Here is a 59160-nt window from a genome sequence, read left to right on the forward strand (position 1 = left end):
ACATTATGTGATGTTTTTTCTATAATAGCTTTAACGATAAATAATAAACGATGAAATCCTTTTCTTTTTTAAAGATTCAACAAAGAAACCTTCAACCAAGAAAATGTAGATTTTCATTTATTTTACGGACATTTCCTTTAATTCTCAAATGCAATTTAATGCAGTGCAAAATGTAAAATACGGAAAATTCCTTCATATTAATACAGTGTATCGTGCCCTATCCTTGCGGAATTTAAGGATTAAACGTGGGGAATGAATACAGGCCATCATTTTGCATTAGAAGGGTTATACATTTATGGAAAATACAAAGTCTTTAAATACACGTTGACTCACAGACGCATGTTGTGCACTTTCTAGATGAATGGGTACAATAGAAAGATCAAATGTTTGTTGACAGCAATGTTCATGAAACACACAAATGTTAAACAAAGGAATTTTCCACCCTCTGGGCAATTTGCCCATAAAAAGGAGGAAGTGTTGTTAGTTATAGAGTATCATTTATTTAATGGCAATATACTGGAACTCAGCATCAGACATTGTATTTAGATTTTGAAGTTAGTTATAAATAACCAATGACTTCACAATTTATAGGATTTAAGACAGATGAATTGGCACATTTATAATTTTATATTTTATATTGCAACAACGCTGACCCGCCATTGTCTTACATTGCACGGACACAAAACTGTCTTAAAAACATGTCTGAAAAATGATTGTCTTCCAAAGAAAAAAATAATTTAGCCTACAGGTTTAGAACGACCAGAATGTGAATAGCTCTCGACAGATGTGGTTTTTTTTGTGAACTATCCCTTGACACGTCATCATGCTGCAAAAATGGTAGAATTTGACATTACCGCCATCTAGTGGCCGTTTCAGATAACCGCTCTGTTATGCTAAGACGGGACCTGATGTCTTATCGAAGCGTATAACACTACAAGAATGCTACTGTACTTGTTGTTTTTATTGGTGATACATGCAAACAAATATATAATTCAATATAAGTATATATCGATATATTTATTAAATATTTAAGTTGAAAACATATTCAATCAACGTTTACAATCAACTTTTGTCAAAAGAGAACTGATTAGTCATTATAGAATGCTCTCAGATTTAAGAGATATAGCTTGGATATCATGATATAAAATTTTGAAAAAGCAACAAAAATAAGTCATTATTATGATTTTTTTAAAGAAGAACACAGGAGGTACATTGTAGTTTTGACATTGGTTTGAGTTGTCGCTAGGTTTCCCTAAACAGGAGGAGTAGAGCAATTAACAGCATGAGCAGACACACAGATGGTGATGACATGGATGGACTAGAGTCAAAGATGCTTGAGTCGTCATCCGTAGGGACAACCGCAGGGCCAGGAGTCGTAGCTGGACGTCCTGCAGTAGTTGTATCTGGATGTTTTGAAGGAGTTGTAACTGCTCCGACAATAAATGATCTAGACTGAGCATTCAATTTATTCAGAGTAAATGCTAGCGTGAAGTTTCCACCTGTAGAAAAGATAAAGAGACAGTCAAGAACTGAACGATGAACTTACAGTATAACTCTTTTTCGAAACTGCAACATTAAGAATGGTTTGATGTGTGTCTTTCAACCAGATTATAGAAATGAGACGACTTACCACTGGTTAAGATGGTGAGGTCGGTGTAATTTGCCCAGCAGCCACTGAACAAGATGGTGGTGTTTCCAGTAAGTCCCTGTACTGGATTCCCATTCTCATCTTTGAGCACAGCTGAGATTGTTAAACTCGTCACACCCACAGACACACAGGTACCCTAAAAACACACGCGTACACACACGCACGCACGCACACAAAACACAGTTAAGCTCAAATACTCGATTCTTCTTGAAATTTATCCCTCCCTTATTCACAGTGACATTTTAGCGGCCATAAAAAGTATTCATGAAGTGTGACGTTTTAGCACCTCTGAGTCCACAGCCATGATGCTGGGCTGCACACTGAGGGGTCCAGGATACAACGCAGCCACCGGCGGGACCACCATAACCAGAGAAGACACTGTCCTGACCGACTCCATCTGCTGGTCTGCACGAGTCACTTCCTGAGTGGCCACCTGAGAGAAAAGTGAGATGTAAAGTCATTCAATGACTGCCTGGCTTTTCATCTTTTTTAATATGAAATGCAACTTTAGTGATAACATGAGCTGACTGAAATCTTACTTGATTCCAGGATGGGTCACTGGAAGACACAGGAGGAGGGATCATCTGCAGCGACGACACGTTGAAGCCGATGGACTGACTCAGATTCCCTGATACTGCAGCACGACCCAAATCATCAGCGATGTTCTTCAGAATCAAAAACTGCTGGTCGTTCTCTGCAACTGTTCAAAATGGTATTTTAGATGTTGTGAAGTTATCTTACAAATCAATGAATGCTTTATTAACATCTTCTGGCCCTACCAGTGGGGCCGGTGGTGTTATTGCTGCTGTCGGTGCTGTTAATGTTATTTGTGCTGTTGGTGCTAAACGTCTGGATGGGTGGCAGGCTGATCTCAATCTCCACCGTCAGTCCAGTTGAGCGCCGTCTTCGTGCCCCGCCGCCCTCACGGACGATCTTGGTGATTCGAATCATATTCTGCGGTACTTTGAGGAATGCAGCCAGATTTCTGATCAGACTAGGACCGAAGAACTGCGCTTCAGTCATGGCTGGGAGGTTGAAGGACACGACAAGAAGCGGTGAAGTGCGGATCTGGAGCGGCTCTGAGCCACGGAGAAGTATGTATAACATTTTGTAGTCCGGGTCAAAGAAGTTTGAGCCATGATCATCAGAGTTAAAACTTGGAAGATATTGACCTAAAGAGAACAGAGAGGAATTGAGGTTAGAATGAGTAACAATGTGTAGAACACATTACAGTATTTTCTTTCATTTTTCTCTGCATTATCGTTATCGTTAGCATAATAACATTATTTTAATTTTGTATAATCCAAAACATAGTTTATTTCCATGTTTAAATGATACATTTTATATTAACCTTTCTGGCCTGTAGGGGAGCTGTATTATTCTGCATTACCTGGATATTTGGGCTCGAGTGGTGTGTATTCAGTGTTTCCTGGATTCCACTGAGCGTTAGTTGGGGCAACAAGTTTGTTGTTTACATAGACGTCTAACCGCTGAGGGCTTGAGTAAAATACAGCCACCCTAACAGCCTGTAGAGAACAGAAGTTTAGTGTTGGGTCCTGGATAATGCATTAATCCTCTAAACACATATATATGAATGTGTCTTAAATGTATGAAAGTCTACAGAGATGATACCATAGATATTTGTTATTAAATTAATTATTAAGTTACCCTCTTGCTGTTGTGTCTATTGTAGTGTCTTAAGTAACAGACTAACCTCTGTAGAATTAGCGTTGAGCATCATTAGTCTCATCTTCTGTGGTGTTGTGCTGGTGAAAAATATATCAAAGGATTTATTGGTGGCCACAATGGCATGAAAGAGAGAGACTCTTCTCATACAGGTGTAGCCTGTGCACCAGCCGTGGTCTTGTGGACCTGTAATAACAATAAGATGTCCACAGTAAGTTTAAAGTTAAATACCAATACAATGACAATGAACTTTGACTGTGTCTTGAAATAATGAAATAAAGAGGAAAAGAGTTTTGTTGGTTATACCATTCAGCAGATCCACATATGAGTCTCCCAGGATGGCCACAGGTGAAAGACGTCTTGTCTCTGTATCTGCGTCTAGACTTTCAATGACCAGCATCTGATAATTCAGTCCAAAGCACTTGTAGCTCTGCCAGGTGCTCATGTAAGAACAAGAGTCTCTGATCACACCTGTACACATAAAACATCATACTTACATGTGCAAGAACGAAAAAACACAGTTTCATAATATATGAATGTTTTTTGTGGAACTTGGATGTACCTTTATTAGGAGCTATTTGATTGACAGGTATGCGGCTGCCGTTGAGAGCAGTGAGCATGACTTTAGGGATGCGGTAATCGCCCAGTCCATGTCGCTGATCCCCGTTCCACTCGTACTCTGAATAGGGCACCACTGCTCCTACTGCACCCAGAAAACTTCCATCCAGATCCTTCAACATGGTCTTCTTCTTAGCATCACAGTCCATGTCCACACAGTCTGATGGGTTCACTTTACTACGGTAACAGCAAATGTATCACTTTTACATCATAATATACTTGTTGCACTTATTTAGGGTCACAGTTGCATATTAAGCTTGTATTGGACATTGTGTTAAGAAAATGACAAATCTGTTTACCTCAGATCAGGCTTATGAATGAATGCTAGAGATTCTTCTGTGCTGTCTATCTTTGTGATCCTCTCAACACTGACTGGATGTTGTAGATCCTCATTTCCTGGGTTGCTCATGAACATGTAGTTTCTTTCAGTGGAACACACATTCTTGAAGCCAACAAATGTTGTATCTGGGGACAGAAACAGAAAGGAATATGTCAATTTTAGCAGCTCGTAGCAAATTTTACACTGAAGATTGAAATTGAAGACATTTTGAGAGGATTTCTCACCGGAGACTGTCAGCAAACCAGCTATGGCGTTGTAGCTCATGAGTCCTGGATGTGGTTTCTGTGGTGCGTTGTTGTGGCTAGATGCAAACGTCGGCCAGCAAACTCCAGACCTGCCACCTGTTTCACATAGAAAGTGCACTGAAATCTAAAAGTTTCCTTTTGTTTATTAAGTGCAAAATCACAATTTAAGCTAAAAAGTTCCTCAGGATAAAATCATGTGTCTAATTCATAAAGGTAATTATTGTTAAAAAAACACTTTAACTGTAAATACTGAAATATCACATATTGTTAAATGTTAATAAAAAAAGTTTGTTGTTGTTTTACAGATTCAGCACTACTGAACTGTACCTTTAGGGGGTCGTGGTGCTCTGTGGCTTGCACTGAGAGAAACATAGGTCGCAGTGGTTACCAGTGTGTCCAAACAGTTGAAATTGGGGCTGCTGCCCACAATCAGAGACCCCTGAAAAAAACAGCATTGACTAAATAATATTACAGGACAAGTGATTTATTGATGTAACAATCTTATAAATAACAATTTGACATTTACTTGGTAACACCAAAACTTTGCATCATTGCATCCTCACCTGTACACGAACGGTTTTATCTGTGTACTCGTGGCTGACAGAAGGAGGACTGTATATAATAGGCATGATGCCCATTCCATTATCAACAAGGGTCACATTTGAAATGAACACATTCATGGATACCTGGAGGACAGGAGAGGACAACATTTATCTTCAGAGAATCTACAAAATGCTTACATTAGCAATTTAAGACATTTGTGGATTGTTTATCATACTTGAATGTAAATGCCAAAATCAAAACTCCTCCAGACGGTGAAACCCTGGATTTGAGAGCAACCTGTAAATCCGTCTTTATTCATGTAGACTCCATATAGACCACCGTGTGCTTCATTCTCACTCCATTGTGCCACTGAACGTGGAGATCCTGTTGAAATGGAAATTTAAGGCGTACATTTTTCAAAAGCTTTTAATTTTTATTAGAATAACCTATTAATCTACTAAATTAAATAAACAGTCTTATATACCTGGACAAGGTTCTCCATCCGTTCTGAATCCCACTCGTTCATAGCCAGCAACAATATTCCCTTGAAGAATTACATCGGTTGCTTCATTAACCTGAAACACATAAACAGTAATAATTATTTAATGCAGTCTAATTTTAGAAAAGCAGTTGTACAGTTTGTTTTTGTCACTAATTTATTTTGTGTTGGGAATGATCATTTTTTACCTCAATGGCTGCATTCCATTCAATGTTAAAAGTCTCTGATGCACCATTGTAGGATCCCGGCCACAGTGTCAGAGTAACCAAGTTTCTCCGGACAGCATTTTTATCGCCCCATATTCTGATTCCTTTAGAATAAAAAAGCACAGTTTTAAAATTTTGTTTGGTAACATTTTGTTCAGTAACAAACACAGCAAACAGTTTCAGCACCTTCTCCAACAGTGTGATGGATGACGTTGTCATCGATATTCAGTCCATCTGTTCCAAACACCCCAATAGCAGGAGCGAAGCCATCATGGAAAGCACATCCCTTGATGTAGGAGTCATTACCCACCTATAAGAAATGTATTAAAGCATAACAGTTCTCAATGTGTTGTGCAGAAAAGCACCCATCACGCATGTGAATAAAGATTTTGTGTTCTCTTACATTTCCCAGGTTCAAAAACGCCAGAGAGTAGCGCGGGTCTGACGGGTCGTTCCATCCCTCCTGTCCTGTGTGGTAGAACTCAACGTTTCTGATCTGGGCTTTTCCTACAAAGCAAGCATCATAATAATCAAACACACTGTATTGGTTTACCTTACCTTATTTTATTTTATTGTATTGTAAAATGTATACCTCTGTATGTTATTCCTCTTTCTGTGAAGGTTCCCACCAGTACTCTTGCTCCATACGACTGTGTGTTCATTTCTGGATACTCCTGTCCAATGATCTTGATGTTCCTGGTCAGAAGACCCACATTTCCTGCAAGCTGATAGCTTCTAGAAGATCCTGGCACACTGTACCTTTTTCCTGTATGACCACAGTAAATAATACATTTAAAATATTGGTAGCTTTCTACTGTATGTCTGCAGTTGTACAAGGTAAACATTCAACTACCGTCTACACTTATTCCAATACTTTTACACACTATCATCCACCACCGGCACATATTAGAATTCATACATTATGAGAATACATTGTTTTTGACCAACATGATTTAAATCTATAAAAGACACCAAATAGTGCCATCAGCTTCCCTTCTTTATTATTTTCCACATGTACTTTTACAGCACCTATTTACAAACTCCTGTAGGTAGCGTTACAACAAATACATTTATACAGATTTGGAACAAGTATCCCTTAATTATCCCTTTAAGAATCCCAGATCTACAGGACCCTACCCATGTGTGTGTATGTTACAGGCTGGTCCAGGGTCAGCGAGCGGCCGAGATCTGAGACTGCAGTTATGGTGCGGATTTCTGTTTGCCATGGGTCATAACTGGTGGTAGACAGCAGAATCTTATCTCCAACCTGAAGGGTAAATAAATGAGACAAGACATAGTGTGTTTTAATGCAAACAACGAGAACAAGTTTAATACGTGATAAGATGCTATTTATTGACAGCCCTAGCTAAATGTTCTCTTGTGCTCTCTTAAGTGCTGTTTTGTCATCTGTAAAGAGATTCTGACCTTCCAGTCAACAGCTTCCTCCAGAGAGAGCGTGTTGTTTCCCGCCTCGACTGTTCTTGCCAGTTTAGTGTGATACACATTGTGTGGCATGCCATACAGGTCAAGAGATCCAAACACACCTGGAAAAGGACAATGTTTAATTTCTTATAGACAAATCAATTTATGAGTGATCTTTTTTATGTTTGGTGTAATTGCATATGTAAAATCTCAGCACTTACCCAACACCTTAGACCCTTGGTTTATGTCAGGCAACAGCCAATCAGGTGTGAGATGGTTTCCTCTCAGTATTATCTGTAGTTCACCTCTGAAGGGCCGATCGGCCCATCCAGCGATTAGACGTCCACCCTGATTTAATTTAATTAAGAACAATAGTTTATTATTAACGTTTAAGGAAATGTACAGTATCTTCTATAAGTTTGATTGTTTTTTAAGTACTAAGAGTACTGCTCCAATAAGCTAATTTAGCAGTCGATCAGTTTAATGAATTATGGGATGCGATTTGTTGTCGATTCATACCTGAATGGAGATGTATGTGGCAGACAAACTTATATTGTTATATTGTGAGCCACTGACGGTGTCGTTGTTTGTGTCAGGAATCTCTAGAACTCCAACTATTTTCAGCTTGTTCAGTGTAGGTATTGCAACATCTACAACCACCCATTTCCCTTTAAGACAAAGTGAGACATTTTTAGATTTTTGTTTGGTTTGTGTCAAATTATATAACAAAAAAAGTAATGAATAAATCTCCAACATGAATTTCGAAGCAAAAATTGCTATGCTATGTAAGGATTTCAGTGGTTGTTTGATTTGTCAATAATGTAAACTTGCGTAGTTGAACTCAAAGGCTTCTGAATTCATCTTGATATATGACAATGTGTAATGCACATAAAATGTGAACATTAAGTTCTGTTAAAACTTTACATTAAAACCCAAAGAGGAAAACATTGTCTGGATTCAGTTTGTAAAAATCATTTTGGGTTTAAGGACCTAAACAGGTTTGTTTTATTATCTTTGCATAGGATTTGAAGTGTTAGAGTTACTTGCCTGTTGGAATGACCACATCAGAGCCTGTTTGTGGTACGGTGAAGTTGTTTTCTGGGCTTGACCTCCAAAAAGACGCATTTGACCAGAGACTACAGCCAATATATGTTTTATGAAGTCAAACATCAAGTAATGGTTGATAATTTGATGTAATTTGAACCTACTTTAAAATTTGTTTTGTGTGTACATACATGAAGTTTGCAGGTCTGCGGCTGGGCGTTGGAGCCAAAGTAGCTGGTGGAGGTTGTGTTGGTGTGATACACTTGGGATAGTAACACTGATACACAGAGAAATACAGATATCTGTCTTTAAGCGACCGGTCAACACTGTTCCTCCTCCTCCGGTTAGCTAGACGGTCTCTTCCTGACACTGAAGTCGAAATATAACAAACAAGAATAATTTATTAAAAAGATATTTGAACATTTAGCCAGAGCATTTAATTCAATTGGATAAAATTAGCAAATCTTTTTGGTGAGGAATAGATTTACCCATGTAATAGAGATTGTTTGTAGACTGGTTGAAGTACCAGTCGCCATTTACATTCACAGCGGGGTTTAGGAGTTGAGAGGAACCATTTCGGGTATCTACAATTTGGAACTGGTCGGGTGTTTGAGTAAAGTTGTGATTCAGAATGACAAAATTCTCTGGCTGTCAGGAGAGAAAAGAAGAATTTGACTTACAAAATGACAAAACAAATCAAGTGAATAGTTAGTTCTGGCATGTCACGTAAGTCATCTTCCTATAGAAATATGATGCAATCACGGCAGGGAGTTTTTTGTACAGAACAGAACCATACCGCCATGTGTACACATCTAAAATGTATGCCAAATGTCAATCGTTTTTACCAAAATAAATCACAGCAGAAGGTTTTGATTTATACACAATATATGGTATATTGTGTCCAAGTCTTTTAAAGCTTTAAGAGAGCTTTATATGACGAACACAACATAAGTGTTATTATTTTTAATTTAAATACAATTTTATTTTTTATCTCACACAAAGCCATTAAAAAGACTTGGAATATAGTGCACAACTCTTCTGTATTGTTCCTTTAATAGTTTTAAATGCAGAAAAAAACACATGTGGGTTCAATGCAATATTAGGAATGCACACTTTACCTTAAAGCCATAGATCATGGCATTATATGAGATGTTGGTGATTTGAGAACCACGCTCAAACTGCCAGTTGTATGTTTGGCTCGTAGGCACCATCGCCAACCAGCCATTTGTGTGAGACACCATCTTTTGAAGGAAAGGTAGCACACACGACCCTATAAGGAGATATTGGGTCTGTCATTACAAAGTACATGTAGGCAGAGGAAATTGTACGCAAATGCATCTGACGAATGCGCAAAAATATTTTTACACTCAATCAGATCAAAAGTTGATTATTTCACTCTACCGAAAGAGTTGGTAAGAATCACATTGTTAGCCCAAAGTGAAGACGGCGCAGAATTGTAGACAATCATTCGATGGAAGTTAGTGGTATTGTCACATATAGCTCCAGGAACGCCAACACTCCAATCTGCTGCTTGAAAGCAGTGACTTGGGTCGAGCAGGTTACTCATCGGCACCACCTTGGAGTTCATGTTGCCTTTTTTATAAATATATAGAGATTGTTAAACAGCATCCAATCTAAAAATGATGTAATTTAATATGTTATAGGTCTGTACCTGTGAGAGATCCATCAGTATCTATGAGCGCCACTTCATGCTCCCATCTGAATCTGGCCTTGTTGGGTGACTGATAGTATTGGATTCCACTGAATCTGGCGCTCCAGCCTCCACAGCGGAACGTGCAGGTTCCAATGATTTCTGCCACCCCGACAGCTGCACATGATGAACGGTTGAAGCTCATGAACTTGGTGTTGATGATACTCATACCATCATCCAGAGGCAGAACAACACCATGAGTGGTGCAGTAATCATTTCCCAGCTCAGGCACGTGACCCACAATAGTGCTGTTTACCACAGCTGCACCTCCTTCCAGCCCCCATCTACTGACATAGTCCCTTATGATCCTCTTGGCCTCCACTCCTGCTTTCTCATTATTGACCATGAGAAACTCACTGAACTGCACAGCTCCAACATTCACCCACTCAGCTCCTTTCTCATTGTTCCAGGACGTCAGGCGACGGAAGACGGCTGGTGCCGGTGTTACAGAGTTACAGAGACCATTAAGCACGGGGAAGTAATCTTGGAAGATCCACAAGCCAAACCAGCCCTGTGAATGCACCGTATTGTTGAAGAACTGCCCAAGTGGTACTTTCTTCTGACAGATGTTGGCATCATAGGATGGCCCATCAGGGTGATTGTTCATGCGGTACCAGAAACCAAAGTGACTTCCACCGGCTGCGGCGTTGTGTCTAATGGTGTTGTTTGGGTTTGTTACCCAGAATGCAGCCGGAGTCACATCATCATTCAGCAAACTTGTGCTTTGTCTAACAAATACTGCTAAATTGTATTGCAAGATGTTTCCTGTCTCAATGCCGTCTTCAATGAAGAAGGCTCCACCCTTAATGTCGTAGATGACGTTGCGCTCCACCAGCAGGTTGTGAGTGTTGTGGATAGTAACAGCACGGTTGAAAGATTGATGGATGGCACAGCCACGCACGTACGACTTGTTCTGAACATCTCCCATTAGATGCCAGTGGATTGGGTAGCGTCCCAGACGGAACGCCTGCCCAGCATGAAACATCTGAAGGAGGGAGGATAATCATAAAAATAATGACATGATTGAATGTATAATATAATAAAGATCTCAAATGGATTTGCAAACTAAAGGTAGTCATTTGGGTTTGTTTACAGTCATTCATCACACTGTTACCTCAACATATTCAATTCTTCCAACTGCCAGGTTTTGGTTTGGTCGTGGTGCGTGGAACATGATGCAGCCACCAAACTCATCACTTCCTACTTCCTCTCCAAACCTCCCCTGGAAACACGTCTGGACTGCAAATTCCCCTGTAAGAAAATATAAATATATGAATATATATAATACAATTTATTATAATCTGGTTGCCAGATTGGTTGTCCTAGTGATTTTCAATGAGCATGAATAACTCTCTAAAATGGAGAAACAACCAAACCTGTGTTGAATCCATCAGGGCAAGCTGGTATCTGATCATTCCACTCCTGGTTGTTGGATCCACGGATAACAATGTTTCTGGTAAGAAGTCCCACCTCTGCTCTTGCTTGAAATGCAGTCCCATCAGGCAGATTGACTGACACACCCAGATGAGTGTAGGTGAGGGGTTCAGTCAGATTGAGGGTCCTGCCGTCATCTGAAACTGATGCAATTCTCCTCAACTCATTCTCTCTCTGGCTGTGTCTGTGGATTTAAAATAAAGTGACAAGCCCCAAAATAAATAAAAAAGCAGGTCTCCTAAACACTTCCCCTATTTTTAGTAGCTGCTTTTTTAAATGTTATTGTGGCATTACCAACTGGACAATAAATCAATTTCAATCAATCGATTTTACATTCCAGATAAAAAGGCGTACTTGTCTTTGCATATTTAGCTGACAAATAATGATTTTTAAAATTGTACTTCCTGTTTTGGTTTAATTTCTAGAGCGCATTAGTTTCCATTCAACAAACTTCAGTGAATTCAGTCAGTGTTTCAGCTTTGTCATCCATACTGTACCTGTTCCCTGTGGAAGCAATGACAATCTCATCTCCAGCCTTCCAGGTGACGGCATCCATCAGTGTCAGAGTGCTGGAGCCACTTTGTGCAGTCTGAGAAAGACGAGTCCACGTTACAGGTACTGGGATTCCTGAAGAAACACGGTTATAGAAAAACCTTAAACAAAACAGGTCACTGTAAGGAGAGTGTGAACTGTGGTGTATGTATCAGGGAAATGTAGCACCTCTGTTAAGTCATCCTAGCGCTCTTTCTTATTTAACCAATGCTTTTGGCACTGTAATGTAGGTCATTTTGAAATTTGTGAGGATTACCTAATTGTCTACAGAGGGTTGTGTTTCTGACTTTGACATTTTGATTCTTGAACTTAATAAAGTCACAGTTTAGTCACATTACTAAACTGGCAGAGTTTGTCTATAATGAAAGCGAAGGGTGATGTACCAAAACATTTGACATAGCGCTTAATTTGAGTGCTAAATTTCACTCACACTTACATGAAGTGCTCACTAGATATTACTATATAGATTGAAACAATGATATTAAATAACATTTTTAACATTGTGAATGTTTCTTCACAATTATGCTTTCAGACGGTGTACAGCATAGGCTATATACAGGATGTGTCAGGGGAATTTTATTTATTTTTAACATTAAAGCAACACTTTAGAACTTTTGCTTACGGGTTCCCTCATGTGGTTGATAAGAGCAATTGTCTGTTACCAGTGTTGTAAATAATATGGCTGTATAAGCTTCCCCATGGCCAGCGCAATACATGTGAATTAATTTACTTAGACGATGGAACTGGCAAATGCAGAAACGATGTTTGGAAACCATATCGCACTCTTCCGCAGGCAGGGGATGGGCTGTGTGTACCGACCCGAACACAGAACTTACAGAGTGTGGTTGTAACCGCTATGAGGCTACTCAGGTAGCAGTAGAACTTGTCCTGTTAAGAGTTGATCTAGCACTGAGTCATTTTAGAGATAAAAAAAGGTAAGGTCGAAAAACTACAAGGTGTTGCTTTAATGCTGTACTGTACAAGCATACCATGCAGATCCAGCACTCCCTCTCTGACAGCGAGGGTCTTTGCACCATAAACAGGAAGTTCTTTAGACCGCAGGTGTCCGTGCAGCGTGATGATGGCTTTATGCTGGAAGGGCTGCTGCTCTGTGCCGATCTGTAAAGCTCCACCATCTGTGATCAGAATGTTCTCCGCCTGTAGCTCAATATCGGCCTCATCAAAAATCAGCCGTCCGCCTTAAAATAGAAATACCATAAAAAAGCCATCAGTTAATGTGTGATGTTGAGATGGTTTAGGATTATTCGACCTTGGGAGGTAAAACGTACATTTAAAGGTAGTTTAGAAATCCCCTGTGGGGAAATTGCTAAAAACATCAACATGCGTTTCCCCTTTATAGAAATGTCCCCCAAGACTACCCATACTGCCCTAACCTTAAGCAAGGACTTCAGTGAAACCGTTCATTTAGCACCCTTTTCTATTTCATTAGGAAGGTTGTATTTGTCTAAATGACAATACCTTGGATAAGGAGCATCTTTAGGACAGGAGTGCTAGTGTCCAATAGGATGGTCTGACCAGCAGTGATTACAGCAAATGTGCCCTTCTCAGGAGGAGAGAGACCACCCCACGTATAGGGAGATGACCATACATCAATGTAGAAGAAATCAGCACGGTTCTGAAAAACAGAAGAAACATCTCCAGCACTGGTTGTAACTTTTCTGCTCAGCAGTAATTTACGAAACTAGGGGGTTATTTTCAGAGAGGTTAAGTATTTATGGTCAGTTTGTAGTTATTTAACTTTTGATAAATCTGATATTATATATATGTGGGTGTTACCATTCTGGCGATTCCTCTGTTTCCTATCAGGACTCGAACTTTAGTTTCCTGGGATTTTCGTTGATCGTTGGTCACACAGATAATCTGTGTATTGTTGGCTGACTGGACATCGCAGACAGATCCCGCAATGGTCACAGTAACTTCACTGGTGTTTGCACTGGTGAGACAATAAAATAAAATAAAAAATGTTTAAGGCTTCATTAATTAAATTTATCTGTGGCCACTGTGTATGATAATCAACTGCTGATAATTATATTTTGAGATTTGTAAGTTGTTAAAAATTGTAATATTGCACACAGTAATGCACTTTTTTTTAAATTAATTTAGTACTACACAGATTTTTTATGTTTTATAGTAAAGTCTGCACCTAAACCCTGAGCCTGTAATAGTGAGTCTGGTGCCTCCAGCTGTTCCTCCCCTGCGTGGGGTGACATCAGTGATCACAGGGGTTAAAGAGGATCTGTATGTGTAGCCGGCTGTGATGTTGACTGTATCGTTTCCGTTCCTCACTAAAACCACGCAGACCTGCTCTGTTTCATTTCCTGAAAGACAGACACATGCGCTGTTGCAGACAGATCTTTCTTTTCATCTTAAAATACCCGTGACCTGCTCACTTAGCTGTCGCAAATGTTTTGTCCTTGTTTTTGGTTGACTTGTTTGAGTATTCCTGGCATCACATATTTTTATTTTCAAAAGAGATCATTGTTTTCGATCTCACGGTACAATGATAGAATAGTGTTTGTTACGCAAACCATGCATTTTTTAAACACACACAATGCTTTTGATAAAGTAGTGCATACCATTGTTGTACGGGACCTCACAGTACATTTGGTTAGATGTGGATGTCCGTAGGTCCACGTTACATTCTCTGTCACAGATGAGAACTCTGGTGGTGTTTGGGTCAAATCCAGAGCCTTGAATGGCAATAACAGCTCCTCCAGCATAGCTTCCTAAAACAACACAGAACAGCACAACGCTTTATTTTCTAATACAAATGATATGACGAATGTACAGCAGAAATATTTTAAACAGTAAATTTTGTCTGGTTTTGCCTCAGAACCCAGATTTTACATTGGACAATAACAGTTCAACATGATAAAGGCTCAACAATATGCAAAAGTATAGAGATAATAGGGTGAATAAGAAAAAATAAACAACTTTGATTTAGTTAGATCAGTGTTTCTGAACAGGGGGCCCCAGCTGACTTCCAAGAGGGCGTCAAGATGACCACCAATATTTTAAAATTAGACAATATTTTAAAAGATATATTTCATATTATTTCACTTTGTATAGTAATAAACATTTTCCAATTACTGGGTAGAAATTTTTAGGTTTTGTGAGTGGGAGGGGGGCCTTTGAATATTGTTGAACACAATGGGGAACCTTGGAGTCAGAATGTTTGAGAACCAATGGTTTAGATCCTATAGTTTACTGTTCAAATTACTACATTCTGTTTTGGTCTCTTGAATTTAAAAGGAATTTTGATTACCTTCAGTTGGTGTGACCCCTGTCAGCAGCAGCTCATAGCTGAAGACAGACTGAGATAAGGCATGACCTTTGACCTGATGATATAACCTAACAGGAAATGTTCCTCCTGCGTGTTGCCCAACAGTGCACATCAGCTGTGTATCTGTGATGGATGTCACATCACAACCCACACCATCAATCTTCACTGAGACGAGCGCTGCGTCTGTGCCAAAGCCTGAACCAGAGATGGTGATCTGTGTTCCAACAGGACCTGCGATGAAAACATGTCAGTAGCATTATTATGTCTGTGAATTCTCATTCAATGGGCTTTTTCACCTTTTTAACTGTTAGTAAACAGTCTGATTGTATACAGAAAGCAAGATACCTTACTCTTACCTTTTACAGGGCTCACTGAGGAGATATTTGGAGTTTGTTTACTGGTGTAGTTAAAACGTAATTGTGGGTACTGAACATCATTAACCCAAATATCGACTCGCACTTCTCCCTCTGCATGAGCAGGTGTTAAACATTTCACTCTGTCTGGGGTCTCTTTCGAAATCTGGCAACGGATGCCATCAAGCATCACAGTGGTATTTTCTGCCACAAAGCCATTTCCTTCGATCAAGAGTGGAGTTCCTCCAGCAATGCTTCCTGATGTTGGTTGGATGGTGGCCTGTGGTGTGCTGGTCAGGTGGACGAGTCCTGTGGCGAGACCTTTACTCATGACCACCACTCGCAGGGCATGTCTCCCAGCGGGCAGGGCACTGACCAAAAGTGTGATGTTGTCATCTGTAACCCCTGTGACTTCCAGCATAATGTCATCAGCAGATACCCTTAAATCAGCTGTATTGTTCCCAAAGCCTCTGCCAGTGACCACAACAGTAGTAGAGTTTCCAGTAACAGAGTCAGGTGACACGCTGGAGACAACTGGTGTAACAGACTGAGAATATTCAAACATGCACTCAGAACTGCAAGAGGAAGAGATGGTGTTAACATAGACTGTGACGTTTCCCCTACGAGGTGAAGACGGCGAGGTGTCGCACACTATTTGTGAGTAGTTCATGGAAACTACATTGCATTGAACATTTGCTACCATCACAGATGCGTTCACAAAACCAGAGCCAGAGATGAAGAGACGAGTGTAGCCAGTCGTGCTGCCCACAGAGGGAGAGACGGAATCAACCACAGGTAGAACCACAAATCTGCGGTCGTACTCATTCGCCATTGTCATGATGGCTGTACCCAAGTTATTAACCCGGACGGTTATGGGTAAGGGGATGGCCACTGGAGCGCCGCTGTCAGGACTGAGTTTGCAGTTTATCTGAGTTGAAGTGCTGCTGATGACATGGCACGGATGACCTCCAACATCGACCTTTAGTTGCAAACAAAAATCATCGTCTATATTATATTGTCCTATATATTGAATTTTAAATCTTTGATATTCTCTAAACTGAGGTCAGTTTTTATGTCTTTATTGACCTCTTCACCTCACCTCATTTGCACAGGAGATACTGCTAAAGCCAGATCCCTGGATGGTGATGATGTCATGGGTGGTGCCGTGGTGAGGAGTAATGTTATTTACAGTAGGAGTGGCACAGGAGATAAATGTGAAGTACAGATCTCTAGAGGGGTTATAAGAAACCCCCATTTGACAGTTGTTTGTGGCCACACACTCTGACCCAGGTGACCTCGCTTGCCTTGAGACTATGGAGGACATAGAAATGGGTTAAATCCACCTGTTCCCGACCAAACCAATGAGAGTCTAAAGCCGATGTACAGTACGAAATGTTTCAGTGTTCAAATACATTCTTGCAGTTTTCATTTTAATAATCAGTTGCTATCCTTGCAATGCAATTAGTTGATGCTAGTGGTACAAAAATTACACAAAATGAAAGTGTTGCTGTTGTACCTAAATTCACAGAGGCCTGTATTCCAGCTACAGACACCTGAAGCCCAACAAGTCTCTCCTCCAGAGGTCTGACGGTCACTACGCCCTGTAGCATCTTCTGGTTAATGGAGTCAATGTAGCCGCTGCTGTAGTAATAAACTCCAGGGGAGGTGAAACGATAGCTGAAGACTCCTAAAGCCAGAACAGGTACAAACAGCAAGAGTGTCAGATTTTCTCCCAACTAACGTTTATTTAATTTATATAGCACATTTCAATATAAAGTGCTTTACTTAAAAATAATAAAGAAACTATTAATATCAAATATAATTTTGTATGGAACATATTTCATGGTCCTAGTGGAAAACGTTTGAGTACCACTAAACGCTGAACTCATAAACTATACATTATGTATGCATTGAAAAAGAAAACGTAATTTAATTGATGTTGGTTTATGGATTCTGAGTTTGTACCTCTGGATGTTTTGGTGTCTCCACTTTTGAATGCAATGCCATCATATTCAATACTGCTGGGACTGGACACACTGAAGACCCTGTAGCCCAGATCAGAAACAAAAGCCGGTGCCTCCCAGCTCCAAACCACTGTGTCCCCAACTGATACTATAAGTGCAGACGGGCTCCAAGCGTAACCCTGACCATACACTGAACACACATAGTAGGTATACATGCATTCAGTCATGCAAACAGGCACATGTAGTCACAAAATTGCAATTGTAATGCAGTGGGAAGTAGGAACAGAGTATAAAAGCACATTATTTTACTTACATTTAGATAATAAGACTTAAAATGATAGTAACCCCAAAAATTGTAATTCTATCATCATTTGCTCACCCTCTTGTCATTTCAAACCTTTAGGACTTTCTTTCTTCCGCAGAAAACAATAGAAGATATTTTTAAGAAAGTTTGCAACCAAACAGCACTGGCCCCCATTCACTTCTTGTGTATGTACGCAAAACCAATATAAGTGAATGGGGGCCATTTGGCAACATTCTTCAAAATATCTTCTTTTGTGTTCTGCAGAAGAAAGAAAGTCATACAGGCTTGATAGGACAAGCCGGTGAGTAAATGATGAAAAAACTTTCATTTCACTTTAATTGCAGATATGTTGGATTTCTTATTTGTCTTCTCTTGCTTTACACATAAACCTTGCCAACCAAGAATTTTTAAGAAAAGGTAGCGAGGTAAACAAAACAGAATAATGATTTTAAAAATATTTACAAACACTATAATCTTTTGTAAACCAAAGACTTTTAAAAAACATCAGGTGCTTGTGGAATATTCTGCAATATTACTGTTGCTAACGTTTCTGTCATTGATGCTTTTTGACAGCCATTGTGTCACTGCCTCTGAAGTATTCAGCTCATGTGCGTGACAGTGAAAAAGATCAAAATGATATATTACCTGTGTGGAAACCTTGATTTGTCACGGTGTATGTTTTTTCGGTTGGTTGGGTTTCACATGTCAGTTGCCTGTCTGAAGCTTCTGTTACCTTGCATTGTGTGTCTCCTGTAAAAAATAGTTTTGCTGAGTCACAACCATGACAATTCAACAGTTGCTCAGTGTTTAACAAATACCTTGACCTTTCACATTTCTAGAATGTTCTTTTTCGTAACATTTCGTCCTCTTGTCTTACCCAGGGTCACATTGTTTTCTGAAGGGGCCGAGCTGAACCCAGAGCCTCTGATGGTGATGGTGGTTCCTCCATACAAGGAGCCCATCGGTGGAGAGAAGCCTGTCACCTTCAGAACAAACTCTATAGTGGTATTAACACCAGCACTACATGAAGAAAACAAAAACATTTCATTATTTTCTTCTTAACATAAAAAATATGACATTACAGTAGTGATCTGAGACCTGGTTAAGGCGTATCCTTGGTTCCCGACTCTCACGTGGATGTCGTATACAGCTGGGGCGAGTTTGGGTAACATGCAGGTAATGTTTTCATTGGTCCACTGTAACAATTCACACTCAGTCTCTCCAACCAGAACAGAGCTGCCATTGACCCGCTCCTTAAAATTTGAGCCCTGGATATTGAGAATCCTGAGCCCTTTGACAGAAAAAAATCAGGGAGTTAAATTACTCCATTTTAGAAAATCGACAGACACACATACAGATTTTTGTGAACAGTTTTCATGAAGCCAAACCGTCTGAGGACTGCATTACTGCAGCCAAGCCGGCTTTTCTGATGCGTTACATTAGCCAAAGTGACATTGAGCACAAAAGAGTGGAAAAATGAGGTCATACGAGGAAACAATAACCGAGGTGGTAGTTACGATGAAAACAATATGATACAAAGAGACACTGGACATTTGAATGTGATTTTACCAGTTTGTAGTATCCCATGTCTTTATTTTCAAGTCTCTCTTAGAACAGACCCTGTCTGTGTCCAATTGAGTTTATAAGGGGAATTCACTAACTGTACATAGGGCCCATATTTAAGGTTAATTATACTGAGTGTCTTTTTGATGTTGTGTATATTTTCCAGCTTAAACGCAGAGTCTAGTCAACATTGACAGCATTGACAAATAGGTTTAGAAAAAAAATCAAAGGCATTTAATGAAGTCTCACTACCACTGTCTGATTCTGATGTTTTACAGTTTCATTTATTCATTTAGTGGATGCTTTAATCCACAGCGACTTCAGGAAGATTCTAAAAAATGTGCACAGAATTAAAGTTTTTTTTCTATCGAAAAGCATTACTTTGGAAATTTTAGTATGTTTTAAATGAGATACCAACAATGTATAGAAAATTCATGCAAACCGAATACTGATGTAGTGTGTGGGCTGACAGCAGTGATGGTGGCCATCAGAGTGTTGTTGTATATGAAGGATTCAGTTAATGTTGCTGTTATATCTCCCGTGGTCACTGTTACAGTCTGTTGACCTGCTGACCCCTGATTGACATGTCACACAAAAGATTAATATACATTAGACTCCAACTTGGTTGCATTTTATTTAAATAGTCCACCAAAATGTTCATTACCAAAGGTAATTGGTGTTGGCATTTTATAATAATCTTTACTTACAGCTGGAACTATGCATCTCAGCTGGGTAAATTCTGCTTCAATGACATTACATGGCTCGATGCCAATGGTGACAGCTGTATCGATACTGAATCCATAACCAGACACAGTCAGAATCGCCCCCCCTGTGAAGCCAGAGTGATTATTTCTAAAGTTGAATGTGTTAAAACTGCTTTGCTGTGACTTATTCAAGCCAACTTATTGCAAGTGATATTTTATAGTGTTGTCATGTACCTGCTTCACTTCCTGTGGTGGGGTATATGGAGGTCACTCCTAACAGGTGTGTGAAGTTAAAACTGGTGCCATTCTGGTATCGGGCATTGCCCAGGCCAGAGAAACTCAGAGACACTGGTTGTGTGCCAGCACTTGCTGGACCAACTCTGCAGGTTATATAGGTGTCTGGAACACGTAACAAATTACTTTACAAGATTTCTTCAATAGTGCTATTTTAAGTATCTACGTTGACTAAACTGTCATCAGCGAACAGACATGGGCAAAAAGTTACAGAACTCTCATTTTGGTTTGATTTATGAGGATGATATTATTGGGTTTTCACTCACTTGTAACCTTTTGAACAGAGCATTTCACATCACCAGTTTTTACTGTGACATCGCCACCATCAAAACCAGATCCAGTTATGTTAAGAACGGTTGCCAAACCACTGGAACCTGAAATACAAGCCATACCACAACCAAAACTCCAAAAAACAATTCAGAGAACATAATTGTATCGTAGATGGATGTTTATTATTTACCGCACCTTCTGTAGGAGACATTCCGGTCACTGTTGGGGTCTTAGACTCACTCCAGGTGAAACTACAATAACCTGAACACCATGATGGGATGCCGTTGATGAAAATCTCAACCTTGTGGATACATTTAGTGATTTATTTAAATGTGAATGTTTTTGGACATCTAAAGTACATGATTTCAGCTGATGTACTGATGCATTCATTCAGGACCCAGATTTACATTTTGCCATCTTTAAATTTCACATAATATAACATAATAATAACATCATATAATATATATGATAAGTATATATGATAAAATAGAATAAAATATAAAATTTAGAAACATTTATAATAAAGGTAGAAAGCTATGATATGTCTATGACTGTCATCGACTAGACAACAAAATTTTTGGGATGTTCTCTTCCTTTATCGGTGACAGTCACGTACGACCTGATGACTTAATACGCACCTGTCTGTAACACAAATAAACCTTTCACGCTTAGCTTGAGCTATAATTCCCCAGACATGCTAAATCCCCACAACACTTGAGTTTTCAGACAGAGTTAAACAAAGTTAACCAGCCATTCAGCTGGCACACTATGTAACTCCATTGAACAGTGCACACTGCAGGGCATCGGGTGACATGAGGAATAGACTTTAAAGACTTTAACAAGGGGCCACACCTTCAGAGGACCAATGTATGTGGAACAAACAAGTATTGTGATCAAATCTGTTGAGTGTGAGGAAAGCACCTGTGGTTTATCTGATGGGAGGCGCAGAAAGTCTCCTGTAATTCTCTGTTTGAAGAGGCCCCCTCGCTCGATCTCGCCTGATGTCACAGAAGGGTTCAAACCGACCACAGCAGAGGAATTAACCTGGTGAACATATAGATTAAACAGAACAGTCAACATTATTGTAAAACAGTTTCCTTATTTATTGAAACAACAAACTCTTGTGCTGTAGCAATAGTGAACTCAACACTGAACATGTTGACATTATTTGAATGCCATGTAAAATCTGTTCTTTCACAAGGCATCCGGATCACAAAAGGAATCTATATACCTGTACACTTTTTTTATAGTGACAGTATTTTGGAGTGCAATGTTCATGATCATTATGAACTATTATATAGAAAGAAATTGTTAACCTAAAATCTAAACAAAACAGCATTAAGGTAATGAGAAAGTAAACAATGACAGAAGTTTTATTTGTGATTGATATCAGTTCTCTAACATCAATCTTTTTTCAAATTTCATCCAAAAATCATTATCATATAAGATTATAAAATTATAATATTATATAAATATGATATTATAATGTGGAAGGCATAACTCAGATAATGTTGTATTGAACTTTGGTGTTGTTTTGATCTGAATTCCAAAAAAGACGCCGATGTGAGAATACTGAAGTCATCGTTGACTTTCCTCTCATGGGAGAAATCTTATAAGTAGGAATCTTAAGCAAGAATCTCAGTTTGATCATTATGTATTGTCACTGCTGTCTAGCAGAAACAATTAAGATATTTAAGAGATCTCATCTTTGCTGTTTTTTCCATTTGATTTAATGTTGACAGATGGTTGGCTTTGATGTTATCAGTTTATTGTTTCTTGCCTTGATCAGTGGCTGGTTGCCAGGGACAGTGAGCCAGCGAATGTCCCATCTGTAACTTCGACAATCTCCATATCTCTGTACATCCAGTTGGCCGAGCTCTGGAATTCCCTGAAGTGCGTACTGCAGGTCTACAGCACTGATGTCTACTGGCAGACCTGAGGTACACAAATACCTGGCATCAAGAAATTCCGTGAGCCAACATATTTTAAGTGATAAACCACCAGGGCGATTGTTTACCCTCAACGCGTCGACCGAAGATCTCCACATCAAAAGTTCCAGTAAGTGGCGGGGTGGCCTTCTGAGGACGGGTAATGGTCACTGTGGCATTGTTCTGTCTTTGAATCTGTAGATCCTCTGTGCTGTTTTCTAGCTTCTACAGTACAAAAATTGAAGATTGTGAATGTTGTATTTGACACACAAATTAAGTCAAAATCCTGGCCATGGTTTACCGCTTATACTTGAGAAGTGTGCTTGCCCATTAACCAATCCTATGTTTGTACCCAACATTACCTAACTGTAAAATCAGAATTTTGTTTTTCATTTTAGATCTGATTGGCTGTCAGGAATGTTGTTCGAGACGCAACAAATATGTTGACCCAGGCACAAACTGCTGAAAATATTTCAGATTGATCTTTGTGACTTATGAAACGTGACTGTTATGAGGAAGTTACTTTCAAATCACAGGATGACATTTTAGTCGAGATTTGTATGAGGAAAAACAAAAACAAGAAAAACCACTGTGAAAAGCAAAAGTAGACATTTTAAAGAATATTCTGAACTGATCTTTAAGTCATTATTTACAGATACAGATATTTGACAGATCTTGACATTTAGAACAATATAACATTTGTTACAAATCTGTTTAAATTTCTTTGTTCTATTAAACACAAAAGGAGATTTTTGTTCTGGGCCTCCTACAATGGTAGTCAATGGTTGCCAAGAACTGTTTGGTTATAAGCATTCGTCCAAATATCTTTCTCTGTGTTCATCACAACAAAGACATTTCTACGGATTTGGAACAACTCGACGATGAGTAAATGATGAGAGAATTTTTTATTTTGCTGTAACAAAATCCTTTACTCACCTGTAGAAAGCCGATTCCAAACAACGGAATGCCAAAGCCACAGTTGTACGGTGATGCTGTGATCTCATAGCTGACTTGGGAAGCATTTGCTTGTTTGCGCACAGAAAAGTTTGAAATGAAATGACCTGAGCTGGCGAGAGCAGGTGGCCGTCTACCCTGCACTATAACTGAGGAAAAACATATAAACCAGAATTATAGTTCGACATACCAGTCAGCGATCGAAATGAAACTAAAAGCGTTTCTAAGTACCGTTAGGGTCTGAAGCAGTTACTGCCGTTCCAATGTGAACAGTATCTATGTAGTAATAAGAGTTAGCGCTTTGTTCAAACAAACTCAGCTGAAGGAGTCTGAAGTTGGAGCCTACGAATCTTTGCTGGAGGGAATCCAGGAGATCCACACACTTGTAGTTCCACCTGAAAATGACGGGAAAGGGATGTCTACAATAAAATGACTTTTATTTTGGTTATAATAAAATTAAATAAATTATGTAAGACACATAAACATACTTATCCGTTGAGTCAAACTGCACAGAGATTCGTGTAGCAGCCTCTTGGTAAACACCTGCACTTGTCTGGTAACGGACGATCACTTCAAGTTGATTCATCAGACGGCCTTTGTAGGCCAAGCAGAACTATAGAAACAATTCAATGAACCCACAATTTATTGAAAAAATTTATATCTAAGAAAACTTTATTTCTATCCCGAGGGAAATTGATTCATTGAGAATTTGAAATGTGTGGTGATGCTTACTGTGGTGTGCGTCTGTAGTGGAATTGGATTGTAGTACGTTCCGGATGCTGTATAGTCATTGTAGTGAAAGATAACCCCTGGGTTCCTCAGAGACCAACGCCCACAGAAAGCTTCAGAATCAGAGACCCGGACCCCCCTGCCAGAAAACTGAACAGGATATCCTTTTCATGCATGTCAGATTCCTTACGTTAGTTTGGTGTTAATTATCAAAGCAAGCTGTACTTACTGGTGTACCGTCTTCATAATCTCTGAAAAAAATTACATTGGAGTTCTCAGTGGTTGGAATCTGTGATGGACATTTAGCGGAGACCATCGCTTGTAGTGCAGCCAGCACCTTTTGTCACAAAAGCAACACGTCAGAAGAGCATAAACATGTTAAACATGATTTTATCAGAGGTGCATACAGACAAAAATTAAAACCTCAGTCTCAGATGCATTATAAGTCAGAGGAGGTGATGGGACGCCGCCCCACAGCAGTGTGAAATTCTCCAGACTGGCCTTCCCTTTGACTTCTTCAGTAACTGTGATGTTTACATCTGACCCCATGGTCAAATATTGAAGATCCTCAAAGTCACCTGAGATCAAGACATTTTTTTTTTGTGTACTTGTGTTAATTATAATAAATAAAAATAAACTGCTGGAATAAAAATATTTGTTTTTTCAGCGAAAAACTGAGAAATAAGAGAAATCATTCAGAAGAATGATCAGAATTATGATTCAATAAATCACTTTATTCTCTTTATTGTGATAAATGGTTTGTTCACCTCTGTTTGAGTTGAATGTCACATTGTAAAGTGCTTCTGTGCTCAGTTCCTCCTTTGTGACTGTAACTGTGTCTGGTTTTATCGTCCACAAATCATTTAAAGCGTTCTGCAACTCCAGCGCTGATGCACTGATGGCAATCGGCCCTACAAGATACAAGGTAAACAACACAACAAACAAAAAGACTTTAAGTAGAGGTTTGTGAATTCACTTTTTTATTATATTAGCAATATCTAATCATATTCCCATTTCTTTTTTCAAAAATCATGCACAAATGCACCTGTTGTATGAGCTCCATATGAAAGAAAGTAATATGTGTTTTCACACATGCTCAGAAGAAAGCAGTCACTGCTGATTCTCAAAGTCTGCACCTCCTGGACGGCGCTTACTGGTGTCCATCCCATGAAACTAACCACCTATTACAGCAGGTAATTCAAGAAATACAATAGTTCCTATCTGAGTCGTGAGTGAGGAATTTATAGACATCATTAACTTCCTTCTAGAATGTTGAAATAATTTTTGTCCTTTCCCTAAATAATGTTCTGTATGCTCACATACCTGTTTGTCAGGTAACACATTATAGCTGGTGCTTATCCGCTGTCTCTCATTAACAGCTTCTGTTGTCTGCTGGACTGTGAACGGGCTGATCTCTTTGAAAAAGGCCACGTCGATTGAAGCCTCTACGGCATACTCCTGAACTAAAACTTCAATGTAATACCTGCAGCACATGAAAGCGGCAGATTCATTTTTTTATCTAGGATGAAGTTATGCACAATAATATATTACAGAAAATGATAACACAAGATTTTTTCGAATTGGATAAAATTTTACCAAATGTAGTCTTAAAAATGTAACTTACGGTTTTCCCTTCTCCAAGCGCATGACCTCTGACTTTTGGGAAGCATACGAGAAGAAACTGTTTGTATAATATAGCTGATTTGCAATGTTGACCTGTAACAAAGTACATTAAATTGAATTCACTTGATTACAAACCTATTACAAATAAATCAAAGTTATGATGACAAATGGCTTAAAATGTTCACAATGGCGTACGCTTATTACGTATATCAAATAATGAAATAAAATAGATTTTGTTATCATTCACATACTTTATCTTTGGGAAGACCCGTCTTGCTGAAATACAGTTTACACCGATCGTCTGCTTTTATTCTGAAATAGTAATTGTCTGTCTCCATCGGGACAAAGAATCCACTTAGTCGAGCCACGAAGTTATTCATTGCAGTGGGCCACACATAGGACAGAGAGTCCACCCACTGTACAGAATAACCTGTTCTGCTGGAATTATAGGTCAGAGCATCCTCTAGATTCCCTGGATTACTGTTATTCCACATCTCCATTTTTAAACCTCTGCCGCCTGTAAGCATCACAGTTTAACCATCATTAATAATTCTGTACAAGCTGAGGTTTTTCCAAGGGCAATTAATTTAATGTTCCTTTATATTCAAAATATTATGTGTACGCAGGTGCTTAATGTTAAAATGTGTGTATTGCAGATTTAAAAAAATCTCTAAAATGTCTTTAACAAATATGTTGTGGTTTTGGTGTTGTGACATGAATATCTCTGGCAGATTCTCAGGATAACAGTGAGCTACGTGACAGAAACGATCTATAGAATGTGACACTGGAAAGCTGACATTAATGTGACAAAAAGAAAATTGACAGAAATGATCAGAGCACAATGTTTTCTCACCTGGAAACAATGTCATGTTGGTCCTTTCAAAACCAGGACTCACACAAAGTATCTTCTCATCTGTTATGCTCTGGATCAGACACTCTTGACCTAATGAAAATGAAGCAAACAAAAAAAGAAGAATTAGTTACCAAATATCTGTAATCATTCTCGGTAAATAAATTGGTTAGTATTTGTTGTTGGGTTTTAATGGATCTGTTGAAAATTATACTTATCAGCAGAAGATTATAATTTATATTTGACAAATGAAAAGGAATTTCTTGTTTTTTATGACATCATGGTGCACATTAGCGGGCATGAAGGTTGTGCAAAACTTGATTCACGTTATCCCAGCATGAACTAGGCATGTTGAATGAAATCAAGGAAATTTGATAAGCAGCCTATTACATCATCTTAAATGTTTTTCATTTCTGCTATTAATATTTCACGTGTTTACTTAAATGTCATGATCCTGCCTCATCTTGTCTTGCTTTTCAAGTCTTGTGGCAGGGTCATGACAGTCCAACGTGTTTCGTGTGGGAGCGCATGGTCATTGTTTGTTTATGATGACCATGCATTCTCCTGTCTCGTCTCTTGACAACGCCAGTGTTTGATTTCCCACACCTGCCTACTGTTATTTACTCTTTGTTTGTTCCCCTATTTTATGCCCTTGTGTTTGCGGTCCTGTGCTGTTTCGTTTTGCAATGTTGTTGTACTTTCCTCGTGTCCAGATTCTTGGACTCCCAGTCGTGTCTAATTCAAGAGAAGTGTTTAGTTTAGTTCATACTGCCTCTCCCTTGTTTGTCCACTTGTGGGAAGTCATTGTTTTTATCAGTTTGTTTGAGTTTATCTTTGTTCAGTTTTGGTTTCCCCCCATCGCGTGTTTTTGTGTGGTTAATAAAGATTTGAGTTATTGTACCGCTTCCCGGGTTCTCTCTCCTTGACCTTCATGACATTTTAAAGTGTCTTTATTTTTTATTTTATATATTATTTTTAATTCAGATGTACCTCCAACTAAAACCACTGCTGGCCGGTCGGTCTCATCAAAGTAGCGTCCCTGAATAGTGAGTAAAGTGCCGCCCAACACGCTGCCCTCAGACGGAGAAACTCCTGTCACCTCTGAAAGAGAACCACCAAGATTTTCATAAATATCTCTTTTTAAGCAGAATTACATTTTGCATTCATTAAGAAGAATGTTCTTCCGCACCTGCATATGTCTGGAACATGGCGATTTTGTTCAATGCGGAAACACTGAAAAGTCCTAAGTCTGGAAGACTCCTAAAGAATATGTGTTTTGTTAAAACTTTCAACAACATTAAGAGATGCAGAAACTTCAGTATAAAATTGGTGAAATAACATCAAACTTCTCTGACCTCCCATATTCACCATCCAAAATGTAACTGAGGTTATGATGACCTAAAGACAATGATAACAACAGTTTATTCTGTATTTGTTTTCAATAGTCAGTTTTTAACATTAGACTCATTTGAATGACAAACATTCCTCACCAACATAAGTTCCTGTCATTTTGCAACTCATGTCTCCCCAGTCGCCACCCCCACTGTCCAATTTTAGCCCATGCCTGGGAAATAAAAGGCAATTTATGCATTGTAAGATTTACACCTATATACTGAAATGTATACCTTGAATGCACTCTGTAAGTCTGTCAAATGCATACATCTAAAACATATGCTTACTTTTCGTCTGAACTCGGTTTCAGTAATTCACAAGACATGCCACCCATGTATGCCCTGTTTAGCACATTTGCACATTTGTCAAGAGACAGTACGGATGAAACACATATTTCATAATATATCTTTTTTTTTGTCTATTAGATATTTCCAGACCTCACGAATCTTGTGTTCCGACCATTGGAGCTTCTGTCTGTATTGCTTCCATACACGTCAGTGAAAATTCTACCTCGCAGTGTCACCACAGTCCCTATACATTCACATTATAAAAAGTCATAAAATCACTTTTAGACCACGATGATGCATACATTAGTTATGACAGAAACAAGTAAACAAGAATCTTACCTGGAAGACCTGACAGAGGCCAAATACTTTGAATGCTGGGGGAATAATACCATCTAGTCTGTAAAGCACAGCATGTATTTGAATGTAAGATACTTTTTTATGTTCATGTAATATGTCAATATTTTATTTAAAATAATATTTGGTTAAGACAATTAGTACATTTGTGGTTCAACAAACACTTACATGCATTGTACAGTAATACCACCATCTCCAGCCATTACAAATTTGAGTTAAAGGAATTGGCACACTGTCCACGCTGACTCGTATCTCATAGTCATCTTGTGGGAGAGCTCTGAAACATACCCAAAAGCAAGGATTTGTTTGAAAAAACATCATTTAATTTATGCAGTTTATGCAGAACACACATTAATATGTTGATTTTACAACACACTTATGTGTCATTTTCAGATTTATTAGAAAATGTAATGCAATGACAAAACACTGACTTTGATGTAACTGCACTTTGTAATAGTACTTTGCTAATACGTAGAATTATTTTTGACAGATCATTTTCTTATGAGTTATAATTCTCCCAATTGCTACTTAATTTTGTGGATTAAATACCCAATTTACCTAGGTTTAATAAACTTTTTCTAAGCATATTAAACCATGGGTACCTATTCACATTACCCATGTATCTTATTTCTCCACACATTATAATGTCAAAATCCATATACGTTTTAACTATTTAAATTGGAAATATGTAACTCCTTGCCTTGTATAGCACATGATCTGTTTGGAGTGACTAGAGTCTCTTTCCACATCACAGGGAATAGATCTCGTCTGAGACACCAGTGTCACACTGTTACCAACATTTGGGTCGTCTGCATTGAAACTGAACTGGTTGGCCTGAGAAAAACCTGAGAAGAATTGACCAAAGCTATTCATTTAAGCACTTATCATTCTTTTAGCCAGTTTCCATCATTTAGTGCTAAATAAAAATGCAATTTAAAGATTTTCTTTTAAATCCAAGCCTTAAATTTGCAAAAGTGAATGATTTAGAAGAATAATTAATCGGATATTACAAATTTAAATAACTTTATTTAACTAGCCTACAATAAAGCACATTTTTGTTTTTCTCTTTACTATACATTAATGATATACCTTCCCCCTCTATGGTCAGTCTCGTTCCACCATTGATGCTGCCAACGTATGGTGATATCTTGCTGACCCGCTGCGCTCCTGTATAACAATTTCAAAATATCAGATTTGTAGAATGAAACATCTTATTTGGCAGATACATTAATTTTAAGAAGTTAGTGTGTTGCAGCCTGTAATAAAAATAGTAAAGAAAGAGTAGCCTATTTACCCGCGGAGCTCCACAGTAATATACAAACAGCAAGCGGCAAATGCAGCTGTTGGCATACGCGCCCCATCTTCTCTGACAGACTCACAGCGCGCGCCCTCAAAGCAATGCACCTGCAGTTATCACCTCCGCACCAACAATAAACACATGATGTTAACGTTCAATTGCTTTAAAAGGTCATTGAAACACTGACTTAAATAGCCTAAAAATAAGCAAAGCTAGTCATTTAATTTGAATGTGAACATTAATGAATCAAAATATTATTTAAATGATTATTTAAAGTAAATGATTCATAATTATAAGTCAGGCAGTGCTTAAAAAATAAATGTGTACAGATTTTTCATAATTCAAACCCATGCACTTACCTGTTAGGAAACTCTCACAGTAACAATTCTACAAACTTCCTTCTTTTATAGCAGCATCTCTGCCCTCAGGGCGGAAACATGAGACGGGATTTTTTTCATCTTTGTTTTCACTGTGAACATTGCTTTCATTCCAGACATGTAATCTTTCACTCTACCAAAACACCAACAATAGCATAGAAAGTGGATATACCTGCTGTCACGTCACAGAGCTATTCCGACTTTACTAAAATGATGTTGGTATGAAGTTGATTTGGTCATGTAAAAAGGTAACATGTTTTACACTGTAAAAAACAGGGATCAATTGGTTATTGCATTAATATTAGAGATGTTTTACTATTATAAAAACCTGGAGGTGGTCAATTCCGTAAAAATGTCCATGTAAAAATAATGTTTTAACCAAGGGATTCACTACATCAACAGCATACCTGTATATCAACATTTGTTGGTTCAACATGTGAGGTCTCCCTTTAAGTTTTTTAAGGATTTGTTTTATTTTAAGTCAAGTAGGCTCAGTGCCGTTTTCAGGGATGTTACATCAATACAGAAATCTTTCAAAGTTTGTCATTTCCCAAAAATGTATTTTGTGTCAGATCCAACGCTTGTTTATTGTTTACATAGAAAAATTGTGCATACAGACTGATATCTTTATGATGTTTAAACTCTATCAACAAAGATTCCGTTAAATATAAACAAATGGTAACAAATGCATTCCGTGAGCGTTTCTAATGTCACATCCATAACGCACAATGTCACATCATTACTGTCAATAGCTGTCTCCTCCCAATAGCTCTCTCTGAACTCCTCGGCATGGAAGGAAAATCCGAAGACTTGTATTTCATAACTCATAAAAGCAAATGAACACGTTCCTTATAATACATGTGCGTGTATTTAGCTGTGTTTCCTTGTACAGGAACAATTGTATCCTTTTGCATATTATGCCAAATTTAAATCTTGAAACATGCAACCCATATATAGATTTATTAAAACAGCCTTTCAAGACATAATGCCATCGCTTGTCCACAGATGTAGCAAAATATTATTCTTTGCTACAGGCATATTCAGAATAGTTGCCGTAATCTGCTTAATGATTTGGATCCCACAGACGTGTCATACATTTTAATACCGTGAACGAATGTGTCATTGTTTATGTTTTCCAATATACTCCATTAATACGCCATTAAAAAATCAAACAGAACCAACTAAACGTGTAGGTACTCAATTTCCCACAATCCCCAGCGGTGTGTCTTCCGACTGGCAACACGTCCGGGTCGACAAGTTTCAAACGCGTGAATTACATTTTATGCTTATTTCCTGTTACCACTAATATTACATTTCTCTTTTCTATTACCGTTTTGGGCTTACCCATAGTCAGTATCTTATGTGTGTCATTTGTATTAAATATGTCTTTACCGAATTGCTCGCTGAAGGTAAACAGAGAGTTACTCGACCCCAGCTTTGAAAGTTACAGGCTTTCCCTGGACTCTATTCCAGTTTACAATGTTGAGCTGGATGCAGGTGAGAAGATGGCTGAATGTGTCCTATTCTATTATATTTATTATATACGTGTTTGTGTAATTCAAAGCGTGTCAAACTGTCTTTTGTGCAAACAACGGGCCTTTACTGTGAACTGCATGTGCAAATGATATTACTATTACAATCTACAGCATCACACTTTGGTTAGGGTTACTACAGTAGATGCCATCTGTGCGCTTTAGTATGATCTCAAAGTTTGTTCAATTACGTGTTGTGATCATTTATTTTCATTTTCTGGTCAGTTATGGCTTTAGAGGTGTTCTTGCAAGCCATCAGTTGTCACTAACTCGATCATATTGTGTTCTTTGGCTTTGTTACAGCTGTGGCGGAGGTTAAGCTCAAAGACAGTCAGTACACTTTGGACCATATGAGAGCAATTGGAATGTACAACTACCTTCAGATTGACCCCTGGTATGAAGACAGTGTGTACTTCGTGGACAACAAGGGGCGGGTTTTGAACTTCACAGTCACGCTGGCAAGTCTCCTAACATATCTTTTCTTTGAAAGAGAAAAGGGGATTATAAAAGGCAACACGGTGTGCCTTTTCATTTCTATTCTAATAATGAATGTTTCTATAGATGTCGTATGCTTATTGGATGCAGCACCAATTACGAGATGACTTGACGTTAATAAAAAAGGCGAAACAACTAAAAAACAAGATGCTACTTGGTGGTTTTATAATGGATACACGTCTCTCTAGTTTTTTTTACATTTAGTCATTTAGCAGACGCTTTTATCCAAAGCGACTTACAGATGAGGAAACATTGGAAGCAATTATAACAACATAATTATAGCAACAAAATACATAAGTGCGTCAAAACTAGTCCATTAAAGCCTAGCACAGTATACAAAGCTAAGAATAGTGAGGTTAGTCATTTTTTTTAATAGGAAGAAAGAGAAAGAATTAGGTTAAATCAAGCAGCGACGTGTTGACGGAAGAGATGCGTTTTCAGGTGTTTTTTAAAGATGGCAACCGTTATGCCAAGCTGTAGATTGCTTTATTGGGTAGAAGTTGTGTAAGGTTGATCTGAAATAAATCACAGCAAGCTGAGCATTGTGGAATAAATGGACTAAAGACTGGAAGAAGAAAAACCCTGGAACAGAGGAAGTGTATGGTGGTGTTCTTTATTTCTTCCAGGAGAGGGCTGTCATGCCTTATGTTTGTAATGTGATCATAACATTACCTTAAACTTGTTGCTTTTTTAGCTCATTTGTGATTGGGCAAGATTTGGCACATTACATTACTAGTGTGTTGTTATTATTTGTTGTACATTTTTGCTGGGTTAAAACCAGCTCTGAAATAAATATCAATTTACAGTTCTCTCAGGAAAATAATTGTTTACATATGTTGATGACATTCATTGATTTTTTTTTAGAGAATGCAATGGTTAATCTTCTAGGGATGTAATATCAACACGACACAGTCGAGTCTGGAAACGTTCATGTTAAATGCACCGGACACGTGCATTTACCTCTGGGAAAGAAACGAAAACTGAGATAGAGTTGTTGATGTGTGCTTCAAGCACCATGGCAACCGAAGGCCAATCGCTGGCCAGTTTAGAGAAATTTCTACTTTACTGAGAAGTGTAATTGATGATTATCAAGTTCATTGTAATCCTTTTCAAATCGCAGCCTGTGAAGTCCATGGATACTTGGATGTATTTTCTGATGCTTGTTTTATTTCTAATAGTTTAGCGAGTTGTTTTCAGCTGGTGTTTACAGATTAATTGGAAGCTATTTAAAAGTAAATGTTTAGTGGAGAATTTACATGGTATTTTTCCAATTTATGGTAACATTTGATGTCAATTTATTTGTTGCACGGCTGTGTTGTTTAGATCTGGGCCAGTTACCGAAAGATTGTCACTTTAAAGCTTTTATGCTTTGGACATTTGACAAATTTTTTTCATTAGCAAGGCATGAAATGACACAGTATTTGCTTTAATGTTCATAAGGTAAAATGGTTGTTCTACAGTCGACTGATTTCTTTAGCATGCAAAATGGAGACTTGTCCTTTCGATATTTGTGCGTAACAGGACTTTTACACCAAATGCTCTGTAGTGATTGGTATTTTTACTATAAAATACTTAATAGTATTTGTCAGAGATAATGTTCATTAATAATATTGATTTGAATTAATATGATTTTTTTCCAGTTCAGGTTGATTTGTATAACCCTTTTCACATTGTGTTGTTACAAAGCGGCTTCACAGAAAACTTGACCGGTGTCTGATATCTGATGTTTGGCAGGACACCGCTTTAGGCAAACCTCGGGAGGTGTTTCATTTGGAATCGGCCCCAGGCTCATGTGAGGGGGAGCAGGTGTGTGCCTCACTGAGTCTGACCTCTGCAACGTGGGCTGCGGTGTCAGATGGAACCGGGACGCTGACTCTTTTGCGTACCAGCAAGAGAGGAGAGAGTTCACATCTTAAATGGGAGGTACGTGGGTAAATCGACCACAAGTGTTGATTATGTCATTATACTATTATCTAAGATTTCCTAAATATCAAATTATAGGGTTTTACTTCCTGGTTTGAAACTTATTGATGTGACAAATATAAAAAGTTTTTGAGATTTCGTCTATAAGATCAGACTAAAAATTAAGTCTGTGTTGCTTGGTTACCACAACCAAAGCACAGTTATGATAATCCACTATATTACTTACCGGAATTTGAAGCTTGTCACTACATATTGTTTTATGCTACTTTACACATCCCATTTTCCATTGTATGCTGTTTTTTTTATTGGCCAGCCGATGTTCAGCGAGCGTCTAGGAGAGCCGTTCCTCATCGTTCACAGCCTGACTCACATGCACGCTCACGTTCACACGGTTGAAGTGCTGCTGCTGAGAATCCAGAAAGATCTGTCTGATACCAAAGGCAGCGGCTTTTCAGTCTCGCTGGAGTGGATTACCGTGGACAACTCTGTTGGAGAGGGTGAGACTGAATGTTGCTTTAGGGTTTTCAATGAAAGTTATATCGCAAAATATCAAAAAGTGGAATTTATTTTACCACAAAGCTTTTTCAAGTAAAACATTTGGGATTGTTCACCCAGAAATAAAAAGTCTGTCATTATTTGCTCACCCTCGAGTTGTTCCAAATCTGTATACATTTCTTTGTTCTGATGAACACAGAGAAATATATTTGGACAAATGCTTGTAACCAAACAGTTCTTGGCCAACATTGAACTGTTCCTCAAAAAATATTTGTTTAGATTTCCAGTTACAATAAAACAGTAGATGCATATTTGTACACTATGTTGTCACTTTTTAGAACATGTTCCTGTTAGCTAATGTGATGAACTACACCTGTGGGTATTCTGCTAAAGGACAAGGGAAGGTGGTTTCAAAATTGTTTTTTAAGTAAGTTCTACGAAAAGGTCTTGCATTAGTTGCCTAGTTTGTATATTTTGATATCTAATGAATGACTAAAGTGCATTTAAAATGTTATGGTGTCCAAATAAATTTGTTGGCAACTTTATACTGTTTGATGACATTATATATAAGAACATGACATTCTAAAATGGTTAAAATATTTGTGTATGGGCATGTGTAATATCTAGGATATGATGTTTCTGGGTGAATACAGTTGAGTGAAAGCAGTGGTTTGTTCCCTGTAGGAGAGGAGAAAAAATATGAGATGAGGAAGAAGAGGATGATGAAGGGTAAATGTGTTCCGCACTACGCTGCAGTGGAGCCTCAGGGTAAAGGAGTGATCTTAGCCTCCGAGAAACCCTTCACTTTTACTGAGGTTGATGGAGTTCCTCTTGAAGAACCTCATGTTGAAGCTATGGCAGTGGAGAACTCTGGTGAGAAACCCCACATTAAGAATGCTGAAATCACACGCACGCAAAACTAATCAAATGCTGAGAAAATCACATCCAGAGAAGCACACAGCACGAACGTACCATCTAGTGGACAGAGACATCTCTTTACTTTTGTTTTGTTCTTGAGTTCAGATATCCCATTATATTGATATAAACTTTTAGAGAATAAAATGCCTCCACGGCACTTAAGACGCGTTTTGAAAGCCCACAAGGAAAGAGTTTTGAAGACGCCAATCAACCTAGAAACTCTCGAGTGCTGCCGTCTTGACAATTCGTACTTTCACGGAGCGAATCAAATCTTTCTGTATCCATAGAAACATCAGATAGAATCATTCAAAAAGAATTCCTCAAATAGACTCTGATGAGGACTGTGCACTTCACAGTGTCACGGTATCACCGTGAGCATCAGTGAAGCCGCATTCTGGAAGTCAATCTGTTTTATGCAGATATAGGGCGGTGACATGACATAATGCTAAGAAACACGTTTTGGTCGTGTGAATGATACCTAGCAAGTATTGACCTTGCTTTTACATATCCTGTCCGAACAATCGGCAGTGCTTCAAAAGTAAAAATATTGCTTGTTGCAAATATACATTTTTTGGTCCTCACCAAAATCAATTTTGAAAGTGAGCTGCTAATATTCACTTTCTAGACCAACCGAAAAGAGTTTACTTTATGAAGCAGTAAATATATACGAATCTAAAAATCATTGAAACATCAGTTGTTCATCACAACGTCATCTATCTCATTTCCTGTTTTTCTCCTGTACCTGGGTTTGTTACGAACTTTCCAAGGCCAGTTGTTTTCTGTTCAACCTTTGAGTCTATTTATTTGATATAAAGGAGTGATGTCACAAGAACAGTGCAGAGCTCGTCGTCTTTCTCTCTTGCTCATTTTAGTGAGATACTCCACTGGTTGGCAGATAGAATGGAAATGCATTAGCTTGATTCAGAAAAAGAGGTCGACCTTCCTTAGTCTCAAAAGACTGTTAATGGTTACATACACACATTCACATCAGAAAATTATTTTGTTGATGATCTAACCTTACACGAACAACCCAAACTGTTACAGTGGTGGTTATTTGAGTTATACCGTGTCGACACCGGACGTAACCAGCACGACGTGACAGTACTGCCGCAATCAGTGTGGACATAATGTAAAATTATAATAGATTCTACTGCGTTTTTAGTGTGTTTTGTCGTGTCGCATCGTGCCGGTTGGGTCCGGTGTAGACACGGTATTAGATGGTGTTACAGCCCTTGGATCCAAAGAAGAGAGTCTCGACTGATGCGTAAGGTGTTATTTATTTCGTTCGTCAAACCAGCAGCTGCTCCTTTTACTTCATCATCACCTTTGCACCGTGAAAACTGTATTAAAACATACATACAACAATCATTTCGCACACTTGTTCTCACGGTTACAAAGTCATTAAGTACACAAACATTTATTACACGGAAAAATAAAGCATACATATGTGCAAACAATTTTATGAATGAAACATATCATACCTCGCTGCGCTCACCAAGGAATGCAAACAATATAAGATAGTCCTTTCTTCCGTCATGAAACGGGCGTCAAGTTGTTTAAGTCCATGTATAAACAATCTCAGATAAAAATACATATAAGCTCGAACACAGCTGCGTGTCATTCACACCAGACAGCCACCGTAAAAGTTCATCTTAGCCTGTGCAAAACTACGGTGCCACCAAAAGGGACAAACCCCAACACCACAGGTGCACCGAACTTCCGGTCAATCACGTACAAAATATAATAATTATTTAAATAATAATTATTTAAATAAATTACAAACGTTTACAAATATTTACCAATAACCCAACGCCTTAAAATTCTAAAATGGTCCTTTACACTCCCACCAATCATGTCATAATAATTGCAACACCAAATAACTCTTACATGATTCTTAAGATCTTATAGACCACTTACTATCCCAAATGTTGGACAATTGTGCCACGGGCATAGAGTTATGTTACTATGATGGATTATATGTATGTGAGAACATATACTTTATCACTATTCACTTTCAAGAAGCAGCACCAACTTTTGAATGGGCCTCTCTGAAGGTTTAGATGGACACTGCTGCTTTTCTGATTTCTGTTCTCCAACTCGTATTTTGACTCTCCGCACTAAACCATCACTATCTATAAAGGTTTCCACTACTCGCCCCAACTGCCACTGGTTTCTTGAGAGGATGTCTTCCTTTACAATGACCACATCATTCACTTTGAGATTGCGCCGGGCCACATGCCACTTCTGTCGTGTGGAAATGTTCTGAAGGTATTCTCTCTTCCATCGACTCCAGAACTGCTCAATCAAATATTGAACGCGGCGCCATCGCTTTTTACAGTATACATCCTCTCTCTCAAATCACCATGGTGTGTACCATCCAAAGAAGCCTGGCAAATTGAGAGTTGTCTTTGATTGTTCATCTAAATTTCGTAGCATCTCGTTGAACGATACTCTGCTGACAGGCCCTGATATGATTAATTCCTTGGTGGGAGTTCTCTGTCGTTTCAGAAAGGAGAAGGTGGCCATTATCTGCGATATTGAAAGGATGTTCCATCAGTTCTTCGTTACCCCTGACCCTCAAGGAATGCAAACAATATAAGATAGTCCTTTCTTCCGTCATGAAACGGGCGTCAAGTTGTTTAAGTCCATGTATAAACAATCTCAGATAAAAATACATATAAGCTCGAACACAGCTGCGTGTCATTCACACCAGACAGCCACCGTAAAAGTTCATCTTAGCCTGTGCAAAACTACGGTGCCACCAAAAGGGACAAACCCCAACACCACAGGTGCACCGAACTTCCGGTCAATCACGTACAAAATATAATAATTATTTAAATAATAATTATTTAAATAAATTACAAACGTTTACAAATATTTACCAATAACCCAACGCCTTAAAATTCTAAAATGGTCCTTTACAGATGGTAAAAACAATACAGTGTCATTTAGAAGACTTTATGGATGACGTTGAATCAATATTGAATAATTATGATTAATATCAGTAAATATGTCACACGAGCACTACATGAGGGCACGCAGCATTTAAAGGGACAGAGCTCCCAAAAAGGAAAATTATGTGTCATTGTCTCACAGAATTTTGTCCTAATACATACGAAAAATACATTAATAAAATATTTGTTGTGTCATGTGTCCAGTGCTAACTAAATAACAGAAACATTAATACTGGCTCCCAGTCGAATCGGCTATGCCTCTTAGGTTGACGACACCACTCTCAGTCTTAAGTTAATGTGATTTACGATGTCATGAAGAATACGCTTGCCCTTTTCTTCATTATCCTGTTTTGCTCCACAAGACTCTGGTCGGGTAGTTTACTAGACCTGCAACAAAAGGAGATAATGAGCATGCTGCTCTTACGCCCGATTGCACTTTAAAACCGCATAGCGACTCGAGAAAATTGTCCAATTTTAATAATAAGGTTTTGCCATCACAGCAAAGTCTGTGGGAGGGTGAGATTCTGATATCTGTGGATCTCACTGTTTGTGAGTGAGTTTGTGTGTGAATTTGTTGACCAAGCTGATGAAACCAGCGAATGTTGTTAGCACATAGCTTGCTAGCTACTTAGCACATTTGGATTCACCCAAAACAGTACGCATGAACATGAATGTGTTTAGTAATCTCTGAAAATAGTACTTTTCTGTAGTTATATTTTCGAAAGTTACTAAACACACTCGCAAGCAGGCGTTTTGTTTTGTGTTATAGCATGGTAGCTTACCTAGCATAGTAACTACAGATACTTATAACATTAGCCTACTCAATGACTGAACTGCTCAACAATAATGTGGTTTACGTGCATGAACTAAGGAATCCTCAACTTTTGACCATGAAACATTTATTGTGGTTTGGAAGTCATCGTTAACAACCATTAACAACATTCATGAAGAGGCATGACACGTTAGCTTTTGAAACCGGCAACATTACCTTATCTCTCGGCTACCTTAAGGTCATAAATTGCGAGCCATTAGGGCACCAATAAACAACCTGTAAAACAGTAAAATATGTGACGTATGCGTGACACTCCCTTTCAAATCACTACGGTGGCTGACACAGAACTAAGATCTTGTCACTTTTGCTGCTTTCTCAAAGAAAACAACATATTTACAAAAGAAACTCTTTAGAGCAGTTTGTCCATTTAGGGCTACTGTAGAAACTGCATGTTTATTTCCATTTAAGGGAACCGTGGTGTATATAGAGAGAAATAGCTCATTCTAACGTAATAAAAACACGTCATTACGTAAGGTCATTAAAGCAGAGGAAACACATGCAGCTTCTGCCAGTCTAATATTAAAATTAAATACATATAGAGTAGTACTGCATACGTTGTATCTTCACAGAGTATTTAGTTTGATCAAATTTGGGCATGCTCTTTGTCCCGCTCTACAGGTTGACGCGTGGGCGTGTTCTTTTTCTTGCTCATGCTGGTTGACGCGTGGGTGTGCTTTTCCAGGAGAATTATCTAATAAGGCACTATGAAAAGTTGTTACCTAAGGGAATTTCACGTTCGATAAACAATTTCTGAGCACAGAAATACTATGTGATACGTCCAACTCGTTTTTTGAGAAGTTGACAATGTTAAGCATGAGAAGCCAGCATGTATAACATTTTAAAGAATTCAGAGTGCATGAAAGACTGTTGTATCACCCCTTTAAACACCTCTGAAGACATAGTTATGTATATTAAATAGCATTTCTGTCTATATATATATATATATATATATATATATAGATAGATATATATATAGATAGATCCTCTAAAAAGTTACGAATTGGACCTTTAATGTACAGTAGTGGACAAACATAATGCCCAACTTTAGAAAATTGACCTCATCACCCTTTTATGTAAATATATTATTACAAATTTGAGGAGAAATTAAAGGGATAGTTCACCCAAAAACTCACCCTCAGATTGTTCTAAACCTGTTCAATTTCTTTGCTCTGGAAGATATTTGGAAGAATGTCAGCAACCAACCAGATATCATCCCCCATTTCCTGCATAGTAGGGAAAATAAATACTACTGGAGTCAAAGGGGGATGAGATCTGTTTGGTTACTGACATTCTTTCAAATATCTTTGTTTGTTTTGATTGAATGATGAGAGAATTTTCATTTTTGGGTGATTTTTTTTAAAGACATTTGCATAAGACTATTATTAAATCGAAAACAAAACAAGATTGACAAAATATGTCAATGTTTTATTTTCTGTGAGCTTTTTTCCTATGCTTTTTAATGGTTATGTAGTTTGCCTTTGCCAGATAATTTTGTCAAATAAATACTTCAGCGTCCAGTTTTTTTTATACCTTATATTTTAATAGTTTAACCTAACCTGAGGCGGAATAAAAAGCAACTGTACTTTGTAACGTGTGTGTGGAGGCATATTTGGTCACCAGGGTCACATCTGTGTTTCTGTGCTTATAAAATTCCAATATAACCCCAGACGATGTTAGATTATCTTGTACACAGTGAACGTCAGGAAAGGCACACAAAGTTCTGTCTCCTGTTGCCAAATAAACCACACAATTACACAGGTTATCACTCTCATACGGGTTATATTTCGCTGTAATGACCCAGCAGTCACAGAACTCCGTTTGTATTACACATCTTGATCAACATCAGAATTCAGCGGTATAGAACAGGCTAGATGTTTCATTATGTCCAAAAAATTGATCCGTAAGGCAAATCCTCAAAGTCTGTAGGGCATTTAATTGAATTGTACATTCAGCACTAAACGTCTGTTTTATATCAGTTGTCACTTCTTCTATTATTCAGACCCCATCTACTTCTGGGAGCAAACAGAGGAAGACGTAACTGCCTGTGTGCGTTTGCCTGAAGGCACCACCAAAGATGACATCCAGTTTAAACTCACTGTGGACTGCCTGCGGATCGGAGTGGGGGGTTACGCACCCCTGCTGGACGGGCAGCTGTTCGCACCTGTAGATCCAGAGGCCAGCACCTGGACCATTAAAGATGATAAGAGGTGTGCACGAATATTTGAATCATATCTTTATTTATGCGGTCAATACATTGTTCTTTTAAAAGCAAAGTTGTACTTAACAAAGCCTTAGTATATTGTGTACGTGCATAAAAGGCTTTTGGCAAACTCCGAGTTCATGCGTGTGGAGAACAACCGCCCACATTATATGCACACAACAAGAGGCGTCAGTTGTCGGTGTGCCTGCCCACACATACATGGCACGTGTTAAGAAGCCTAGTTTTTCTGAAGCGTTTCTCAGAAGCATGAATAGTGTTCATTTAAATTTCCACTCACTTTCCTCCATCCCCTGCCCTTTCCACATCCTGATAAACATCCCTCTCTATAAATCATTTCGCATATCGCTCGCTCATGTTCCACTCCTGAGACACAAACTCACGCACACATTGTTGTTACGTTAGCGAGTGCACTTCCTTGTTTTTAATAAGAGGCCCCCGATGACCCCTCTCGTACCGTGAAGTGGAGGATCCGGGCACAGCTTGCGTTCACGTTCAAGTGTGTACGTGTGTGTTTATCTTTTCTGTTGTCTAAGCTGTCCGTGTCAGCGTTATTTGCATTTGTATGGCGACCCGAAGAGATCCTCTTTGAGAGACATGTACAATGTAATGGATTATATAAAAGGTGTTCACGGATGCATAGAATGAATTAGAAATGTTCGTCCTTAATGGTAAATGTACGCAGAGCACAGAAAGCAAAACTGAATGAATTTTGATTAAGCTTCGCACTTGTCAACACCATAAAGCAAAGTTTGTTTTGATTCAGTCAGCTATGTAATGGAAAATAATGTCAACTCTTTATTATTCAAATCGCTCTGTTTTTAAGATACGCTGTGCCGTATAATGTCTGATCATGTGTTCATCATCCGAATCTTTGTTGTGTTCGCAGTTTAGAAGTGAATCTCCAAAAGCGAAGCGAGGGTCCACTCTGGTCCGAATTTATTCTGGGCGACCGCAAAGGAGAGTATTTATTTAGTGATGAGCAAAAATCACAACTTCAGCAGAGACTTTCATATCTCACTGCTGAAGACATGGTCAGTATTTCTAACGCTTCTTCAAAATTTTCTTAGTGTGATTTTACCGCATATTTATGTTTTGATTTTGACTCTGCAGACTCCAAACCCAGAGAAGGACAAACCCCCCTGCAATGCTCAAGAACTGGAGGACTGTGACATGTTTCCAGAGGACAGCTCAACGATCATGCGCTTCGATGGGGACACTTTGAGGCCCACACATGTGGTAAGACCATAGACATGAACAAAGGAGATAGAACAAAGCAAAAAAAAATGCAGAAGTAGGTGGGGCTTAGCAACCCAGATGTCATCTCTAATTGGCCAGGCTCTTTTCTCAGTGACATAATTGAGATGTAAATGATTCTCGACCACGGCTGAACTCTTGAGTGTTATTTTTCTGTGTTATCAACCAATCATTTGTTATTACTAGTTATTACTAGAAATGTTTTTTAGTCATTTTATTTTGATTTCTGTCACAGATTATTGCACACACGTAATCGGATATAGTGACTCAATAGCTTTTTAAACCACCAATGCACCCCTCAAATAAGACCGTTTTAATATGTATTTTTTTAATAATATGAGTGATCACGACAGTGATGGTAACATTATAAGAAAAAAAAAAGATCTTATGCATGTGGTCCACTTCATTTGATCTGTTTTTGTGGGATTTCTTACTTTCCATCAATATGTAAATTGATGCTGACCTGCCTAACACAACCATTATCTCTCTGTTATCTCGCAAGTTCACAGAATGGTTACAATATCTGAGCTCTTGTGTTAAGATTGTAATGGATTTTGAAATGAGTTTTTGTTTGAAAAAACTGCATGTGCAGAAATGCAAAAATATCGAATATCTCTCCTGTCTCTTAGACACTTAAAAGAAGATCTGTCTCAATAAATCTAATGTTTCATATTCAAGACAAGACAATTTCCTCATTCACACTTGTAATCACGCAGATGATAGCTTTATTTCTGAGGTATAGATTTGAAAACTCAGTTTGTTCAATAAATGCTTTTTGTCCCCCTGCTCATACTAGACAATGAGTCCATTTAATTTCACCCGATTCTAAACTTTTGGGAAGCTGGATTTCATTGTGATTTGAACCATCAGGTCATGCTGGGGAATTCATAACATAAACGACTTGTCATTTCAACGACATGAATATGTGACAAAACTCATGTTGACTCCTTTGCACAGCTGTCTTAACAAATACTTTTGGTCCTTCTTGTCCGGACTTTCACATTTGTCTTCATAGGCAGTGCATTTCCTGAAGGCTTTCAGGGCCTTCCTTCACCATTGAACAAATCCCACCTCTACACACGGCACCCCCACCCTCCCATTTACTCCATTCTCTTAATCACTTACATCGATGCAGCAGAACACTTTGACCTTTTCCGAGAGCGCATGCTTTGCAGGTTTTAATGCCACCCTCTTCCAGTTTGTGAGGAGAGCCGTTCCCATGTCAACCTCTTCAGAGTTGTTTGATTGCACGGTTGTGTCTCTCAGCTGGGTGCCAGAACCGACCTGAAAGAACTTCAGATTCTTTTCTCCACTCCTCCGAGACGCCGCTCGGCTTTCGGCAAGCCTCGACGGTGATGAGCGAATGAGAGGGTTGACATTTACTGTAGATTTGAATGATTTGTATCTCGAGAGATCCTTCGAATCATTGACAGCATCAGAGTGCTTTTCATTAGAAACAGACCTCATATTTGTGGAGAAATAGGGAGGGATGTTGCTTTAATATTTGTGGAGCGGTCTGAAATAACACGTCACTCAACGACTACATTTGTTGAGAGATCAATCCCTACTCAGGGCTGTCACTTGTATTCAGGGGATCCAGGATGAGATTTTTGTAAGTGGCCCTTGTCAGCTTCTTACACTTCATAAGTGTGTGTAGTTTATATCTCAAGATGGCAATACCTGGTGGTACAAACCACTTTATAGGTTATTGTTCCTATTGTTCCCACTTTATAGGTTATTGTTTTACGTACACTAAAACTCAGTTTTAAAGGGGTCATATGACACGGCTAAAACGAATATTAGCGTTTGTTTTAGATGTATTGCAATGTATATACATGATTTAAGGTTAAAAAACGCTGTATTTTCCACATACCGTGGATGTTTGTATCTCCTCTTTGGCCCACCTCTCTGATGCGTGCAGACTTTTTACAAAGCTCATCGCTCTGTAATGCAAGGTGTGATATGATTGGTCAGTTAACCAGTGCGTAGTGATTGGTCAAATACTGCTAGCGTGTGACGGAAATGTAATGCCTATTATCATATTTGGAACATCAGGTTCCAAAGCAATTGTACTGACAGGACGCCCACCTTACTTGGGTAAATATTTGGGCGGTCTTAGTCAAATCATACCACCAACTGACGTTGATTTGTGGGGGTGTGGTTACACGAGGCGTTTAAGGCAAGTCTGTGTGAGCATTCGCTTTTAGATAAATACATATTTTGTTCCGACACTCTAATTTGTGCAATTTTATGTTTCTAATACATGCATGGGCAACATATAACACACCAAAGTTTTCGTGCCATATGACCTCTTTAAAAATAAAAATGTATATGTAAAACAAATGTTGAGAGCCGGAACAATGTGCCTTTCAGGGTGTCTTTATTTTGCCATGTGTTTCATTATCTGCACTCCTCCTCTTTTCTTTGTGTGCTGGTGTCGAAGGCATGAGTGTACAGACCATGAGGTCGCTTGCATTCGCTCGTTCATAAGTGCTGGAGGCACACGTTTCACAATGTTCTCATAATTACAGTGTCTTGAAGTGGGCTTTGTGCTTTGTGCCAGTAAGTTGGGTTATGCAGTGAAAAGACATTCGATACAGTAATTGCCACAGCATTACTTTTTAACAAGCCGTTGATCATTTGAACTTCGACGCACAAGTTATGTTTGAAAACTTGATGAGCTTATAATGTGGACATTTAAAGTTATTTACATTGTGCTGTCTGTTATGATGCCTTATTTTGGCAGTACTTCTTTAGCAGGGTTGTGTCAGTCATTATGATTTATCTAATAATGATTTTAAGTGAACTTTGTGTGTGCTTTGTTTTTATAGCTCAGTAGAGGTATTTCTGTTTAAAGGGATGGTTCCCTCAAAATTGAAAAATCAGTCATCATTTACTCACCCATTTCAAACCTGTATGAGTTTGAAGAACACAAAAGAAGATATTTTGAAGAACATTGGTGATCAGACAACACTAGCCACTGTTGACTTCCATTGGATGAACACAAAAGCCATTTCTTAAAATATCTTCTTTTGTGTTCCACAGAAGAAAGTTTTATTTAAAGTGATTTGAATGACAGGAGGGTGAATGAATGAAAGAGTGTTTATTTTTCAGTGAACTATCCCCTTAAATCGTTCAACTGTTCATTGGCATTTAAGCATTTTATATATCGTTACATCACTTATTCACTTTCAATCTCGGTCACAGTGGATTTCTATAGTCTGTTTTAAAACACTTATTAACTCTATATGTCCAAATGACTTTGTTCATGATTTAAGAGGAAGCTCTCACCAGTTGTGATCAATTCTGGGTCTCTGGCTTTTAATATGCAGTTGATCATCAGTGAGCAGACCAGCTGGTGTTTGGTACGTGCTAGCTTTAAAGGGATGTTGGCAGCCAGCATTCACCAACTAGAGAGCAGGAGATGTAAGGTGATGTAACAGCAGAGGTACATCGCTGAGACTCAAGCAGTCATCACATGAATCATTTCTGCATTGAAACACATGGTGATTCACATTGGGAAATGTTACCTCACATCCGTGAGATTAAAATTCTTTAGACTGTTCAAACGTGTCGTCATCTCTGGTGGTTGCATTATAATAGTGTGTTCAATGAAAATGTCCATTACAATCGTTCATATTTCTTGATGGAATATTATATTATGAGTCAAAAGTTATAACAGTCTCCTACTGTTATATTAGACACCATTTCAGAGACAGTTATTCTGATTTTAAAATTGACTATTTCTAGTTATGCGTTTAGGTAAAACTATTTCATTCTGTGAACTACTAAAATAATATTTCTCTGAAATTTCATATAGAAATGAGGTTTCTTTTTGTATTTATTTGCAGAAAATGAAAACTGGAGAGAAGGGTCAAAATAACAGAAAAGATTCTCTGTATTTTTTTAGACCTCAAATACGGCATAGAAAACAAGTTCAGATTATCTTTAAAGCAAAACAGTAAAAGCTGTGTCTCGGGTTTCATGTCTTGCCATGCTGTCAGTCTTCCACATTGCTGTTGGATGACTTTGTCACTGCAGAGTCCTGAGGTTTAATTTTGTTGAAATTCAACAAACACTGGGCTGGAGTGGCCACAATACATCTAGAAATGCTGATTTGAAATAAAAATTTGTAATGGTCTTCCGTGGCTGTATGTTCTGTGATTTCGTTCTGGTTTAACAGTATCATCCATGTTGCTTTTTTTGACTTTCAGGTGAGCCTTGGAAGCCACCTGTTTCTTTTCTCGGTGAACATTGATCCATCTGAGATGCCGGCTTTCTGCTTACGGCATGATGTCGATGCTCTTCTGTGGCAGCCGCGGCCAGACCAGGACAACGATATATGGGAGCACATCGCTACCTTTAATGCACTCGGTAAGGCCGAATGTATTTGATTTACTTCCGTCTCTCCAATTCAGCCTGTATACCGTTTTTTACACACTGATTTAAAAAAACGTTGTTTTCTTTTTTGATAAATCTTTCCATTCAGGCTATGTTCAAGCTTCAAAACGTGATAAAAAGTTCTCAACCTGTTCACCCAACTTCTCATACGCTGCTCTGGGCGAGTGCCTCAGACGAGTCTTCATTTACCGTCAACCCTCGCCAGTCGACACGGTACTCTTCAACCGGAAGCAGGGCCGACAGGTCGGACAGGTTGCCAAGCAACAGGTAGCCAACCTGGATACCAATAACCCTGTGCTGGGTTTCAGGGCCAGTAATGAAAGACTGTTCATCCTCACTGCCCACAATATGTTTGTTCTGAAAGTGAACAATTGATCATTCCAATATTCCTGAAGGATAATTCGACCTTTTACTCCAAGTTGTTCTGTTTGCAGCTTTTGTATGTACGGCATGGATTTTATTGGTGCAAATTCAGCCTGCTCGGAACTTAAACATCACTGTGAGACCTAGTTAGTATGAAATTGGTATAAAATGTTCTGTGTTTCATTTTTTAGTAGTCGTTTGTTAGTAGTAGTTTATATGTAAAAAGTTATAATTAAAATGTATGACGAAGCCTCCCCAAAGACGCAATCTAAAGCTAGATTGTTAGATCACATTTCAGAAACCAAATTGTCATTATCATTAGAATTTATAACAGATACAGTACATGTTGAAATAAATAAGCACCTATAAAACACTGACTGTTTTCTGTATACAGCTTTCAGAACACTAAAGAAGACATTTTGAGAAATGTCTCTGTGTTTTTGTGTCAAAACAATGGAACTCAATGGAGTCCAGTGTTGTTTGGTTACCAACATACCTGAAAAAATCTCCTTTTGTTTTCTGCAGAAGTCGTATGGGTTCGAAATGACTTGAGGGGGAAAAAATAATGAAGGAATTTCATTTTGGGGTGAACGGTTCCCTAAATAATGCTCATCTGAAGACATATCACAATGTCTAATATTGTTGTAGCATGTTATAGATGTTAATGCTGGATTGGATACATGTTTATATATTAAAAAAAACATGCGCAAAATGCAGAGATCGGTAAGCTATTCATACTCTGATTTGAAAAGTGTGACGCTGTCAAAAAGCAATAGAATCCCAACGTCTCTCGTGTTTATTTTAGGCTTTACAATTTATCTCTTTCCAGGCCATTACTGTGTTGTTTTTTTACTCCGTCACAGACCTTTCAAATAGAATTTGTCACTTACCTAAAAGATGTGCCTGGGAGATGGAACTGCCTCGACGGTTTTGTTTATTGGCTCGAACCTTATTTTGTTCAAGCCTCAGATTAAATCATGGCTTCTTGATTGAATTAGCCTGTGATGTTTTCTTTCATTATCTGCACCAGAATCGCTGGACACCTGGGGAGGATCTGTGAGATCCTGTAAAAGGTGTGCGCACTCTCTATTCTATAGTGTAAATGGAAATTTATTAGCAAATGCTGCTCGGATATCAGCGAAAGCGGAATTTTGTAAGAAATTGACTAGTAATTGACCGAAGGTAGTGAAGCAGCCACGATGTAAGATGTCTTAAAAAATGAAACATCACATCTGTCGCACAAACACAGATTGTAACATGCCTCTAGATAAGCGGTTGTGAAAACCTGGAGAAATCAAATTTTGAAAAGAAGATTTAGAAATGTTGATGCTCGGGCTATTTGAGGATTAGCACACCAGGTCCCTAGTGGTTTTGTCAGCGGAGCAGTTGATACACTGTTCTCGTTCATTCAAGAAGCACAGGTGTCTTTCAAAAGAATCTTTGTGTGGTTGAGATAAACAGATCGATATCCTCAAGTGGCAGTTGGTGCGGTCCCCATACGTCCTTGTTTCTTCACTTGTAGTATTCTCTTCAGATGTGTATGTCTCTTCATTTATTATTACTGAGCAATCCTAAAGGACTAAAATCGCATCTGGAGAACACTGTCGATCGTATGATGTAGGAAAACTCTTGCAGAAGGTCTGTTGCTATTTCAGAACGATGACTAGGCAGTGCAGTATGAAAGTACTGTTTTTTTCCATTGCTAATCGTTTACCAATACTTGAAGTACTTTTTCTATACTAACCCATCTCTGCTACCAATGAACACGTGAAGTTTGTTTCTAGAACTTACCGTTACTATACAATTACAGCAAAAGTGGATGGGGGTGGGGTTCTTTGGGAATTTTCTGTCAATAAACTGAATGTGGATATTGTTTGTACATTTGTTTATATTAGATAGATATCTACACATCTGTCATCCAGCTATGTTTAGGCTGCTGTTTTACAGACCAAGGTGATTCAGATGGTGTGAAGGATGCTTTCTGTCTATGGGATTTGCAAAGGAAGTCCTCTTCTTAGTATAAGATATGAGGGGGAAATGGTGACACGGCATGAAATATTTTTTAATATTATTCAAATCCATCTTTTGTTATTCTTGCTGTGACGTTAATATGATTTTAATGGAACAAGGCTGATTGGCCGAAAACAAGCTGAGATTTCCAGCCGTACGGCATCTTGCGTAAATAACATGGACTGTCGGGTCATTTGGTTGTGGCTGAACAATAACAGATTTTTTAGGGGTTTTTTTAGGTGTATGAGCGCCGCATTTCATCGTAATATATTAATTTTACAGACAATACACTTGCAGGGAGAGTAGGGAAAATGAACTGATGATCGAGAAGAAAAGATAGTGAGAAGCAAGGATAAATGAGGTATGAAAAGGAGCTGTAATGGATGTATTAATCTCAACAGCTTATTTTCTATACTATTCATTTCAGACTCAATAAAAAAGAACCTCTTGTTCTGCAGTAAAAAAGACGTTATTTCAGGTTTGGAGTAGATGCCAAACCAAAGTTAATATAATTACAGTCCATCTTTCAACAATAGATCATATTCCGCTTTGGGATAATTACGGCTGATGAGAAAGTGTGTCATGCAAAGGGAAATATTACATTAGACGTTAGGTCGTGGGCTCTTGGGTTTATCTTATAAAATGTTCTAGGTCATGGTTCAGAAAATAATCATATTGATTTAGTTCCTCTCTCACCCCAAACCCCCCCAACACTCCCCACAGCGAAAAGGTAACAAGAACGCAAAAGTATGCACTGGAAGGAAATAAGTTTTGTTGAATATTTATATTTACTGTATATCATAACTTGTATACAGTGTCAACGGATGTTATGTGTGATTTATTCTCACTATTTTATCTACGCTATTCGTAGTCTCCATTTGGATGCTTAAAGAGAAATTTCCATTTCAAATTGATGTAAATTATTCATGATTATGTAGTAGGCTGAATTTCATTGGTTATACGGTATTTGGCACAAAAAGAAAGTCTGTTTAATTTCAAGGCTTCTTTGCACTCTGACAATAGTCATTTCTAAAGTCCAAAGGTGACTTTAGTGTGAAAGGTTACAGCTGCACAATAATCATATTCATGTGAGTGTTACAAATTATGGCTTTCTCAAATAAACTCAAAGCTGCTTGAAAAACTAAAACGAGTGATTTGAACAATTGCTGTGTGCACGGTATTTAGAAAAACTGCTTTTTAATGCGCACATTTTCAAGGATTATTCAGGGGCCTGTACTGTATTGCAGCGTGTGTAGATGTCTGTTGTTCTAGATCTTTAATAGTCAAAGCACTGATGTGTTTTTTTATTAATTAATTTGATGTACAGTTTTTACCTATTGAATTAGATAAGGGTTATACTTACAAGTGTATAGCCTATGTTGTCCACGTGGAACAGGGTGGCTTGGGATTGTATTTGAACAATTTATACTTGCATTACAAAACCTATGATTTGACATTCTGTCTTTTTGTCCTCCCTTATTTAATACTTTAAACTGCAGAACAGTTTAACTTCAGATCTTTAGAAAATATTTCTTCAATTTTTTGAAGCACGTTGTGCATTCAAGTATCTCCTGAATTACTAACACAGAGTCAATTTATACTGATTTAAAATGAAAAGTGCATGTGTTTCTTTCAAGAATTTTTGATTTCATTTTACAGGATTAACAAAATGATTCTTATCTGAGATTAAATCTGCAGTTTAGATCATATATCTGGCCACAGTTCAGTCTCCAGAAATGTACATCTTAAGTACCCTTGGATATCTCTTTAGAAGAAGTCAAGGCACCAGATGATTTATTTGCATGGTATTTTGACGTCCACGCCTAAACCATGGTTACAAAATCACTGTAATGGTCTCTAATTATGGTCATTTTTATTTTGTTCCGTGTAGTTGTATGATGTGAAATTAATTTACTTCAACTTTGCACAGACGTTTATGCAGTCTATGAGATCATTTGAAGCTTCAGTAATGAGAAACCCATTACTTAAGTAGAATCCAATTTCAAAACCGCTTTGAATCGCCTGGCAGAAAACATAATATGTGGAATATATTTCTCCAAGAGAATGAAGAAAAGGTAAAAGCGGAAGTAATTAAAGAGGCATACAGAAAGAGTATCACTTGCAAATGATAAAATTGCTTTGACCTATTGCATAAGCAGACAGCAAAGTTTTCCAGAAATCAGATTGTGCCATGCAGAAAATAAAATAAATCAAATGCTACAGTACTTTTTTCATTTAGACTTGGAAGATAATATTGAATGTTTTTTTTATTTTAAATTAGAATTAAGTCTGTTTGACTCCTTTTCTTCCACGTAGACTGATCTGGTCCGAGGTCATCAGTGATAATGCCCTTCTTTAAATCCATTTAGTCTCTGAGCACATGAATGTCTTCAGGGCGTTCAGATTGAAATCTGATTATGCATTTATTTGTCTTTTAACTCATCTTTTAAATGACGAAATTTTACAGGAATGTTATTATTGACCGTGGTTCATGGTGGCTCTTGGTTATGATGAATTACGATTTGTTAAGCTTGTCGATATATAAGAATACTCTGGTCAATTTTCCAGGTCGCTTTTTGTCCTTTAGGAACCATGCTGAATTGATTGCATGATGTGTTTTTTGCAGCAAGATTTAAGAGCGTTATGTTTTAGGGAGAGAATAATCACAGCTTAAATGTGCACTTAGAAATTTGTGCTGTATTGTGCAGCAAATCACTATTCATGGATTTTCAGAATCCACCTTATCTTGAGACAACAAATAAAGTAATGCATTCGAGTCTTTTAAAAGCACATTCATTTTATTTTTAAAGAAACTTGAAAATATAACTTGTATACAGTATATTATATATATATATTATATGTACATATGTTTTTAAATGCTATGTATTATAACACAATTTCAATATTCACATCCAATATCATAATACGAATATGATTTCATTTTTTTCAGCAACACTATATATTAAGGCTGATGACAAGCACTAACGCACAGTTACAAATTACAAGTTAATTCATTTCTACGTGTCTTCAAGTTTGTGGAAAATAGCTTTATCATAGTTCTGTCACTTATCAGATTGTGGTGTACCCCTAACTTTACCTTAGAAAATGTTATTGCAAGCAAACCTGCTTCTGAAACCTTTACTTTTGTGTTCACATTTTTTCGATCAAAACATCTGTTAAACAAAAGATAGCCAATTCACAAAACATCGCTAGAATCATTGACACTGGACGACTGTCTAGCCATTAAAACACAACATAGTACTTTTTCCTCATACTTGAGACACCCAAATGTTACATTTAAAAAGAACCGATAATAATATACACCGTGACTTCAACCGTAGAGATACAGAAAACAAGCAAGATGTGACATTTTTTCTTTACTAAACTTCACAGATTCACTTAAAGATTTTCACATCTTTAAGAAGTGCAGATAATAACCTCACATTATTATATCTGGTTTATATGAATGTATTTTTAGTATGACTGTGTTTTGGTCTAGGGTGGTAATAAAGTTTTTATGTGTTCTGAATTTAAGATACAAGTCTAACTATAATAAAAACACTAAAGAGAGAGATATTGTTGGGATCGTGTGCTAACCCACATTTTTTAAAGAGAAATATGTTCCTGAGCTATATACAGCAATGATGTGTGAAATTGATAGCTGTCATTAGTTTGCAGTTGTGTTTGGTAACGGTGGTGCATAAATTGCACACTGTAGATTTAAAAAGAGTCGACTAAAAAGCTCTTCCATAAATATTAGTTAAAGCCTTGCTTCTTTGTCAGCTCTCAGTTTGTTAGGTTATCAATCGCTTATTTACAAACCATTTACATAAAAGCCGCTCCCTGATAGCTTTTAACTGCCGGATAGATCAATTGTGCCATCAAGTCCCCCATTCAAGTTGAGACATTGTGTCCATTGAGACATTGTGTACATTACCCTGATCCTCTCTGTTTTATGTTTCGACTGAAATCAATATACATTTCATAAATATTAATTATGCCTTGACATAACAGTAAACTATGGCACACTCATTTCATATTCCTGCAACTGTAGAATAAAGCAGGCTCAGCAGTTTTCTCATGGGGTCTGCAGAGGAAAAAGCACCCATCATTAATCAAAATAGCGACCCTCAAAGATAGATTGAGATTAATACTTCACTTTTCCCTGAATCATGTATACAATACACTGTGCGTTTAATGAAGAATACAAATGCAATGGTAAATTTGAAGACATGCCAGCTTAACTACATCTCATCAATTTCTATGGAACAGTTTGGCAAGCTGGCAACATATAAGGATGACTAGAGAGCACGATTTTTGAGCATCCCTGTTGGTGCACGTTGTGAGATCCACATTTTATCAGGCTTTGTAATGAAACGTCATGACAGTAAACTTGTTATATTGTCCCTCACTAGATAAAGGGCTCAAGGTATATCTAACATTGTGAGTGTGCCATTATAATCGCTGCTGACTGAATGTGTCTATTGTAAACTCGCAGTTCTGCGCATACAGCTTCTTATCGGAAAACAATTCCTCTGGCGGCATCAGATCGTCTATATCGGTTGAAAAATGCCCCGTGCTCCCCACCGTCGAGGTTTCCTTGGCAACGCTATAGGTTAACGCGACGCTGTAGGCCGCCTTCTGCGCTTGCGCGTTGCGCCCGCAGCGGCATAGCCTCCGGAACGCGGCGCGGAACTTCTGCGACATGGCGTTGTAGATGAGAGGGTTAATCGCGCTGTTGAGGTAGACACAGGTGCGACAGAAAAGCAGAAACCAGATGTCAAGATAAGCCTCCTGCAGGAAAGAGTTGACCACCACCAATGTGCGGTATGGCATCCATAACACAGCAAACAGAATCACCACCACTGCCAACATCTTTGTGACCTATTTTGAGGAAAACAAAAAAAGTTGTGTTATGAAATGTAGTAAAAAGCTGCTGCAAAAACAACAATAAATATGTTCAAAGCACAGAGATCATGATATAGGCTCGTTTCCATGAAAGCCAATACAATTCCAATGTTCCCTCTTTTCTATACAGTATGGATCGAAGGGTTCATAAATACCCAATATACTTCAAATGTACCTCATTTCGAAACAAAGAAACATTTTGCAATGCAAATAAAGCAACCTAGATGGGGAAAGTCTCTATTAAAGATGCTGTTTTGTGATCTCCTCACCTGTCTTCTGGACGCAGCAGTTGTGCTTGAGCATCGACTGGAGTTCTTTATATTGTTCTTTTTCGCTCTGGTGAAGTTGTCGTGCCCATTTTTGTCCTCCTTGGGGTCGGACGGTAGCGGGTTAAGAAACAAAATTCTTGCAATGAGACCATACAAGACAGTGGCAAGAGTAAGGGGCACAACAAAGAAGATGCCAAAATCGAAAAAATATATCGGTAGGTAGAGATTTCTGGACACTTTGTACGCGCACGAGACTATAGTTACATCCTTGTAGACCACCTGTTGGATGTCGGACAGGTAAAACCACATTACGCAGTAAAGCGACGTGAACACCCAAACTCCTAGAATAATTTTCTTTGCCCTGGAGAGCGTACATAAAAACTGCGCTTTGATCGGGTGACATATGGCTATGTATCGCTCTATGGTGAACGCTGTTATGGAACACGACGATGCGTTAATTCCGAGATATTGAAAATAGGTTATGCACAGGCACCCCAGGTGCCCAAAAATCCACGAACCGAATAAACTGTCCGTTACGCTCGGTAGCCCCGCTGCGATCAGAACCATCAGATCTGCGACCGCTAAACTCACGAGATAACCATTGGTGGGGGTCCGCATGTGCTTGGTGGTGAGGACCACCAGGATGACCATCACGTTTCCAACTATGCCAAGCGCGCATATTAGGAACACTATCAGGGCGCTGATCACTTTGTATTCGACGCTGCGGTCAGTCCAGGTTTCCAAAGTCTCATTGGATACGGTGAAGTTCTCCATTCTCAAAAGATCTCCAAAGTTCTTGAAAGATCACACTTAAGATTTGAAGTCCGTTAAGTTTACATTATTATATTCAGTTCGTTCCACCAAGCTTCTTGATCACAACTTCACACGCTTGGTTTCTCGGTTGGTTTCCCGTTATATCCTCCGCAGGTGTTTTAGTTTTTGTTCATCGTCTGAATTAATTACTAATTAAAATTCATTTTCAGCGTCATCGCATGATCAACAGGATCCAGTATTGTTTGTGCTTTAGCTATTAGAAGATAACACTGAAGACAAATGTGCTCTCTGCTCTTGCTGTAGTTCAGGTGATGGATCTGCGCTTTGACGGATAGCGCCCCGGTGCTGAATTTAGTCTCTCATTTGGCTGCGTGATCAATTGCGTAAAAGGGGCGTTTTACGCACGGGTACAGTCAACACAATTCACACTAGTGGAAGCTGGCATGATCCTTCGAGCCGTGTAAATTTCGGTTTGTCGCCTCGGTTAAATTGTATTTATTGCTTTAAGGTTTTATTGATGTCGTGCCATGAAATTGCGACAAGGTTTGACGTAAGAAAGTGCACCCTGAACAGATCGATTAAACTAATTTCTTTGATGGAATCTGATCGATTTCTATATGCCTGTCTTGTAATTCTCTTACCTGATTTCATAATCTACAGTGTGCCATAGCTGTGGAAGAATGAACTTAATTTTACTTTTTAACATGTGAACAATAGCTTCTGTCTTTTTCATTTATCGTGAGCCATATTTAACTTTTTTTATCAAAGTGTTGAAACAACTTCCGATCTTTAATCAGCTGTTAAATTGTGACTATTCAGAAAGTATTGATGTATCCGTAAATTGAAATCGATAAAAGGTAAATGATTACGTTTTAGGATTGTTTAAGTCAAGGGGGAAAGGTAATGTACATGTAATATTTCTGTCAGAACACAGTGTTCAGATTGTTGAATTCAGGTTCCTGTTTAGTCAGTAAATGCACATTTTCTAGGCAATGGATATCGATGCAGTATAGTGGCTTGGCCTAATGAGCTGACTCAGACCGGTACTGTTTCTAGGTGACACATAAAGGTGATAATGTGATTCTCTTCCAGCGAATCTGTCTCTCTCTTCATTCTGGCACATGTAATTTGAACACACCACTTCCCTGAATTGTGCACCAGCCGTGGGCAAAAAGAATATCACATTTGTCAAGGAAATGATCAATTTGGATGTGTATAATGTTATTCTTTTTACTTTCCTGTTGTTTGGAACCAACTTGATCCTTTGATGTCATCTCAGGAAACGAATAGTTAAATGACAAACAAACACATTATGTAATGTAAGGTGTCGTGACGTGCCCGTGACAGCTAATTTTTTCTTGCTGTTCCTCGTTTATTTTTTACTCGGTTAAATTTGGCCTCTTTTTTATCGTTTCTGTATTTCTTTGTAAGAGCAATTGACTCATGTGGGATGGCACAGTTGTTCCATTATAAACATGAGATGCGCTCTCCTCCTCACCAACTGTGGTAATGGCACAAAGACAGCTCGCCGAATAGCCCTTATCATTCCAAACCACTTCAGCATTTATTTAGAGGCCTGTTGCCAAGGGAGACGGAGAGAATAGTTCACAGCCCAATTAGCTGGTGGTGTGGCATCACTGGGACAATGTCATGATTATGGCCAAAGTGAATGATCTTGCACTTTAAACACTCTAAGATGCATGACATTATAAAATGTATCTGCTGTTCGTAACACCATATCATATTTGAATATGACGTTTAGTGTGTTGCACACCAGCAGAGTATATTTCAATTGAGAAATGTTGTGCTTTACTGCCTCCTTGTGGCAAACAGAAGAACAGCTCTTTATGAGACAAAGAAACAGGGTATGAGTTTATTTGCAATTTTTTTAAATCATGTTTTTATTGTGCATTCCAAGTAATATCAATCCAACTGCAGTTAAGTTGTTTTGATTAAGTAATGATGACTTAAAAAGGCAGCTAACTAACACAATAAAACAAAATAAAACATAACACAATGAGAAACATGATTTATGAAAATTAGTTAAAACTGATTTATCTGTTTTTGCTAATGAACTCTTAAAATAGTTCACACACAAACAAATTTTTGACCCTCACTCTTTTGAGTACCATTATTTAAAGACAACATGACAGCATTTTAATATGAAAAATAACGTTTGGTAAGTTAAGCTGAAGAAAGGAAGCCATGCGTCTGATGGCATGAGGGTGAGATTTCAATGTTCTCTTACCGTAACACAACTTTGCCTTTATTGTGCACTCTTATTCTGCAATCCAATTAAAAAAATGTATTTGTTGTTGAAAACAACTAATTACCAAATATAAGACCCAGTAAATGACAGCCATTCGTTTTATGTCCATGCTGGTGTTTAATGTTCCAGAACTTTTATCTGTTCTGCGTAACATTCATTTTCAATCGAAATATTCATGTTTGCTGTCATGCTAAATATCCATTAAACATAAAATCTAATAACAGAATAACTGAAATACAAAGTAGGCTCATTGTGCATATTTTTATTACCATGTTGAATTGTTTTACAACCAGAGCTGAAGGTTTTGCTGCTCCTTTAATTCAGTGGCTGGGTTGTAAAACACTTCCCACTGCGTTAGTTTTGGCGTTAAAGGCTTTTTAAAGGGCCATTTCCAAGAGAAATAAAGCAGAGGCCGTTGCCTTTGTAGTCTTGTATGACTCAGAGCCAGACATTAACAGCACTTCCTAGCTCAAATGCTTTTCATCTCCTAGGAAAGCCTTGAGGACTTGTAAAGCACAAAGAACTGCTCTGCAACACGAGTAAACCCATCACACCAAACAAATCAAGCAATTATTAAAACATTTCTTTTAGGAATCTAAATAATTAAATTGGAACAAGTCTGACATTATTTTAATGACTGTTGTTATATTTATATTATAAACTAGACAATAAAAGCAACAAAATGAGAAAAGTTTTGGATGCTGTAGCTCGACTAAGTTCAACTGGTGAAGAATGGTGTTAAAAACGCCAATGACACGTTTTTGGCATAAAATATCTTAAATTCAAAAGTCTCTTTCAAAGGGTTTGGCAGATGAATAAGATGACATCGTCTGACCTTGGTCACAGTTTTATAAGAAAATACTGTTTATGCTTAAAAAGTAAGACACAGGTAACAAATGTGAAACACCTTTCAAATGGTTTTGTGGTCACAATTGTCCTCCCAGTATACACTCGGGCATGTAGAATAAGACTTAAAATGATTTGGTTGTTTACCAGAATGTTTACACCGTTGCTGTGCTGTGGATTACGTTGTCATGTTTATTTGCC

The 59160-nt window shown here is 38.2% G+C and overlaps 3 protein-coding genes across 4 annotated transcripts; 1 reads left to right on the forward strand and 2 right to left on the reverse strand.

Moving 5' to 3' along the window:
• Window positions 1-273: 273 nt before the first annotated feature.
• On the reverse strand, window positions 274-30483 carry LOC306910474 (fibrocystin-L-like). The gene is given in 77 exon segments (XM_079485051.1): window positions 274-1499; window positions 1631-1784; window positions 1935-2081; window positions 2188-2348; window positions 2428-2820; window positions 3039-3174; window positions 3363-3520; window positions 3641-3805; window positions 3897-4129; window positions 4252-4417; window positions 4517-4633; window positions 4865-4976; window positions 5101-5223; window positions 5316-5464; window positions 5565-5655; window positions 5768-5889; window positions 5972-6095; window positions 6189-6292; window positions 6378-6551; window positions 6923-7052; window positions 7211-7329; window positions 7429-7555; window positions 7727-7871; window positions 8251-8343; window positions 8443-8620; window positions 8740-8899; window positions 9370-9521; window positions 9653-9844; window positions 9924-10947; window positions 11077-11213; window positions 11339-11580; window positions 11894-12023; window positions 12938-13147; window positions 13428-13584; window positions 13746-13902; window positions 14113-14287; window positions 14546-14695; window positions 15235-15483; window positions 15609-16584; window positions 16705-16884; window positions 17099-17292; window positions 17571-17759; window positions 18519-18623; window positions 18751-18893; window positions 18972-19164; window positions 19879-20011; window positions 20144-20265; window positions 20375-20539; window positions 20701-20808; window positions 20900-21005; window positions 21626-21748; window positions 22485-22639; window positions 22722-22857; window positions 23569-23735; window positions 23818-23981; window positions 24075-24199; window positions 24319-24465; window positions 24545-24652; window positions 24739-24893; window positions 25083-25226; window positions 25361-25496; window positions 25639-25798; window positions 25940-26031; window positions 26190-26455; window positions 26792-26881; window positions 27779-27889; window positions 27978-28048; window positions 28144-28186; window positions 28279-28352; window positions 28468-28521; window positions 28618-28711; window positions 28807-28864; window positions 28990-29098; window positions 29522-29666; window positions 29911-29988; window positions 30116-30238; window positions 30478-30483. Coding segments are annotated over 76 exon segments (12699 nt in total). The 5' UTR covers window positions 30183-30238; window positions 30478-30483; the 3' UTR covers window positions 274-1242.
• Window positions 30484-31671: 1188 nt separating this feature from the next.
• On the forward strand, window positions 31672-51029 carry nudcd1 (NudC domain containing 1). 2 transcript variants are annotated; one of them, XM_079485177.1, is made up of 11 exons: window positions 31672-31763; window positions 31905-31992; window positions 32331-32485; window positions 34257-34445; window positions 34759-34942; window positions 35625-35813; window positions 41644-41851; window positions 42752-42896; window positions 42976-43101; window positions 47334-47493; window positions 47609-51029. In XM_079485177.1, the coding sequence occupies exons 3-11, from the start codon at window positions 32378-32380 to the stop codon at window positions 47893-47895; spliced, it is 1596 nt and encodes a 531-aa protein (XP_079341303.1). In that variant the 5' UTR covers window positions 31672-31763; window positions 31905-31992; window positions 32331-32377; the 3' UTR covers window positions 47896-51029. The 2 variants fall into 2 exon arrangements, with proteins under 2 accessions (XP_079341303.1, XP_079341302.1); XM_079485176.1 differs by having other exon boundaries at window positions 31681-31992.
• A 3319-nt stretch (window positions 51030-54348) lies between these two features.
• On the reverse strand, window positions 54349-55844 carry trhrb (thyrotropin-releasing hormone receptor b; the record flags this gene model as incomplete). Its single annotated transcript, XM_079485052.1, has 2 exons — window positions 54349-54777; window positions 55071-55844. 2 exons carry the CDS (start codon window positions 55842-55844, stop codon window positions 54349-54351), a joined length of 1203 nt encoding a protein of 400 aa, XP_079341178.1.
• Window positions 55845-59160: the final 3316 nt, after the last annotated feature.

Source organism: Barbatula barbatula (assembly GCF_947034865.1).
Source record: "Barbatula barbatula genome assembly, chromosome: 21".
NCBI lineage: Eukaryota > Metazoa > Chordata > Actinopteri > Cypriniformes > Nemacheilidae > Barbatula > Barbatula barbatula.

Coding starts and splice junctions, on each gene's coding strand:
- nudcd1 (XM_079485176.1), top strand. CDS start 31,878: ATGTCTTTACCGAATTGCTCGCTGAAGGTAAACAGAGAGTTACTCGAC. Junction 31,993..32,330: donor CAATGTTGAGCTGGATGCAG/GTGAGAAGATGG, acceptor GCTTTGTTACAG/CTGTGGCGGAGGTTAAGCTC. Junction 35,814..41,643: donor TATGGCAGTGGAGAACTCTG/GTGAGAAACCCC, acceptor TCTATTATTCAG/ACCCCATCTACTTCTGGGAG.